This window comes from Pinus tabuliformis, chromosome Q (genome assembly GCF_031772625.1).
Source record: "Pinus tabuliformis cultivar Carrire ecotype Pingquan chromosome Q, CPIR1, whole genome shotgun sequence".
In the NCBI taxonomy this organism is placed as follows: domain Eukaryota; kingdom Viridiplantae; phylum Streptophyta; class Pinopsida; order Pinales; family Pinaceae; genus Pinus; species Pinus tabuliformis.
The window spans coordinates 1,151,070,011-1,151,142,099 of record NC_142296.1 but is presented as its reverse complement, the minus strand read 5'-3'; the positions used below and the strand labels follow the sequence as shown (position 1 = coordinate 1,151,142,099).

General features: G+C 37.3%; 2 pseudogenes; one reads left to right on the top strand and one right to left on the bottom strand.

Annotated features, from left to right (window-relative positions):
- LOC149223701 (21 kDa protein pseudogene) overlaps positions 1-994 on the bottom strand; it is a 1,038-nt pseudogene extending 44 nt beyond the window's left edge.
- A 17,489-nt stretch (positions 995-18,483) lies between these two features.
- LOC149223700 (protein-tyrosine-phosphatase MKP1-like) lies at positions 18,484-59,752 on the top strand (annotated as a pseudogene).
- Positions 59,753-72,089: the final 12,337 nt, after the last annotated feature.

Below are 72,089 nucleotides of genomic sequence, written 5' to 3'. Positions count from 1 at the left end.
GCGTCCTATGGACAGGTAGACAAGGCCCTATTCATTCATGCCTAAATCGCTCTATCCCACCATTAAAATTCATTCAAGCAACTTAAAAATATCTTATACATTACCGGACAAAATATGCATTCGTTCACAAATTATCCCACTTCATTTATCTAAACTAATATTAATTATATCACCATATTATACAGGTTACAATAAAAGCCCAAAGTTTGGCTTAATGCTATGGTTCCAAACTAAGATTTTATTTAAATTATTATTTTAAGACGGCCTTGAAGGCTTCAAAGCTGGAGCAGTTCCTTATAACTTCCGGTGGCAGCGAATCTGTTGACTAGAGCGAGGGCATTACTGATCAATTCGCACACATACTGCACGCGGCCGGTGACCATGGTCGTAACTTTCCCGGTCGCGTTGAGATCCCGAAAGCCGTCGAGGCAAGTGTCCTCGTTGGTGAGGGCAGCGCTCATCCACGTCTCTACGTTGCTCATCTGAATTTTGAAGGTGTTCCGCCTCAGATGCTTCAGCTCCGCCAGAGATTCGCTAATCTGGTCCCCGGCGTCGCCAAAATTCTCCAGACAATCGTCCAGCGCCTCCTTTTCTCTTTCACTCATTCCGGCGCCTCTGGCTCCGAGGCCGGCGGCCCAGACGGAAACGTTGCGAGCATTAATGAGGCTGACAATGACGGCCGCATTCACGAGATCGCTTTGCTTCGGCCTCAGATGTCCCGCGTAAGAAGAAAGCGACGTAACACAGAGCTTCGGATAGAGAGTCACTTTGCACGAAGTCTTGATGAATTCCGCCATGTCCGCGGAATAGTACACGGAATATTTCACGTCCTCCGTTGCCGCTCCTGCTGTGGTTGAAGCGAATGTCACAGCAAATATGATAACAGAAAACATAGCGAATGATAGATCCATGGCAATTCGAACCCTAGTTGATGGCCAATCAGATGTAAGACAAAGCAATTGCAAATGATACAAGAGAATGGTAGTTCTACTGCTTTTCTTTGTTATAAGTAGGGAGCTATCCACCTTATTGTGGCTTCTGTGTATCCTGTTGTTTTGTCATTGGGCAGCATCCACATGTGGATGCTTAAAGTACACTGTACTGGATTTTAATAATACCTGCTAGAATCCCCCGGTTTTTAGATTCTTTACTGTGTCAGCTACCTTCTAGAAGGATAAACCCGCTACTATTACCGAAGTTAATTAGGACAGTGGATGACTAAAAACCTGCATGATCTAGAGCTTGTTGCAGTCATTTGAGAGGGAATTATCAAAAGCTTATCCAGTAATTTCCATATTGAATATATCGCTGCAAATAAATTTCCTTTTCTGCTGGATGGCATCAACGAGCTTTAAGGACGACCTGATTGTTAAACAACATTACTATATTCAACCAAAACCACTTTGAAAAACTAAATCGTTCATTATACATATCATGTACGTAAATGTTTGAATAATAATAATAATAAAGTGGTTGGAATCTTGTATTCGTAGGAATAAAGAAAAGTGGTATTACCTAAATTATTATTTGATTTTATAGATAAACAGTTTGAAAATAAAACTAAATTAATATATAAAGATAATCATCTTTATAATAATAATAATAAAGTTGTTGGAATCTTGTATTCGTAGGAATAAAGAAAAGTGGTATTACTTAAATTATTATTTGACTCTATAGATAAAGGGTTTGATTGTATAGATAAAGGGTTTGAAAATAAAACTAAATTAATATATAAAAATAATGATCTTTTTAGAATGTGTTAATGGAATTTGTGATTACTTTTGCTACACAATTCAACTCATTATAAAAATTGAACATGAAATTCGTTAGTGCATAATTTTACACTGATTTTCCAAGTGAACAATCTCACCATTTAAATTAATTATATATAAAATATCCAATTATATATATATATATATATAAAATTTTAAAATATTTGAATTATTATGAATTATGAGAAATTCATTAGGGCATAATTTTCCATTGATTTTCCGAGTGAACAATCCCACTATTAAAATTAATTATATATAAAATATCTAATTTCAAATTTTTAAAATTATTTTAAAATATTTAAATTATTATGAATTATGAAAAATTAATCATAATTCAATTAATTTGAGTTTGAAAGGGAATTATGGGTCTGAGCGGATCGCTGCGCCAATGAACACCTGTGTGTCAGTCGGACCGCACTTAGGTCACAAGGGATGGGAGCCACCGAGCAAAAGCAGATCCAATGGCCACATGGTGCCCACGCCTTTAGCAGGTAGGCCCCTAGCCTGAATCCTTCAGCGATCTACGGGCCCGTCCATATTCCTGAGCACAAAGAACCCCATGGGGCAGGAAGATTGTGGAACAACGTATCGAGGGGCAGCGATGGGCTGCAGAGACGGCCACCTGAGCGGATTGACAAGCAAAGGGCGTGTGGAAAACAGAGATGGAGCGCACACGAAAGAGACAGAGAGGGTTTTTGCAGCTATCTATTATGGGTTGTTTTAGCCCCAAGGTCAAGGGTTTTTCGGCACTCATAGTGTTAGATCTGGCAGACTATACGCGATAGACTCTAAGGTAAGGAACAATTTTCCCTTCTTTGATTTTATTCGTAACCCCGAATCTGGCTACGCTGTATTTGTATGGCCATTAAACGAATCTAGGCTGATCTATCCCGCCATGGAAGGCAGTAATATTCTTAGATCCGTTAATGACCTAATAGATCATGCACTCATAGCACTGAGCAGCCCACACAAAGTCTAGATTTGTGGGCATACAATCGCCAAGGCGCCTCTCTGTTCTGAATCACATGCCTAAATTGCAAAAGAAGGCCTAAAAGGCAAGTTGAACAGTGGTGATCTAGTGGTTTGGAATAGGACGACCAGGGAAACAGATCGAAGTCATTCTTAGATGGATCAATACCCTACAGTGACAGATTTCACACAGTTCTTCATCAAAACACCGGAAGGCAGTCATTATTGCTTGAGGCTTTGGAAGGGCTGCAGGATCTAGGATCTAAGGCATAAAATATAGAGCCTCTTTGGTATACCAGTACATGGGAAAAATCTGATCTACATGGGACATAGCTTATAGGACAACTACACCCTTCAGGATTACAACATAACTATAGACTCGACCATCATCATCAATCTCCATCTGCAGGGTGGATTTTCAGGAACCATCTCAAAGAACACAGGCTCCTTCAAAGATGCAGTCAAGGGTAAAGGGAAATCACAGACCAATCCTGCAATAGCCCCTAAACTTCCTCGACCCTACATTGTAAAATAAAAACCTGAGAATCCTGCTCTCACCATGCAATGCCCGAGGTAAATGCTTTGTTCTCAGATCTATATTCCCACTTAGTTATCAGTAGATTTAATGGTTTCTGGCCTAGATCTAACATTTTTCACCATTGGATTCACACTACATGGACACCAAACTGCAGCGTAGGTCTCTTCATGACCCATTAGTTTCTAGATTTTGATGCCAACACAATGGTGGTATCAAAGATGGCAGTCTGGGTTAGGTTGCACAACCTTCCATTACACTTCTGGCACCACAAGGTTTTAATTGCTATAGGGAACACTTTGGCAAAATTCTAAAGACTAATGGAGACAGACTCACAAAGGGTATATTTACCTTTGCTAGAATTTGTATTGAAGTAGATCTCAGTAAGAAACTACCACAAAGTATAACACTAAATTTCAATAATACACAGTGGATACAACATTTGGACTATGAAAATACAGTGTTTCGATGCCATGGATGTCTACAAACAGACCACCTCCTCAGTGCTTGTCTACAGGCAAGAAACATCCCCTAATGGAACAAATAGCAACAGAGGAAGCCTAAAGAATGGCAACACACAGAGCCACTGGATGAAGAAGAAGACACAATAGAGACTACAGAACATAAAGCAGAAATGGATGAACAAAAAGTCCAGAACAACACACTAAAGGAAGAGGAAGCCCACAGTAAGAATAGATCATCTTCATATGCTCTTTAGCATCTACAAAATGTAATTTTGTCTTATGAATAAAATTACTACTTTTTTCACAGGAAAAAAGATAATATTAATCATAATTTTTTAGTTCCATATTTTTAGAGCTATTAATATTTTATTAAATTATTAAGATAATAATTTAAAACTAAAATATAAATGTAAAGAAAGATGTTTTGTAAGTTATGAATATAAAAAGTATGATAAGATATTTTGATATTAAAAATATTAATGATAAAAAATAATAAATATATTTATAATATTTAAAATTAATGTATATAATAATATAAAATTGAATTTATTAATAATAAATTAAAAAATCAAAATCATTATTATTGAAAATGTTAAATATTAAGTATCATATAATAAATTAGTCATTACTTTACTATTATTTTTATCTATCTTGTGGATGGGATGAAAATAAAATAATATCCAAATGACCGAGAGGACCAACTTCAATTAACTAGTCTAAGAGGCTGATAATTTTGATCCACCAATTTTATATTAATGTAATGGTTGAGAAAATTAATGAATGTTTATCATGTTACTTCATATTTTCTATAACTAAGTTTGTTCAAAAGTAGCTAGAGGAGCCCTCTAACTGTTTCATATCTTACAACAATGGAGCCACATACCATGCTAGACAAAATGGTATAGGTTATTGTTTCGCATTCTAGCAGCATAGGTAGAAGTGGTCATTCTAAAATTTTGAAAAGTTTGGAAAATTTTGAAAATTTAATTAAAATGCATTGGATTTTCTTTATCCCTTAGATGTCCAGAATCTGTAATCCATACAGACACTTAGGCAATAGAGACCCTAGCAAATACATCTTTCCTTTCTCAAGTATACTATGCTTTATGTTTAGCGTCTTGGTCTGTGGAGGGTTTTTTTACACCCTGGGCATAGTTTTGTGGCCAGACCCAGACCTAGTAGCATTGGCAAAATCATAAGCATATAGAGCGCATTGATTTCTAAAACCATGTAGAGCGAATGTACAATACGATTCCAGTGCAATTTATTTATCTTTTTAATATGCGAGGTAAGCGGCCCAGCTGAGGATCCATCTTAGCCTCATTCTCAGGAAGCCTCTGAATTCGACCTTGAGACGTAATGGAGTGAAACGCCAACTAACGCATCTATGATATACAAAAAGCTTTCTTTAGAGAACCAGACCCAGACTGTCACGCCCCCAAGCCTACGATGGTCTTTCAACCGTGTCGGCGAGGTGCGGCACCACCATGCACTTTCTTTTCACCAATACTTATGCACATGGACTACGCCTAATTCACTTGTCCTTACTTAGTTTGTGTTTCGCAACCAAGTAAAATGCATTTATTCTTTATACTTAATGAAGCCCATACTCATTCATTATCCAAATGCAATTAAACTGAGAACAATAACAATTGCACACAAGTATAAAGGGAGGGGCAACTCCCGAACAAGTCTGCCCAACAATAATATATTATAACAGTTTGTCAATAATACATCATACAAGTGTGCTTGACAGACTTCAAGCCAACACTTAGAAATATTTACAATCAAGGCAAAGACAGCCTTTTACAACTATGTGCCAACCTCTTACGGTAGGAGGGTGCTCACCCGAGACACCAAGAACTCCTCCTTTTGATTCTGCACAAAACTGCCTTACAACCGTACTTTATCAACCTACAATCAGCTCCCGGTAAAACTGCGCACTCCTTCTCTTAAGCGCATGAGATATGCGCACTTGTTGCGCCCCTTTTACCCCTTGCTCGATGTAGAAGAGATAGCGAAGTTCGTTGATGAACCGTTGTGCAAATGAGCTCAAGCCTCATCGTATATATACACAATCTGCGTGTAGTTTGGAAGGGGTGTCCAGCCTTAAGGCCGACCCCATAACCAACACTTCAACGCCCCAAACGTGCCCTCATACAAGTCGGCTCAACTCCATTCGGCAACGCATATAAATAAAGCCTCAACACTTAGTTTATTTTCAAGTGTTGCTCGCTTATGTCGCATTGTGTCACATTCTTTCGTCGCAAGTGGCTCGGATGTTCATTGCATAACCGCGCCCGCCCTTCGCACCGTCCGCCCACTCGTTGTGCACGGAGCGCCCGCTCGTCGTGCAAGGGGCGCCCGCCCGTCGCGTGCCTGCCCGAGTCGCGAAGGCCTTACATCCTCCTCCACCTGAAATCGTTGTCGTCCTCGACAACATACCATCCCGGTAGCTCTCCACCAAGATCATCATCAACCATGATGTAGACTCCTTCATATAAGGCAAACATCCCTGCAACATATATAAAGCTCCATCTCCATCATGTCACACCTTAGCAACCAATTGTCACCAAGATACTCCATACTAATGTATGTCATAGATGTCCATGATCATCAACCACCCTGTCACAATTTCCCCATGCTGCTCTCCACCATGGAAGGTTACTCCCTCCAACTCAAGCTACATGTCTACCGCAACAATGTGTCAACTCCACCATGTCATCATCTCCATGTGCAAAGCTGCCCATGATACACCAACAAGAAGTCATCTCAATCCATGATGATCAATCATCATGTGTCGCTCCCATGTGAACTACTGTCACGATACTCCAACATAATGCCAACATATCTCTGTACACTACTAGTCCCCACGTTTGAACTAGTCGGGTGATCAGTCCAACTGTCACGCTCAAACTATGAGAATGCACATCCTCATGTCACCACCAGTCAGTTCTCGAAACATACTGCCACATCCTGAACTCGATCAAGAATCCATTCAAGTAAGTAAACCCATGCTCAGGTCCATGAAGTAATCCTCATCCCAACTGCAACATGTCATCCATGATGTTTGGTGTTAATGTGCTATACAAGGTCAGCCACATCTACTCCAACATCATCCATATGTGTGTCTCTTTCATGTGAAGAGACCATCTTATCAAATTCTAACTTCCCATGTCACATCAGCAACTCCGTCTGCACAACACCTTTGCCTTGACACTCCTCATTGGATGCCCATAAGTGACATCTCTATAAGTGCTCCACATAATGTCCCTGCATAAGACTGCCATGCTCCATGTATCCAACCTAATGTCCATGACTATGTTGTCCATGTAGTCCAACCAAGTAGACACATCACAACATCTGGTCATCTCACCCAAGTCTCCAACTTCCGGTTTAGTGAACTCGGTCACCCAACCATCTCATTTGTCATAAAGAAGCCTCCTCTAAGGCCCCTTGTAAAGTTGATGTGGTTCCTCCCTACCAAGGCCTCCACACCAACCTTCCTCCAAGGTTATCTATAGAGAAAGGAGGGCCAGGAAGTTTCCTCCCTGACTCTCATCCACCCATGTGTCGGATTGATGTTGTGTCCTCAAGTATCTATGCACAGCTCCAATCTCTTCACATGTACACCCAAGCTCACCTAGCTTGTTCCTTGTCAATTGAAAGTCATATATGCCCATAGCATACCTGCAAAAGTCCACTATCCCAGCAGGATCTCTACCCTCATAACCTTCATCAACCACTGCCTCTGAAGTAGCACTCGGGCTCCCTTCATTTGTAGCTCCATTGTGAAGATCATTAGTAGAAGATGCTCCCACTAAGTGTCTCCATGTTCGTGAGGTTTCCTTCTCACTTCCTTCATTCTTTTTCCCAGCTCTTGCAACGAAGTCAACAAGCTTCCTTTCCTTCGTTGTTTGAACCACACTCCCAAGTCCTCTTTGCTCCACATCTTCATGTCTCACATTCAGATCTTTGGGATACAAAGTCATAGAAGCCATCCTTGGTCTATACCCCAAGCAACTTCTTCTATTCATCGGTACCATCATGTTCTTCCCACCAGCTGTGATCAAGAGAATGTCCCGGGTCACCATTGGTATGGCTTGTGCAAGCTCCATAAAGTCCAGCCCCAACACCATAGAATGATCATCCATGTCCACAACTCTCAAGTCCAACTTCCCGAACCATGATCCTAGTTTCACCTGAGTGTCTTTCAACACACTATCAACAGCTCTAATGGAAGAGTTAACTGCTTTGAAAGCACTACATTCCCTCTCCATCTTTGCTTTCTTCCCAAAATACTTTGTTGCCTTCCTACTCACGAAGCTATGAGTAGCCCCCGTATCAACCAAAGCTGCAAATCTCTTGCCCTTCACGGTCACCTGCACAAAACTTAACTTCAAGGAACCATCTTCCTCTATCGGTTTTGTCTTGCGCCTTATCTCAGCAACCTTCTTCAAGAATTCGGCCTCAGAAGTGTCAATAGGCTTATGTTCCTTCTTGACATTCCTCTTAAGATACCTTACTTCCTTGCTTGGCTCTTCTAGGGAACTCGGCCCTGGTCTAGCTTGACTTGCTTCAAGCTTTCCTTCCACCGTGTTCTGCTCAAGTGCACCAACCAAGTGTCCATCGACCAAGTTCATGGAACTAAACTTCCGAATGTCCTCTGGATGCTCTCGGTAGTGAGTTCCCAACTTGTCAATGTAGTCGAGCTCTTCCTGCTCAATCACAACAACCTTCTTACCAAGAAGCTTCTTCTTTATTTCTTCCTCAATTTGCTTGATTTCGGCTTCCACTTTGGCACTTTCCTTCCTCAACCGGGCTCTTTCATCAAAGAGCTCTTGAAGACCAAGTCCACTTTGTTGGATCTCCTCATCAATTTCATTGAGTTCAACATCTGTCGTACTTCCGCATTGGCTCCTAAGTTCTTCAAGTTCTCTCCTTAGTTCCGAACAGCTTTCTCGAATCTTCATGTTCTCAGCTTGCATCGCAACCCAGTTAGAACTCCATCGACTCATGTGTTCCAATACTTCGTACCGGAGAGCCTTAACCGCATTATGGCTGGATTCACCATCATCCACCATCACTGCCTTTTCAGCCTTCTCCATATTCACCAAGTCACCTGCAATTAGAACCAATCCTTGTTCCACTTCGTGTGAAACGATTTCCTTCACCTGCAAGAACTTGTCAAGAGCAACCCTGCTCAACAGCTCTTAGACCACTTGTCAAATGCTTCAACACCTGAACCTGTTCACGAGCTCTGATACCAACTGTCACTTCAGTGAAGTTGTGTAGCAGCTTCAATACCGGATCAGCTGCTCTGATACCACCTGTCACGCCCCCAAGCCTACGGTGGTCTTTCAACCGTGCCGGCGAGGTGCGGCACCACCGTGCACTTTCTTTTCACCAATACTTATGCACATGGACTACGCTTAATTCACTTGTCCTTACTTAGTTTGTGTTTCGCAACCAAGTAAAATGCATTTATCCTTTATACTTAATGAAGCCGATACTCATTCATTATCCAAATGCAATTAAACCGAGAACAATAACAATTGCACACAAGTATAAAGGGAGGGGCAATTCCCGAACAAGTCTGCCCAACAATAATATATTATAACCGTTTGTCAATAATACATCATACAAGTGTGCTTGACAGACTTCAAGCCAACACTTAGAAATATTTACAATCAAGGCAAAGACAACCTTTTACAACTATGTGCCAACCTCTTACGGTAGGAGGGTGCTCACCCGAGACACCAAGAACTCCTCCTTTCGATTCTTCACAAAACTGCCTTACAACCGTACTCTGTCAACCTACAATCAGCTCCCGGTAAAACTGCGCACTTCTTGTCTTAAGCACACGAGATATGCGCACTTGCTGCGCCCCTTTTACCCCTTGCTCGATGTAGAAGAGATAGCGAAGTTCGTTGATGAACTGTCGTGCAAATGAGCTCAAGCCTCATCGTATATATACACAATCTCCGTGTAGTTTGGAAGGGGTGTCCAGCCTTAAGGCCGACCCCATAACCAACACTTCAATGCCCCAAACGTGCCCTCATACAAGTCGGCTCAACTCCATTCGGCAACGCATATAGATAGAACCTCAACACTTAGTTTATTTTCAAGTGTTGCTCGCTTATGTCGCATTGTGTCACATTCTTTCGTCGCAAGTGGCTCGGATGTTCGTCGCATAACCGCGCCCGCCCTTCGCACCGTCTGCTCGCTCGTCGTGCACGGAGCGCCCGCTCGTTGTACAAGGGACGCCCACCCGTCGTGTGCCTGCCCGAGTTGCGAAGGCCTTACACAGACCCTCTTTAAGGCACATTAAAATATTCTTTAAATCATATTCTGGTCTTCGTTACACTTTACATATTAACATCTCCCCATTACATTTTTGTTTTATAGCGGCTAAATAAGACAATTATTCAAATCAAAAGTAAAAACGTTGAGGACAATTTTTATACTAGGGTTATGATTATATTTATTTTATAGCAGGTAAATAAAACAATTATTCAAATGAGAGGTAGCAACGTTGAGGACAGTTTTGATACTGCCGTAAAGAAAATCATATGCATTAGAGAAAGGTCCATTGAAACAAAGAAGTGTGAAGCGTAAAGAAAATCATATGCACGAGAGAAAGGTCCATTGGAACAAACGTGTGTGAAGCCCAAACTACTTTATTGGCAGGTGCCTAGGATTTGGCTAATTGACAGAGGCCAATTTCGAATTTCATGATTATGTTTATTTTAACATTAGTTTCTAAAAATAAAATATAATCAAAATTTTAAAGAGGAAATGGGTCTGCGTTATTTCCTTGTCAAGCATCAAATTGCCATAGACATGCACGTGTGTTCTCAAGTGAGCTAAATAGGTCCATTTTATGTACAGAAACCATGACCTTGATCTAATTTTTTTCTTGTCTATGAATAGATAATTCAGTTTAGTGCTTGTGATAACGGATATTATTTTTTGGTTGGTATAATAAGATGTTATTTTTTTATCTAGTTTCAAATTTTATTGGGGTATTTTTGACCTACTACGGTAATGAATATAGGTTTTATAGGCATTGGGATATTATCTCCTCCACCTTGTTTCAAATCTCATGGGGGGAATCTTTGACCTCTTGTGATAAGGTGTAGGCATGTTATCCCCTCCATCCACTTTCAACTCCCACATGGGGACATATTTGGTCCCTTGTGATAAGGTTCAAGGAGTAGGCTCCCTCACCCTCTTAATTCTTGATATGTGTGGTTTATTCCTGTTGTTGCTATTGGATATACTCTTAGTATTATAAGGGTAAAGACAAAGTTTAATCTTGGAGCTACCTCAAATTACTCCAACCAGAATTGTTAGACTAAAAACCTATATGATCTTAAGGTTATTGCAATCATTTGAGAATAGATAGACACTGATTATTAAACAACATTATAATAAACAACCCACTATTAGCAGAGTTTATTAAATTCACTTATCAAAAAACATATTGAAAAAATGAATCATTCATTATACGTATCATTGAGCTGAGATGTTCATTCTAGAGTTCAATATGAGGGGATGTGTAAGTTTGTATGTCGTTCCCCTTTAAAATAAAAATAAAAAATAAAAATTATGTTCTAAATAGAAAAATAATGTCTGTTATAATTAAAAAAAATGAATATTAGAAGTAAAAAATGTGTGAATCATGTTTAAATCTTATACTTTTCAAAAATATTTCAACAAGAAACTTAAATAAGCTATTTAAAATCTATGTTAACTAATTTATGTTGATATCAACTTCAGATATATCTATATATAGAAAAAAATTTAAGTTTTTATGGTTAAAATTTTTGTTTGGTCCTATATATAGTCTATGTAGCATTCAAAAAATCAATTTAAACAATGAAAAATAACATATTATATTTTGCATTCTAAAAAAATTTGCACTTAAAGAAATTTGATCTCTCAACTCAGGTTAGATCTGTAATTAAAATAAATCTATACTCATATATTAAATTATATAAAAAAAATAATAATAAAGTTATTGAATCTTGTATAAATAACTTAAAAAAAATAAATGAATAAAAAATGCCATTTAATATATTATAAATATTTATAATATTTTTTTTTTTTATATTTATAATATTTTAATTTTTGTTTTCAAATATGTTACGGGAATATGTAATTAGCTTAGTCATGAGTTTGAACTTGAATGCTACACAATTCAACCCATCATAACAATTGAACAAAAAAATATTAGTACATAATTTTATATTAATTTTGTACAATTCTAAATTATATAAATATCAATATAAATTTATAATAATAATAATTTTAAATTTAAATATTTACCAATATTAATAATAATTTTAAATTTAAATATAAATATATTGAAAAAAAGATTTTTGTAAATTATGAATATCAAAAATATTATAAAAATATTTTGATATTGGAAATATTAATAATAATGAAAAAATATTAAATATATTTATAATTTTAAATATGAAGATTGTGAATTTTTTTTGGTTATTATAAAAAATTAATTTTAAGTTCTAAAAATAAAATAAAATAAAATTTACTACTAATAAATTAAAAAATTTAAATCATTATTATTGAAAATGATCAATATTAAATATTATAGAGTAAATTAATCATTATTTCTTTTTTCTTTTTATCATATTTATTAGATGAAAATAAAATAATATTCAAATTACATAGAGGACCAACTTCAATTAGCTCATGTAGGATTTAGAGATTAAGACATTTTAGAGGCTGATTTTTTTTATCCATCAATTTTATATAAATGTAATTGCTATAGAAATTAATGAAAGTTTATTATGTTAATTCATGTTTTCCACAGCTAAGCTTATTACAACAAACCAGAAAATATACAGGCAAAGCCTCTTATGCAAGAATGAATATATTCACATGCAATACCAGCGAATGTATATTGAAAATGTGTGGCCTTTCCTTTCATCAAGAAGTAGAAATTCTCCAATTGGACTTATTCCTTCAATGTTTGACCATGTTGTATTTGCATAAGCCCCTAATTATTTCCACTCATTACATTAATTTAATTGAAGCCAACTGCAACATAGAATACTTGTTTCATATCCAAAAGTAGGGCTACCTAGCTTTCACTAATTTTCCACAAGAGAGAGGTAGTCATTTAGCACCACAAGTTAGACCAATGATACCAACAATTACAATGGCCATGTAACTAATTGTACTTACAAAATTATTTTAGAGCTTCACACTTTAATGTGGATCTTTGTGTCTAACTCCGATAAACTTATTCACAAATTTAATTTCATTCAAAAATATCATGTAACACCTTTCTCCCACATCTACCCCAACAACCCTCCTCCCACATTTTATTATATCTATTAAAATATGATAATTTTAATAATAATGAATGAAATAAAATTGTATCTTTTATTTTTTTTAATATTAAATAAAATTTAATTGATGATTGCATTTTATATTTCTTAAATATACCATATATAATGATGGTTTGCCTCAATCATTAATTTAGTCATGCATATTATATCACATGTAGTAAATCAGTTTTCCTTAAATCAGTTTTCGCTATGGTGTCGATTAATGCTGACGATATGAAATATATTAGTTTAACGCATATGGCATCATTGGCCCAAAAGTGTGTAATAAAATCAAGCTGAAACGTGAGAATCATGTATCCCTATCTTTGAAAATACTTACATCTTATGTTCAAACAACCAATAACTTCAAACGTGAGAATCACGTGCTATCCTTATGTGACTTACCCATTCCGAATTTCTGAAAATTGACACTTCAGCAAATATGATTTACAATCTCACTGATTCTTGTTTTATCTTTCTTTTCCACATCTTTTAAAAACCATTTGGGATATGTTCGAATTTTTTGAGAAATTCTGAACATTTCTTTTCGAACGAAACTGATATGATTATGTGGGGTCGAACGAAACTGATAAAGTGTCCAGCAGTCAATAAAAGAAACAAGGGAGGCTGCATCGCAGCTAGTCCCTGCACATAGTTCGCATAGTTTTTTATCTAGCCCATTTAGCTTCCGAGAATTGCTGTTTTTCTGTGTATCCTAAGATCGTTCAATTATATGTGTGCCGGACTGGCTTTGAACTTGAGGCATACGGTTTCTTCTGTTTTTCTGTGTATCCTAAGATCGTTCAATTATATGTGTGCCGGACTGGCTTTGAACTTGAGGCATACGGTTTCTTCTAGTTGAATCATATTGTAAAGATCTGGGAGCAACTCCTTCAGTAGTATTGGGCTTCCTGAATTGCAACTATTTTGTTGTCAACTGTCTAGTGAAATGGGTTCCAGTTGCATGGTTTTAACATTTTGATTGTTTTGAATTTATGTGCACGGAAAGGCATTTCCATTTTTAAACGTCAACTGTCTAGTGAAATGGGTTCCAGTTGCATGGTTTTAACATTTTGATTGTTTTGAATTTATGTGCACGGGAAGGCATTTCCATTTTTAATTTCCTCAGTTTAGAGTAATATTGCACGAAGGAATTGACTCAGTTCAGAGGATTATTACAGACTTAAAGATTAACTTTAATATATTATAATAGACATAAAAGATTTATTGAAAAGTGACTTACCATGTATCGTAACAACTCCTTCAGTAGTATTGGGCTTCTTGAGTTTCTGATAAATATTGCAACTATTTTGCTGTCAATTGTGTAGATCAATGGCGTCCAATTGCATTGTTTTAACATTTTGTTTTTTGTTTGAAGTTATGTGCACTGGATGGCCTTTCCATTTTAGTTTCCTTGCTATTGTTATTGCACGAATGAATGCACCCAGTTTAGAGTAATATTGCAAGACGGAATGGCCTCAGTTTAGAGAATTACTGCACGAAAGAATGGCCTCTGTTGAATGGCCTAAGTTTAGAGTATTATCGCACGAAGGAATGGCACCAGTTTAGACGATTATTGTGCAGACTTAAAGATTAACTTTCCCATATTATAATAGACTTAAAGATTTATTGAAAAGTGACTTACCATCTATTGTAATAGACTTAAATATTTATTGAAAAGTGACTTACCATGTATTGTAACAGACTTAAAGATTAATTAAAAGTCACTAGACATGCACGGTAAGAGATATAATTCTAGTGATTTGAGGATTAAAAGAAATGTATAAGAAATGTAGCTGCCGGACAACCAACCCTAATTTATTTCACCGTGCTATAAAAGAGATAGCACATTTCATCCTCTTGGGTGATGAATCGTCGAAATCTGATGGACAACAACCCTTTACAATAGACAGAATTTGAAAAGAAAAAATTCAAGCGGTCGTGTAGAACCCGTTCTGGAGATAATCTACGGACCCAAACAATTAGACGAGTTCGTAAAATACGAAGTGTAAAACAAGTGTAGTCACAAGGCATAACTATCCACAAAGAAAAAGCCGAATACGGAGATGGTCATACTTCGACCTTCATATGACTCGTTCGAAATGTCCTAATGGAACAAAAGGACCGTGGCCATCATTCCGAAGACCCTCCCTGCATGTGTTACACCTGTTTTGCATAATCTTGGATACCCATATTATAATAGACTTAAAGATTTATTGAAAAGTGACTTACCATCTATTGTAATAGACTTAAATATTTATTGAAAGGTGACTTACCATGTATTGCAACAGACTTCAAGATTAATTAAAAGTCACTAGACATGCAAGGTAAGAGATATAATTCTAAAGATTTGAGGATTAAAAGAAATGCTTTCAAATATGTTTAAGAAATGTAGCTGGCCGACAACCAACCCTAATTTATTTCACCGTGCGATAAAATAGATAACACATTTCATCCCCCTGGGTGATGAATCGAAATCTGATGGACAACAACCCTTTACAATAGACAGAATTCGAAAAGAAAAAATTCAAACCGTCGTGTAGAACCTGTTCTGGAGATAATCCACGGACCCAAACAATTAGACGAGTTCATAAAATACGAAGTGTAAAACAAGTGTAGTCACAAGGCATAACTATCCACAAAGAAAAACCCGAATACGGAGATGGTCATACTTCGACCTTCATATGACTCGTTCGAAATGTCCTAATGGAACAAAAGGACCGTGGCCATCATTCTGAAGACCCTCCCTGCATGTGTTACACCTGTTTTGCATAATCTTGGATAGTTCGACTAATGGAACAAAAAGACCGTGGCCACCATTCTGAAGACCCGCCAGCGTGCATGCATAGATCTCTTCGGGCCTTTCTGAATTCTTTTGTCGGACCTTTCATCTTTGAAGTTGGACCTTGAAAGTCGATGCATCAAATCAGCGAAACCTTCGTGATTTCTTCAACCTTAAGAGCGAGATAGCTAAGTGACAGAGAAGCGAACAGCAGCATAGATGGGGCCAGGAGAGAAACAGACGAAGGTAGATCTGGCAGGCATTCCGGATTGAGACCGCAAGGTCCGTCGTTACCATTTCTATTGAGATATATTTGGTAAAGACCTTCGACTCATGGGGAAATCGAAGCAAGGCGTATTTATTGAAATGGGAGCTCTTTCTGAACCGTGAACATAAGTTTTTTTCCATTACTAATGTTTTCTTTTAAATGCATATTAATTAACTATTAACTTTGGATTTCTTGCGGCCTTTTTTATTATTTAAAATATGCACTTGTAACTTTAGTTGATACTTACGATAAAAGGCCTGCTTATGAATTATTGGTCTTGCATAGTTATTGTAGCGCATACACAATGTATATAAATTGCATTTCATAGGTTCCTAATTGTTATACTTTGATATAAATACTGATGCCAAAATATTGAGAACATCAACGACGAGAATGAAATAGAATTTATTGCAATAAAGAAAACACATGATTAGAGAACGGCAAAACATATACATAAACACTAAAAACATACCTTTATAAGAGTATATAAAAGACATAATATACATAATGATAAGAATAAAAATAAACAGTAAAGGAATTAGCTCATAAATGTCGCCCCATTTTGAATAGGTTCGAAAATAAAGAAGACAACAAATAACGTGTGCAGGCATGATGTGCTTTACACATGGATGGAAAACAAGCACACAGACACGTAAAGAAGAGGAGCGGCGACAAAATGACACATATCCCCTCGCTCCTCCACACGTTCAATTGCTCTGCGATAATGGATGGAGCGAGACACAGAAAACTGCTCAACCTGAGGTGATTTACTCTGACCGCCTTTGTATTATTTAAATACAAGAGAGAATCACGTTTGAACTCTGCCTTTTTCTACATTGGCTAAAGTTTCAATTGACAGAGACGTTTCTGAGATAACCAGAGAAACAGGTTTCAACTCTAACACGTTCAATTGCTCTGCAATAATGGATGGAGCGCGACACAAAAAACTGTTGCTCTGCGAAAACAGGTTTGAACTCTGCCTTTTTCTACATTGCCTAAAGTTTCAGTTGACAAATTGTAACATAATGCTAATATGAGAGATGTTTCTGAGATAACCAGAGAAATCCACAATCCAGATTTCATGAAATTGCAATAACCAGGTTGCACTGATTCTTTTCATGACAGTTAGAGACTCAAGAGAAGCTCAATCAAAGATTGAGTGTTGATATAATGCGAGTATTTGGCAATAATGGATTTGGCAATAATGGATAATAAATCAGCAGCAACAACAGATGTGAAACTCGAATGAAATCCATATTGTAAACTTGTGGAGGAACTACGAACATCAATTTCAAAACTTCAATCTCTATAGGTATTGAAAATGCATCGTTCTTTAAATTGCAAGCAATTTCTAAAAGGATTTTCAAAGATTCAATATTCAAGAGTATTGAGGATCGATTAGCCCTCAAATCTCAGAGTACAGAGTATCATGAAGAATTGCATTATGATGTTTTAGAAAAAATTTCATGTGGTTTTGGACAGCTTTATAATTTGTGAACACGGATGAGATTAAACATGCAAACAGATTCACCTTCAAGCCCAGTTTTCCCATACATTTTCTATTGCAACGGTTCCTGTTTGTTTGTTTTTTTTTGTTGAATTGACAGCTGCACATGATATTAATGAATGGTGATTTGTGCAGAGGCCATTCTTGCCAAATTGAATAAGGAGAAGAACAATACAGAGATCAATGCATGCCAAGGAAACAAAAAAGCCAACTCAATGAACAAGTAAAACCTGAGCTCTGTCTTTCATGTGATTTTTTAAATGCGTTGGATTTCATAAATCAAATAAACTTGAAATCTCCTGTAATTCAGAGCTTATGGAAACTTGAAATCTCCTGTAATTCAGAGCTTAAATTGCAAGCAGTTTCTAAAAGGATTTTCAAAAATTCAATATTCAAAAGTATTGAGGATGGATTAGGCCTCAAATCTCAGAGTACAGAGTATCATGAAGAATTGCATTATGACGTTTTAGAAATTTTTTCATGTGGTTTTCGACAGCTTTATATTAATGAATGGTGATTTGTGCAGAGGCCATTCTTGCCAAATTGAATAAGGAGAAGAACAATACAGAAATCAATGCATGCGAAGGAAACAAAAAAGCCAACTGAATGAACAAGTAAAACCTGAGCTCTGTCTTTCATGTGATTTTTTAAATGCGATGGATTTCATAAATCAAATGAACTTGAAATCTCCTGTAATTCAGAGCTTATGGAGGGAATGCTAAAAATACATGGGAAGTTGCTAACCTTGATTAACGAAATTGAAAACAGCAGACAACAGATAGCGGAAGTCGAAAACAGTAGACAACAGATAGCGGAAACTCAGCACGATGGGCTCCCAAGCTCCCAAACTCCCCTGCCAGCCCAAAACCAGCCAGCAATCAGCAATAAACAATAATGGGGAACATATCGCTTCACCGCTAGACATAGCCGGAGAGACGAAGGCATCCCCCAGTGGACCGCTGGATCATGCCTCTCAGATGAAGCTGATATATAACGAGTCGGTGCAGAGCGTAACGAGCCGGTACAGAGGCAGAGCAGGTTCATGACACCTGCCGGCATCCACGGACACCTGCAGCTTAACACCAAAGCTTAGGAAACCTTAGCATACCCCTGCAGATAATACGAATTAATGGAATTAATGTTAACATTAAAACCAGACCGTTGACGGTTAGGGAGAATGCACTGGGCATAAAGGTAATTTAAGCTATGATCGGGCCTCTTCCGCCTCGGGAAGAGGCCAAATAAGATGGCGAAGCGTGAGGTGCAAATGGAACTTAGGTTATCTAGGCACATCGGCGCAAAGGGGATTTGCAAACCTTATGTTAAACAGCTAATAACACCGCAGAACTAATGCTAACTCCACCCTGATCGATTACTATAGTCCCTGCCGAATGCCAGATGGCAGGGACTAATAAGGAATAAGATTCGGAGGAAGCTAAGCAGCAGTAACAAATTTTATATGTCAAACCTTCATCACATGGCAGGGACTAATAAGGAATAAGATTCAGAGGAAGCTAAGCAGCAGTAACAAATTTTATATGTCAAACCTTCATCACAGATAGATATAAACAAGTCGTAACAAGTTATAAATGGAAAACAGTAAGTCCCATGGAGATACGCAATGTGAATGTCTAAAAGGTGAATTGTCTAATAACTATTTTTGAATTTTTCCTATCACTTAGAAAAAATGAATTTTTTTTAATTTTCCTTTATAAGCAAACTTGTTCAAAAGCAAACTTGCTTCAAAATCTAGCTTCATCTATTTTATTTAAAAAAAAAATGATTAATATTTAAATTTCATTGAAAGTTATGAACACTCTTTTCTTATATTTAAGATTAGCGAAATGCAGCAGAATCCTCTCATATATACAAAAGAAGAATGAAGCGTAGCAGTTTTCTTCACTGGAATAGATTTTGATTCTCAAATAAAGTTTGTATACATTTGATCATTCTACCAACGTTTCCATGGCCAAGCAACTTAATGGAAGTGCTTTATTAAATATTTCAATGCTTTTTTGACCATTAAAAGTATTGCATGCACAACATTTTTAAATTTGATTCATATGCTATATAGTTTAAACTTTTCCTAATAAATATGAAATACTTTTTATTGTGATATGATTATGTCATTCAAACATTTCCTATCATGTTATTAAGTATTTTGTTAATAATAAAATGTAACATGTATTTTGATCTTAATAAAATATACTCATATTTTAATTTCGAAAATAGATTTTATATCAAAATTTTATTTTAAAAATTATATTAAAAATATTATTTAAATATTTTAATTATAATAAAGTATATTGGCACTTTAATTTTTAAACTAATTGTAATCATAACAAAGTAAATTGGCATCTTAATTTCTAAACTTAAATTTTTGAGTTAAAATTTTACTTTAAAAGAATATATTAGAAAATAAATGAGAAAATTTATGCCTAAATTAATTTAAATATTATTAGTATAAATTCTGATAATAATAATTATTATTTAATAAATTTTATTTTATTTTTTTAATATTTAATCTCTATAAATAATGTTGAAATCTAATTTCAACACAGACCACCAAAAACCGTGAACCAAGCCAGAAACCGTTCACCGGATTTTCTCGGAGCGATTTGCCGACGAAGGAATAATCTGGCAAGGAGCTCCGATATAATTTGGAGCCGACACGTGGTTCAGCCCTGACGTATCCCAACATCATTTTCTCGGGCGTTAAAGTTGGGCAGCAAACTGGGTTCCGATATTTTTGTGAGCCGTCCGATTGCCCTCATCTTTCTCCACCATCGATCTCTGAAGCTACATACGGGCCTGCAGCGAATTAATTTTGCGTGGAGTGGAAGACTATTGGTTGACCGCCGAGAATGGAAGAGTTAATGTTGTTAATGGTTGGTCGTAGTTTTTTGGTGGCCTTTAATATGGTGATGGGCATACGTCCCATACGTTTTCTTTTTATATATATTTGTTTACATATGGCATGTGAGGTTTTTATATATGTGTTAGTTGTAGGATTTAATATGTTTGTTTTTCGTATTAAGTTTTTGATATGTGTATGAGTCACGTGAAATGTGCTCATTTTTTTATTATCGTGTTGACCATTGTTTTTGTATGGCACATGGAAGGTAAATGTAAGGTGTTTGCAGCAGCGAAAAGAAGAACCAGAGGATGTATGAACAACAGTGCACAAATGTCTTTTGTAATGTTTTTGTGAGGCATAGTAAAACAGAGGTGTAAGAAAAACCATGTGTGGTTTTGCACAGCAGTGCATAAATAAAATGGTGGAGCGAGTTTTTGTAAGTCTGTGTAAGTTTTGTTTTTACAGCAGTATGTAAAATTGTTTTACACCAGTAAATGTGAATGGAGGTTTTACAGCAGTAAATGTTAATGGGAATTTTTCCAGCAGTGTAAATTCTCATATGAAGACAGAGTGAATGTTTTTTTGTTTTAATGAATAGAAATATTTTATGGTGAAATACTCTGTTCCTCAGTGAAATTTTTTTTTGTCTTCCTCTGCACAAAAAGATCCTGGAGTAAAGTGAAACAGAGCATTGCCTCTGTGTTTTATTTTCTTGGTTTTTGGTATTTTCCCCATTGAAAAATACCCAACAGTGGTATCAGAGCAGGCTTAGGCTCTTTAAAGAAGTTAGAGAAGCTGAAGGGAGAAGGTTGTTGCTGCAGCAAAACTTCTCAGGCAGACAGAAGACTCAGACATCAAAGGATTCAGGTACTCTTCATAGCTATCTTGTTTGTTACTGAAGAGACAGTCAGTTTTTAAAATACACAGTCAAGGAATGGCTAGCACAAGCACTGGTATGGGTATGTTTAATACCCAGCTCCCACAATTTAATGGGAAGAACTATGACTACTGGTCAATAACTATGAAAGCCTTGCTTGCTTCCCAAGACTTATGGGAAATAGTTGAAGATGGTTTTGAAGAACCAGCAGATGAAACTGAGTTCAATGCATTAACTCAGGGAGAGAAGGATCTGCTGAAGAGCAATAGGAAGAAGGATTCAAAAGCCCGTGTGTTGTTGTATCTAGCAGTAGACCAGAGTATATTTCCAAGGTTAGCAGCAGCTAAGACAGCAAATGAATCATGGGAAACCCTTAAGACAGCCTATCAAGGCATGGAGAGAGTGAAGACATCAAAACTACAATTGCTGAGAAAGGATTTTGAAAACTTGAACATGAAGGAGTCAGACAACATTGAATCATTCTTCACTCATGTGATTGGTGTAATCACACAAATGAGAACTCATGGAGAAACAATTGAAGATAGAAGAATAGTGGAGAAAATATTGAGGGTCTTACCCTCAAGGTTTGATGCCATAGTCACCACCATTGAAGAGACAAAGGATCTCTCAAACTATTCAGTTGATGAGCTACATGCATCACTGATAATACATGAGCAGAGGTTGAGTAGAAATGAAAACTCATCTCTAGAGCAAGCCTTCAAGACCCAGATGTCCTTTGGAAGAGGAAGAGGTCAAGGCAGAGGAAACCGAAGAGGAAGAGGCAGAAGCCAGAACAGAGGTGGAAGGAACAACCCATCAAATGCACAAGGAAGAGGCAGCAATACAAATCAGAACCAAGGCCAAGGCAGCAGCCAACAAGGAGGACAACATCATGCTCAAGGACAAAGGTATGATAAATCTAATGTTCAATGCTATTATTGCAAAAAGTATGGACATTATGCTAGTGATTGTAGAAAGAAGCAACATGATAAGAACAGCAGACAAAATGCAAATGTTACAAGAGAAAACAGCAGTCAAGACAATGTTCTGTTAGCTTGTAACATGGCTGAAACACATAGTGAGGACATATGGTTTTTAGACTCAGGTTGCAGCAACCATATGACCGGAAACATAGCCTTCTTTTCTGCCCTAGATAAAAATGTGAAATCAGAAGTCACACTAGGAACTGATAGTAAAGTGTCTGTTATGGGAAAATGAGAAGTAAAAATATTTTCAAAGCAAGGAGAAAGGAAAACCATAGCAGATGTATACTATGTCCCCGGAATGAGATGTAACCTATTGAGTGTTGGACAGCTTATCCAAAAGGGCTACAATGTTTACTTTGTAAATGATGTGTGCACCATCATGGATATACCACCCAGCAAAAGATGCATTGCTGAAGTGAAGATGACAAGGAACAGGATGTTCCCTCTCCGGATCAGGGCAGACACGAAGAACAAAAGGGAAATGGCAGCAGTCACCCAAGAGGCCTTCCAAAGCGTGCCAAAGGATGAGAACTGGTTATGGCACTTGAGATTCGGGCATCTAAATTTTGGAGGTCTAAACTTATTGAGCAGAAAAGGAATGGTAAGAGGATTACCATTGATAGAGAAGCCGGACAGCCTTTGTGAAGGTTGTATATTGGGCAAACAACATAGAGAAAGTTTTCCATCAGGGAAAAGCATAAGGGCAAAGACACCCTTAGAGATTATCCACTCAGATTTGTGTGGACCAATGCAAGCTCCATCGTTAGCTGGCAGCCTATATTTCTTGACATTCATTGATGATTTTACAAGAAAGACTTGGATATATTTCCTCAAGAACAAAAGTGAAGTCTTTGAGAAATTCCAAAATTTCAAAGCACTTGTGGAGAACCAAAGCGGGCTGCACATAAAAGTATTGAGAACTGATAGAGGAGGTGAGTATATCTCAAATGAATTCCTAAAGTTTTGTAGAGAAAATGGAATACATAAATAGTTCACAACTCGGTACACTCCGCAGCAAAATGGAGTTGCTGAAAGGAAAAACAGAACCATCATGGAGATGGCAAGGAGCATGTTGAAGGCAAAGCATTTGCCAAACGACTATTGGGCTGAAGCTGTACATTGTGCAGTGTACATTTTGAACAGGTGTCCTACAAAAGCAGTGATGAACAAAGTGCCAGAAGAGGCATGGAGTGGGAGAAAGCAAGGAGTCACCCACATGAGAGTTTTTGGGTGTGTGGCCTATGCACACATACCAGATCAGCTAAGGAGGAAGTTGGACAGCAAAGGGGAGAAATGCATCTTCATTGGATACAGTGATGAATCCAAAGCCTACAGGCTGTACATCCCATCTACCAAGAAGTTCTTTGTAAGCAGGGATGTTCAATTCATTGAGGAAGAAGCTTGGGATGGAAGCATAGAGAAAACAGTGAATGTCAAAAACTGTTTGTCTCATGATGAAGATGAAGAGGAGGTGGCTGAAATGCATCCCCAAACAACAGCGCCAACACAAGGACAGCAAGGGACACCATTGAGGATAAATGAGAGTGCTTCTCCAAGCACACCACAAGGAGGAAATTCAAGTGCATCTTCAAGCACTTGCACACCAAATGAAAGAGGTAAGAAATTTAGAAATCTAAGTGACATTTATGATGAAGGAATGAATTCCTTATTTGTCTTGTATTGTCATGTTGATGATCCTATTCATTTCGAAGAAGCAATTAAAGATAGGAAATGGATAGAAGCTATGGACGAGGAGATGAATGCCATAGAGAGAAACAAAACATGGGATTTGGTTGAGTTACCAAAAGGCAAAGAAGTCATTGGTGTGAAATGGGTCTACAAGACCAAGAGCAATGCTGAAGGCAAGATAGAAAGGCACAAGGCAAGGCTGGTTGTCAAAGGCTACAAGCAGCAGTACGGGAGAGATTATGAGGAGACTTTCGCCCCGGTTGCAAGAATGGAAACAGTGAGGGCAGTGCTGTCCATAGCAGCACAAAACAAATGGAAAGTCTACCAAATGGATGTGAAATCAGCATTCCTAAATGGAGTGTTAATGGAAGAGGTCTATGTGGAACAGCCTCTCGGATATGAGAAGAAAGGTGAAGAGCACAAAGTGTGCAAGTTGAAGAAAGCTCTTTATGGGCTGAAGCAAGCGCCAAGAGCATGGTACAGCAGGATAGATTCTTATCTATTGGATAATGAATTCGACAAATGTGAAGGAGAACCCACAGTCTACATCAAGGAAAATGATGGTAAAATTTTAATTGTTGTCTTGTATGTAGATGATGTTATTTTCACTGGAAATGATATTTATCTTATTGAGAATTTTAAATCAGTCATGAAGGATGAATTTGAAATGACTGATATGGGTTTGTTGAGATACTTCTTAGGCATAGAAGTAGATCAAAATGAAAAAGGAATTTTTATATCTCAAGCAAGATATGTAAATCAAGTTTTGGGCAGATTTAAGATGGAAGAATGCAAGGCAGCAATCACTCCCACAGTGATGGGATTAAAACTCAGCAGAGAGGACAGCAGCAAGGATTTTGATCCTAGCCGGTACAAAAGCATTGTGGGCAGCCTTATGTATTTAACAGCTACTAGGCCTGACATTATGTATGCTGTTAGTTTAATTTCCAGGTTCATGGAGAGGCCGAAGGAGGCACATTGGCAGGCAGCAAAGAGAATTTTGAGGTATGTCAAAGGTACCAAAATGTTTGGAATTTTATATCATGCCTCAGAACATTCAGATTTGATTGGATACACTGACAGTGATTGGGCTGGAAGTGTAGATGATCGGAAGAGCACTTCCGGTTATGTTTTTAATATGGGTTCAGGAGCCATTTCATGGGCTTCTAAGAAGCAGTCCATTGTAGCATTGTCTACAGCAGAGGCTGAATATGTGGCAGCTACAGCAGCAGCATGTCAAGCAGTGTGGATGAGAAGAATGTTGAGAAGCTTAGGCCAAGAGCAGGCAAAAGCGACAGTGATCTTTTGTGACAATAGCTCAGCTATTGCATTGTCAAAGAATTCAGTGTTTCATAAGAGAACGAAACACATTGATACCAGGTTTCACTACATCAGAGAATTGATCAACAATGGAGAAATTGTCCTCGAACATTGCAGGACTCAAGAACAGGTAGCAGACATCCTGACAAAGCCACTTGATCAGAAGAGCTTTGAATTTTTGAGAAAGTGTCTGGGTATGACCGAATGCCCAGCTGTTGAAATTAAAGGGGAGTGTTGAAATCTAATTTCAACGCAGACCACCAGAAACCGTGAACCAAGCCAGAAACCGTTCACCGGATTTTCTCGGAGCGATTTGCCGACGAAGGAATAATCCGGCAAGGAGCTCCGATATAATTTGGAGCCGACACGTGGTTCAGCCCTGACGTATCCCAACGTCATTTTCTCGGGCGTTAAAGTTGGGCAGCAAACTGGGTTCCGATATTTTTGTGAGCCGTCCGATTGCCCTCATCTTTCTCCACCGTCGATCTCTGAAGCTGCATACGGGCCTGCAGCGAATTAATTTTGCGTGGAGTGGAAGACTATTGGTTGACCGCCGAGAATGGAAGAGTTAATGTTTTTAATGGTTGGTCGTAGTTTTTTGGTGGCCTTTAATATGGTGATGGGCATACGTCCCATACGTTTTCTTTTTATATATATTTGTTTACATACGGCATGTGAGGTTTTTATATATGTGTTAGTTGTAGGATTTAATATGTTTGTTTTTCGTATTAAGTTTTTGATATGTGTATGAGTCACGTGAAATGTGCTCATTTTTTTATTACCGTGTTGACCATTGTTTTTGTATGGCACACGGGAGGTAAATGTAAGGTGTTCGCAGCAGCGAAAAGAAGAACCAGAGGATGTATGCACAGCAGTGCACAAATGTCTTTTGTAATGTTTTTGTGAGGCATAGTAAAACAGAGGTGTAAGAAAAACCATGTGTGGTTTTGCACAGCAGTGCATAAAGAAAATGGTGGAGCGAGTTTTTGTAAGTCTGTGTAAGTTTTGTTTTTACAGCAGTATGTAAAATTGTTTTACACCAGTAAATGTGAATGGAGGTTTTACAGCAGTAAATGTTAATGGGAATTTTTCCAGCAGTGTAAATTCTCATATGAAGACAGAGTGAATGTTTTTTTTGTTTTAATGAATAGAAATATTTTATGGTGAAATACTCTGTTCCTCAGTGAAATTTTTTTTTGTCTTCCTCTGCACAAAAAGATCCTGGAGTAAAGTGAAACAGAGCATTGCCTCTGTGTTTTATTTTCTTGGTTTTTGGTATTTTCCCCATTCAAAAATACCCAACAAATAAAATATAAATATTATTATATTTTAAATATACAAAATTCATATAGTTTAAGTACGAAAAGAATAACATTTTTATTAATTTAATTTTTTGCCTATAGAAAAACATATATTTTTAAAAAACTATATGAAATGATCTATATTTTGAAGAGCAATATCGTTACCGAGTCACTTACCTTCCAAGAGGATAAATCCGCTAATATTGCGGAAGTTAATTAAGACAGTGGATGACCAAAAACTTGTATGACCTTAAGATTGTTGCAGAAATTTGATAAGAAATTATCAAAAGCTTATCCAGTCATTTCCACATCGAGTAGGCAAACAAATCCTGTTCTGCTGGATGGCATCGACAAGGTTTAAAGACGGCATTGATTATTAAACAACATCATTATAATCAACCCACTATTAGCAGAGTTTATTATAATGACTTATCAAAAAGTTAAAACACTTCGAAAAAATAAATCATTCATTTATGCGTATCATGTACTTAATCTATTTGAAAAATAATAATAATAAAGTCGTTGTAATCTTGTATCTGAGTTTCAAAAGAAATAGGTGAATAAAGAAAAGAGGCCTTGGGTGTATTTCAAATATTTGAATTTCTTAATTAAAAAACATATTCTGAAAATAAAACTAAATTGATATATAAAAATAATAATTTTTTTTCGAAGGTCTGGAAGGAATTTGTAATTAGCTTTGGACTTGTGTTTGAATCCCATTTCTATACAATTCCACCAATCATAAAAATTGAACATAAAATTTATTAGTGTATAATTTTACACTAATTTTCCAAGTTAACAAACTCACAATTCAAATTAATTATATATAAAATATAAATTTTCAATTTTTAAAACAATTTTAATATTAATTTTTTTTGATCAAGTGAGAGTAGGTCCTTCTATTAATCTGTAAAAAGTACATAATATACATAAGGCAGCACTAGCTACAAAGGAGTTGTGGCCCACACAACCGCTTATCCAAGCGTGTGGAGAAACTAAGGGACAACCCACTCTTGAGGCATCAATCGGGACAACTAGTGAAATAGAAACCTTCTATCCTCACTGTCGAGCCACAAAAAAACCTTTGTAACCGTGCCGAAGGCCCACGAACCGTGCCGAGGCCCACAAAACAATGCCAAGTAACCACTCATAACCTCCGTAGAACATGAAATCCTGAAGACCGTGCGATCAACCTTTAAAGATCCAACGATCAAGAGGCGATATCAGGTTGTCACCATGCTTACCCTTTATCCATTCAAACAGACCCAAAAATAAAATGTGCCATCTCTCTAATCTATTTCGGGTTTGAATGAAGAGATAACCCATGAGCAGTTTAACTGCCCGAAATCTACCGAATGCAAGAGACCGCAAAAGATCTATGCAACTAGCTCGTAACATAATTGCTCTTACGGACCCAAAGCATAAATAAGTCACCGCTTAAATGAATTTTGGGTCCGTTTTGAAAATTAATGGTCTTGCAAATTACTGCCCAAAATCCATAGGATGACTGCGATCTCATCAACATGCCCACACATTAACTACGCAAACAACCCAAAGAATTAATAGGCCATATTCAATGCATTTCGGGTCCATACAAAGACTTAACATGTATGTAGTTTCCCACCCAAAAACCATAGGAATATAGAGTTCAGGGTGCAGTTTCCCACCCGAAAACCAAAGGAAAACTTTAGTCGGGTGCCTGTCATCTTGCTCACACTTTACCAGATGCTACTTCCCCGTGTTGACCAAAACTCCTCTGTTTCCATCAGTCTTCACTCTACTTATTTCTAATGCTGTAAAAGTACTCCCTGTCTAAGGTCATCTGTCTATGACAATATTCCCGCAATCATCCTTGGGGAGTCCCCATCCAGTCATATTTTTTATTGCTTTTGGAATAGAGTACTCCTTTGTTTGCCAAAATATCCGCTAACAAGTTGGTTGTTTGGCACACATGAACAAAACTAAGGGTTCTCATGGTTCGCAGGTGGAATTGAATACGTTGATAGACCTGCAGTAACCGCCAGTGTTTTGACACTTTTTCTGGTGTTGAGCCATTGCATATTTTCTTGACTGAATTAATTATCAATTCAGAATCAACTTCAATGATGGTATTATGTAAATTTGAGTCCATCAAGATTTCTAGGCATTGGTCAAGGGCCATGAGCTCTGCCATATTATTAGTGGCCTTCCCCAAATGACTATGAAAAATGGCTTTTATGAAACCCTTTTCATATCCTATTACTCTGCCATAACGAGCCATACCAAGGTTTCCTTTAGAGGCCCCATCTATATTGCATTTCATAAAACCATGAGAGGGAGGTTACTAGAAGTCCTTATCAGCTGTTATACGACTTACAATCTTGTTTATGCCTTGGGGGAAAGGCCATGTAGGCCCAAATGAAGAAGTATCTGTGCATCCTTGTCTTGAGGTTGGTTCTCAGGGGGTTTCTTTAGAAGGGTTCCTACAGTCTCTTTGAGTTGTCTTATGATCTGAGCCATGATGCTCTGGGATGAACCAATTCTGTTCTTGAAGATCCTATTGTTGCATTCTTTCTAGACATCCCAGATTAGAAAGCCTGGAACCATAGCCCAAGCTTTGTTGATTATTTCATTTTCAGAGAAGTTTCTCCTCCAATTCCTCAAAGTGTTGGTGATGCTGCAAATGTCCCTATCCGTTTGTCTAAAGATTGAAGCCACCCAATTCCAAAAGGTGGAGGTGAATGGGTAGAGGTTGAGTAGGCATTCCATTGTTCCTTCTTGTAATTCACATAGTTGGCATTTAGATGGACTAGTTACACCTCTTTTCCGAAGGTTTTCCCAAGTCAGAATTTTTTTATGTTGCACCAACCACATGAACAGTTTGATTTTCATCCAGTTTTAGTTCTGCCATAGTTTCTTCCATACCTGGAAAGTCAAGCCCTCGGGATATTCCTTGGCTTCTTTGAGGTTAAAGTTGCCTTCATTTTTTTTCCCCATCTCATTTGGTCTGAAGATGTTGATGTCAGAATCTGTCTCTCTTCCAAGATAACTGCAAGAGCTTCTCCCTGGGCCTTTAAAGGGGAGTCATCACTGTATACCAGGTTCTTCCTTATTCCCCATTTTCCATCGCTTCTATCCTGATCCTAGAAGTCATTTACCCTGAGTAAACCTTCTTCGTTAGTATCATTCTTGAGATTGACAAATTCATTTCTTAACAGGTTAGGTTCCTGTTGCCAATTGTCCTCCCAAAACCAAGCTAGGTTTCCATCTCTGATTTCCCAGAAATTGTGTTTCTAAACAATGGCTTTATTCTCCCAAGCTTGTTCCAAATGTGGGAGCCTTTGATGAGCCCAGAAATTCGAATGTGCTCCCTTTCTTGCCAATTATTTGAATATTTTTGTTTCCATACCTTGGCCCAAGGGGCAACTGATTCCTTTAGCCATCTCCACCATAATTTTGCCTCCAAAACTTTTCCTATGGTTTTAGGGTCATAAAGTCCCAAACCTCTATGTGTGTTAGGTTTATAGATATTTTCCCAAGCTACCAAAGCCCATTTTCTTTTCTCTTCCCCTTTGCCGCAAAGGAAATCTCTTTGGATATTTCTGATGTGTTGCACAACTCCTTTAGGAGTTGGAAAGGTTGAAAACATGAAGATGGGCATAATTTGTAGGACAAATTTTGTACGCACTAGCCTTCCTGCTAAATTCGAAGACTTGTTTGTCCATTTTCGGATTTTGTCCTGGAGTTTATTAGTAACTGGCTCCCAAACTGCCTTGCTTAGAGGTTTTTCTATTAGAGGTATTCCCAAATATTTGGAGGGTAGTTGATCTCTTTGAATACCTAGAATTCTGGTGAGGTTTCTCTAAATAGAAATGTCAGTATTAAAAAATAAAATCTTACATTTGGTAAGGCTTACCTCCGTACCCGCAGCCATAGCAAAGTTGTTCAGGATTTGCTTGAAGGCTTGAGATTCCTTGACCATGGGTGTACCTTGAAGCATGGTGTCATCCACAAATTGTTGATGAGTCAAGGCATCCCCATTCAGGGTGAGTTTAGGGCCCTAGATTTTTCCTTTTGCTTTGGAAGATTTGATCACATTACCTAAACATTCCATCATGAGAATAAAGAGGAAGGATGAGAGTGGATCTCCTTGTTTGAGTCCTCTCGAAGGCTTAAAGGTTTTGGATGGTGAGCCATTTAGCAAGATTGAGAAACTTGAGGTGGCAACAAGGACCATTACCCATCTTATCCAGTTATGGTCAAAGTTGTATGCTATTAGTACTTCCCTGATGTATGCCTAGCTTAGCTTATCATAAGCCCTCTCTAGGTCAAGTTGTATGATCATAAATTCCTACTTATTGCTCTTGAGTGAGTGAACCACCTCGTGAGCTTGAATGATGTTATTTAGAATTTACCTTCGTTCCACATATGTAGTTTTCTCCTCAGACACAAGAGTTGGAAGAGGGGGCTTAAGCCCATTTGTAATTATTTTGGAAATAATTTTGTACACCACATTGCATAATGCTATGGATCTAAATCTATCTGGTGTCATAGCATTTTCTTGCTTTGGAATCAAAGATCTGAAAGAGGTATTGAGCGCCTTCAAAATAGTTTTGTTTTTCCTCGAGTTCTCCACCACATCGAGGATATCTTGGTTGACTATTTCCCAACATACTTTGAAGAAGTAGATACTGAAACCATCCAGACCTGGAGCTTTCCCATCTTGCATCTCTTTGATGACTTCGCTGACCTCCTCTTCAGTCACTGGCATGTTAAGATTATAATTGTCTTCTCTTGTCACAAGCTTAGGAATGTGCTTTGTGAAGTCATTGATGAATTGTGATCTGTCTATGAGAGGCTCCTCTTCTATGCTTTGGAAATGTTGAACCAAAGCAAATTCTATTTATTTGTGGGTGTTGAGTTGTTTTGCTTGAGTATCTTTGAGTTTTCAAATCCTATTATGAGACATATGATCCATGGTAGACTTGTGAAAAAACCTTGTATTTCTTTCTCCTTCTTTTATCCATTGTACCCTCGATTTCTATTTCCAGAAGATATCGTCTTGCTTGCATAAGCCTTCCCATTCCTGTTGAAGAGAGTCATCTTGTATTTTACTTTCCTCGGTGAAGCCATCTGTGATGGGGACCTGGTTAATTCCTTGTAGTTTTTGTTCAACCACTCTTTTGGCTTTGAAGATATTTCCAAACTCATTCTTATTCCAATCTTTAAGCCTGAGTTTGATGTGTTTCAATCTCTGATGCATAAGGAACATTTTAGTTCCCTGAACGTGCATATCTTCTATCCACCATTTTTCAATATTGTTGATGAAGTCAGGATGGGTAAGAAAAATGTTTTCAAACCTGCAAGGTTTGTTTCTCGAAGTGCCTATAAAGGAAGCTTCAAGTTGAATAGCCCAGTGGGTCGAGCCTCCAAAAGGGAGGATTATAGTCGACAAGTCAAGGCCTGTGAGGATGAGGTCCTCAGAGCTAATTAATCTATCTAGTTTAGAGGAAACTTGAGAAGCCCCTCCCCTCTTATTATTCCAGGTGAAGGTACCATTTCTTGTCTCTATATCCACTAGCCTCATGTTGTTTATGAAGTTTTGAAATGCTATGGAATCTCTGCCTAGTGATCTGGTCCCACCTTTTTTTCTGAGAGAGATCTGATCATATTAAAGTCCCCTCCCAGAATCCAGGGATAACCGGATATCTTTTTCTTAGCTCCTCCACTGAGGTCAAAAGCCTGAGTTTGTCTTCAAGTTTTTGTGGACCATAGACATTTATGATCAAATAAACTTCCTTATCACCCAAAGGTTGGATAACCACTGATAGGTAGTTCTTGAATGCTTTAGCATCTAGGATTCCAAGTTTCTAGGGGTTCCAAAGCGTGAGAATTCCTCCTGCTATGTTGTCTGCTTTAACTTCCAGATATTCATACTTAAGAAGCCATTTTCTATGTATATGTCTTATTTTATCTATTGAACATTTTGCTTCCGAGATAAACACTATATTTGGTTCTTCTTCTTTCATTCTACTGCTGAGATTTCTTTGTTTCCTTTTACTTCCTAGACCCTTAATATTCCATGTTGTAAGCTTCATTAAGAAAGATTTGTAAATGAGTAACTAGTAAGGTCTTTCATCTTACCTAAGTTGATCATGAGTTTTCCACACTCTATCAGCAGCTCATTCTTTCCTTTTCTTCCTCTTTTCTACTTGGGTTCTTAGGAGCTTGTCCCAAAGTTACCTCCATCGTTTTTACCCCTTCGTTGTCCTGACTATCATGGTTTCTTTTGACCCCAGAACCCTTTGCCTGAGATCTCCAGAGGAAGAGCTATTGTACTCTGTTAAACTCCTCTTGAGGTAGCGAATCCACCCCTTTGGCAGTTCCTTGCTCCAGGAACTTTTCTAGATCGAGATGCTCCCTTTCAAGAATTTCTTGCAGCTCATGATCCTCCATTCCCACTTTGCTTGGGGTCATCTCATGGTCCCTATCAAGTTCCATAGTGCTTGGCAGATCCTCCTTTTGTTGGTTATTTTCAGGTCTATCCTCCATGTTGTCATCCTTTTCCTTCTTTGCAGGACTGTCCTCCAGTACCTGGTTCACTCCATTGTTCCCATCTTCTTCTTCTAATATCTTGAATCTATTATGACTAGGCTGCTTTTCCTCATTGATTTTCTTTTGGTTCTTTCTCCCTCCTTTCCCTCTGCCTTCCACTTTGGTAAATCCTTCAGTATCTTTCCCTGAAGTGGCTTTAATACTGATCTCCATTTTTTTTAAAGGGCAGTCTCTGAAGAGGTGCCCATGTTAATGGAATTTGAGACATCTGAAAGGGACATGCTTGTAATCCACTGCCCGCACCCATTCTTCATCATATACTTCTAGAATGATTTCATCCGACAGAGCTCCAGAAAGGTCCATTTCTATGCATATTCGGGCAAAGGAGGTATATTTTTTGCGTAGTGTGGCATCTGATATTTTTAAAAAACACCCGAGTTTATTGCCTATGGATTTTAAGGATTCTGGTAACCAATAATATAAAGGTAGGGAGTACAGTCTTATCCATACTGGCACTGATGCGAATGTCTCTTGTTCCAGGACAAAATTCCTCACCCATGGCCGCATATAGAGGCTGTTGGCATTTTGGCTCAGGTATGGCGCTATGATACAGGTGTTGTCCTTGATGGCAACTCTCTTTGATGACAGATCTCCGTTCAGTCTACAGAATGAAGAGAAATCTCATATACGCAGGTTAATTAAGTCCAAGTTGCGTATACACGCTGGTGATATGCATACTAAGTCGCGTATACGCAGGAGAGCTATATAATAAGGCGCGTATACACGCAGATGCATGAACAGAAAAGTGCGTATATGTCGGGAAGTTTCCTTTTGGTCCATGGTAGTTAGTCCTCGGTACTTGTGCCCATGTCTTTGGACCAAAGTACCTCGACAATCGTGTAGATCTCTAGTTTCGCAGTTGATGGTTTTGGATTTCTATGGTTTTGGCTCTTGGTATTGAGCAAGGCCTAAGGCTATATAAGGAGAAGAAGATCATTAGGCAAAATCATCTTTTCGAAAAGGCTTGAATATCTGAAAAAGAAAGAGATCTGATATGCAGGTTCTGGGTTGCTTGATCTAAGCCAAGGAGAGATCACATCGGTTGATGGAAGACTAGATCTAAGGATAGATCGGGATCTAATGGTTTGAAATGCACTATCATGATATGGTTGATTATGCGTATTTCTAGATCTGCATACTGTCGCAATGTTATGTTCTGGGTCTAACTGATGTCTGGTACAGCTGCAAATTGAGAAAGTTTATTTTTAGATCTGTACGCAGGTTGGCTTCGGTAAAAGCGCGTGTATACGCGGGTTTTTCTCATTGAAGTAGCGTATATCTTTTGAAGCTTGATTTTGGGTTTACAGTTGGGTCTGACTGTTATTGCAGAGTTCTGTAGTCTGCTCTGTGTTCTGGTAACTGGTGATTGACAGGGTTCAGTGGTTTAGTGATTCAAAGTTTGGTTGTTTTATGCTTCAATGATCTGTTGTGAAAGGTGAATGAATTGTGGCCTTCAGATTGTAATGTTGTGCTTCAGGAATATCCAGTCTGAAAATGTATGAAAGGTGGTACCTGAAGGAAAGAAGATTGTAGGTCAGCACCTACGTACTAGTATCTTGGCTAGTACAAGAGCAAAGGGGGTTGGAGCTCCCTTCCAAGGAAGTTTGGAGAACGAGAGAAGGTTGTAGCCTTCTGCAGGTTGTAGCCTGCGTACTGGTATAAGGCTGCACCAGTACAAAAGATTGTAAACTGAAGTTTCATATTAAAGAAAGATAGAGACAACTTGCAGCAGGTGGTTTTCACCCACATTGGGTTTCCACCTTATATCTTGGTGTTCATGTGTGTGGCTTTTGATCTGTTCTGTTATACTGCACCTGTTTACTGTTAATGTGGTGAATAATGTCCTGATGAACTTAACTGAAGAATAAGCTAACTAAATTATGAGTTTTCTTCTTATACGCTGTTTTATTTAGTCACAGTAGCGTGTACACGCTGGTTCACTTAACTGAAGTAGCGTATATGTTTCTGAGCATTGAAAAAGTTTGATTGATCTGATAATACTGATTCACCCCCCCTCTCAGTATTATTTCCAACAATTGGTATCAGAGCAGGTCCTTCAGAGAAGCTTGATCGCTTGAAGGTAGATCATTCATCATGAGCAACTACGAGAAAGAAGCATCAATCAGGCCACCGATTTTTGATGGGACAAATTTCAATTATTGGAAGGTAAGAGTTACTGCATATCTTCAATCTCTTGGTACAGAAGTTTGGAACATTGTAGAAACAGGCTATGCTTTTCCTTCAGCTACTCCTACAGATCCAGCTGAGAAAAAGCAGTATGAAACAAATGCAAAAGCAGTCAGTACTCTATTAGGAAGTATATCCCAAACAGAATTCATGAAGGTCATGCACTTCAAATCAGCAAAAGAGATATGGGACAAAATGATCATTAGCTATGAAGGAGATGAACAGGTAAAGCAAGCTAAACTTCAAACTCTCAGGATTCAATATGAGACTCTCAAGATGTATAATGATGAAAGTGTGGCTAATTATTTTCTTCGGGTAGATGAGATTGTTAATTGTATGAAAAATTTGGGTGAAGAAATAAAAGAGACTATAGTAGTTCAAAAGATTCTAAGATCATTATCCCCCAAGTTTGAATCTAAAGTATCTGCAATAGAAGAAAAAGAAAATCTTCGTGTTCTCACTATGTCTCAGCTACATGGAATTCTAACTGCTTATGAAATGAGAAAGGGAGGTCCATCAGACAGAAGGGAAGCTGCTTTTAAGGCATCAGGAAAAGAAGATTACTATGAAGCAAGCCATGTTCCAGAAGAAGAGGAAGAAGAATCAAATTTTGTCAGAAATCTTCAAAGGGGTTCTGGAAGGTTCAGAGGTAAGCTACCTTTCAAATGCTTTGCTTGTGGAAGAGTAGGTCATTATGCTGCAAAATGTCCTTATAAGGATAAAGGAAAAGAACCTGCTAGATGGAACAAGAAACAAAGTGCAAATAAGAAAAGCTACTACACCCATGAAGATAGTGATGGCTTATCAAACAGTGATGAAGATGAACAAGGTAATAAATATAAGCTGTTAATGGCATTTGAAGATGATGATTATGAGGATGCTGTAGATGTGGATAATCTCTATAATGAAATTACTAGACTCAAGAGATGCATAGAAGAAAAGAATGTGATCATTGATACTTTGCAATTTCAAATTGATGAAAAGGAAAAACATCTTGAAAAACTAGAAGGTGAAATTGTTGGTCTTAGAAAAGAAATTGAGAAAACAAAAGCTATTAATCTTAAGTTTGTCAAAGGATCTGAAACTTTGGATGAGATTATCAATGTGCAGCGGTCTCCTCTAAACAAGACAGGTTTGGGCTATAATGGAGAAACCTCTCAAGCATCCACCTCAAAAAGTTATCTTGATGCAGCAAGAAGAAATGAGCAGAAGAACAATGAAGATAATCAGGTAAAGCAGGGACGAATTACAAACAGAAACTATCAGGGACAATCCTTCTTAAGGGTGAACAAAAGCTACAACCAACCACAGGTAAAATCTTCTCAGTTTGGCTCAAGAATAGATGAAAATAGAAATTACAATCAGTTGGCTGGTAGATTCAATAACCGCAGAAGCTTCTTCAATGGACAATGCTTTTCTTGCCATAACTTTGGTCACAAAGCAGCTCAATGTGTTGCATATAAAACAATCATGACTAGGGAAGCTCAAAAACAAAGAAGTATGACAGGGATTACAAAAAGGACCTATAACAACTTTTCGGTTCTTGAAAATGAAGTTGAATGTTCTATTTGCAATAATTTTGGTCATAAAGACTCTGAATGCAGGAGCAGGTTTCAGGAGAAAAAGGAACAAGCCACGAGCACCAAAACATGGAGAATAAAGGAACCTCAAACAGAAAGATGTGGGATAGCATTTTATGCAGAAGGACAGGAAAATCTATGGTACATTGACAGTGGATGTTCGAAACATATGACAGGTGATAAAGAAAAACTTGAATCTTATTCTACTTTAGAAAAGGGAAAGAAAGTTTCTTTTGGAAATGATACTCCTGCAACTATAAAAGGAAAAGGTATTGCTCCTTTGAAAGAAAAGGTCAAGGCTGGAAATGTTTTATATGTTGATGGATTGAAGCATAATCTACTAAGTGTCAGCCAGATGTGTGATCAAAAAACCGAGGTTATTTTTAGATCGAATGGATGTCTTGTTCGTGATCTTGATACAGGTAAAACAGTTCTCAAAGGCAAAAGAACTCCAAATAATCTGTACATATTTGAAGAAGGACAACAACAATGCTATCTTAGCAAGGATGAAGAGCACTGGTTATGGCATCGAAGGTTGGGACATCTAAGCTTCTCACAAATAAGGAAAGCATGCAAATATCAGGCAGTTCGCGATCTTCCAGATATCAAAATTCCAGACAACACCATATGCAAATCTTGTCAGTTTGGAAAGCAAACCAGAACTAACTTTCCAGAGAAGGAAGGATCAGCTAGCTTGCCTCTTGAGCTAGTCCATACAGATGTATGTGGTCCATTTAGGAAAAGGACACCTCGAGGAGAAGAATATCTGATATTATTCATTGATGATTTCTCAAGGTTTGTTTGGTTAGGGCTTATGAAGCACAAAGATGAAGCATTCGAAAAATTCAAATCCTTCAAAGCATTGGTTGAAAATGAATCAGGACACAAAATTAAGTGCCTCAGATCTGACAGAGGTGGGGAGTTCACCTCAAATGAATTTTTCGATTTCTGTGACGAACATGGGATAAGAAGAGAATTCTCTACAGCTAGAACTCCTCAGCAAAATGGGGTTGTGGAAAGAATGAACAGAACTATCCAACAAATGGCTCGTGCTATGCTCAATGAATCAGGTACTCCTGCAACCTTCTGGGGTGAAGCTGCACATGCTGCTGTTATTATTCTTAACAAAACAAATGTCCGAGTAAACAGCACTCAAACACCTCATGAGCTTTGGAGTGGTAAAACTCCTTCCGTGAAGCACTTCAAAATCTTTGGGAGCAAATGTTATATTAAGAATACTGATGAGCAACTTGGAAAACTTGAACCAAGAGCAGATGAGGGCATTCTTCTTGGTTATTCTCCACATAGCAAAGCATACAAGTGCTACAATAAAAGACTTGGCAGAATTGTTGACAGTATTGATATAGTGGTTGATGAGAAGGGATATATTCCTAGGCAAGTTCATCATGAAGACATTGAAGAAGATGAAGGTTACTCTCAAAGGCGAAATGATGAAGAAGAAGAACCTCAAGAAGAAGAAGAATCTCAAGAAGAACCAGAGGAGCAGACAAGAATAGAAGAGAAGAATCCATCCAGATATGTTCAAAAGAATCATCCAGAAACTCAGATTGTGGGGCAGAAAGAAGCAGGAGTACAAACAAGAAGGACACTTGCAGAAGCTTCAAGCTACTTGGCATTACTCTCCTCCACTGAACCACAAAATGTGAAAGAGGCATGCAAAGATGAATGTTGGGTCAAAGCAATGGATGAAGAACTTGAGCAAATCGAAAAGAACAACACTTGGGAATTAGTTCCTAGACCAAAAGATAAGAATGTAATAGGAACAAAATGGGTCTTCAAGAATAAATTAAATGAAAATGGAGAAGTAATTAGAAACAAGGCCAGACTTGTTTGTAAAGGGTATGCACAGCAAGAAGGAATAGATTTTGAAGAGACCTTTGCTCCTGTGGCAAGACTTGAGGCCATCCGAATGTTCCTTGCTCTCTCAAGCTTTCAAAACTTCAAGGTATTTCAAATGGACGTGAAATCAGCCTTCCTGAATGGAGACTTAGAAGAAGAAGTATATATTGAGCAGCCAGATGGCTTCATTCTTGGGAATGATCCAAACCTTGTATGCAGATTGAAAAAGGCACTCTATGGACTCAAACAAGCTCCAAGGGCTTGGTACTATCGGTTGGACAAATATCTTCACCAACAAGGCTTTTCAAAAGGATCAGCAGATAGCAATCTCTATATAAAAGTTGAAAATAACAAATTGCTAATTCTTGTTGTTTATGTAGATGATATTATTTTTGGCAGCAATGAAGAGACTATGAGTCAAAACTTTGCCTTGGTTATGCAGAAAGAATTCGAAATGTCACTTCTTGGAGAATTGACATATTTTCTTGGATTGCAAATCCAACAAAATGAAGGAGGTATCTTCTTGTCTCAAACCAAATACCTCAAGCAGATCTTGAAGAAGTATGGCATGGAAGAGTCAAAGCCAGTATGTACACCCATGGTTACAGGATGCAGCCTCAGTGCAAATGATGAATCAGCAGCAGTTCACCAACCCACTTATAGATCCATGATTGGGAGTTTGCTTTATTTGACAGGTACTCGACCAGATATTACACATGCAGTAGGAATGGTTGGAAGATTTCAAGCCAACCCAAAGGAAACTCATCTTCAGGCAGTCAAAAGAATCTTCAAATATCTTCAAGGGACCCAAAACTATGGCTTATGGTATCCTAGAAATACAGATCTCACTCTTCATGCTTACACAGATGCAGATTGGGCTGGAAGTGTGGATGATAGGAAAAGCACAAGTGGTGGTGCTTTCTTCATGGGTTCCAGATTAGTATCTTGGTTCAGCAAGAAACAGAGTTCGATTGCCTTATCTACAGCTGAAGCAGAATATGTGGCTGCAGCATCTTGTTGCACACAACTTCTTTGGATGATGCAGACCTTGCAGGACTTTCAAATCACTTGCACTCCACCCGTCTCTATCTTATGTGATAATACAAGTGCAATCAGCATTTCAAAGAATCCAGTCATGCACTCAAAGACCAAGCACATACCAATCAAGTACCATTTTCTTCGGGAACAAGTGCTTGAGCAGAAGGTCAAGTTGGAGTATGTTCCTTCTAAGGAACAAGTTGCTGATATTCTCACAAAACCACTGCCCAGGGAAACTTTTGAATATCTCAGACAAAAGCTGGGAGTAGTTGATGCTTCATCCTGCTGTTGAAGTTTGTTTATTCTACAGAAAAGTTGGTATACGCAGGTTACGGAAGGGATATCCGCGTATATACGCAGGTTACGGAAAAGGAAGTCGCGTGTATGTCGGACGCTTGTTGCAGAAAGTATATCCGCGTACATACGCAGCTTCATGCAGGAGAAAACGCGTATATGAAGTTCTGAACAGCAAGGGAAATCTCTGGAGTTCTGAACAGCAATGGGTATGTCAGAATTCTTCAGGCACAGTTTCAGGGGGTGCAGCAGGCACAGGTTCAGGGGGAGCAGCTTAAAAGTCTCATAAAGCATTGTTGGCATTCAGATGTTTTGGTTGTTGGGTTCAGGAGAAGGAGCTCAGAAAGAAATCCTGGTTGCTGATCTAAAAAGATGTTTCTCAGATGCTGCTGGTGACTTTCATAAGTCTTGGTCTAGATCTGTTGTCTCTATGTCATATCTCTTTTATGATGTCAAGGTCATGTAACGGCCTATGTTGGTTTCCCCACTATGCCTGGGATGAATGATGTAATATAATTGATTGTCTTTGATGTGTCCCCTCTTGGTAGGGAGTATGGATGTATGTATTGAGTCTTTTGGTGATAGGAAGGTCCCTTATGGTGTATAAGTCTTGGTTCTTGTTGAAGAACATCTTTTGCAGATCTTGCCTACAGTCAGGGGGAGCATGTTTCAACATAGCCAAGCAGAGGTATCAGCATGTTCTCAGGGGGAGCACAGCCCTTTGCCCTTGATGACAAAGGGGGAGAATGATTCTAAGGATCTGAAGGTTGCCATCAAGTCCAAAGGGGGAGATTGTTGGCATTTTGGCTCAGGTATGGCGCTATGATACAGGTGTTGTCCTTGATGGCAACTCTCTTTGATGACTGATCTCCGTTCAGTCTACAGAATGAAGAGAAATCTCATATACGCAGGTTAATTAAGTCCAAGTTGCGTATACACGCTGGTGATATGCATACTAAGTCGCGTATACGCAGGAGAGCTATATAATAAGGCGCATATACACGCAGATGCATGAACAGAAAAGTGCGTATATGTCGGGAAGTTTCCTTTTGGTCCATGGTAGTTAGTCCTCGGTACTTGTGCCCATGTCTTTGGACCAAAGTACCTCGACAGTCATGTAGATCTCTAGTTTCGCAGTTGATGGTTTTGGATTTCTATGGTTTTGGCTCTTGGTATTGAGCAAGGCCTAAGGCTATATAAGGAGAAGAAGATCATTAGGCAAAATCATCTTTTCGAAAAGGCTTGAATATCTGAAAAAGAAAGAGATCTGATATGCAGGTTCTGGGTTGCTTGATCTAAGCCAAGGAGAGATCACATCGGTTGATGGAAGACTAGATCTAAGGATAGATCGGGATCTAATGGTTTGAAATGCACTATCATGATATGGTTGATTATGCGTATTTCTAGATCTGCATACTGTCGCAATGTTATGTTCTGGGTCTAACTGATGTCTGGTACAGCTGCAAATTGAGAAAGTTTATTTTTAGATCTGTACGCAGGTTGGCTTCGGTAAAAGCGCGTGTATACGCGGGTTTTTCTCATTGAAGTAGCGTATATCTTTTGAAGCTTGATTTTGGGTTTACAGTTGGGTCTGACTGTTATTGCAGAGTTCTGTAGTCTGCTCTGTGTTCTGGTAACTGGTGATTGACAGGGTTCAGTGGTTTAGTGATTCAAAGTTTGGTTGTTTTATGCTTCAATGATCTGTTGTGAAAGGTGAATGAATTGTGGCCTTCAGATTGTAATGTTGTGCTTCAGGAATATCCAGTCTGAAAATGTATGAAAGGTGGTACCTGAAGGAAAGAAGATTGTAGGTCAGCACCTACGTACTAGTATCTTGGCTAGTACAAGAGCAAAGGGGGTTGGAGCTCCCTTCCAAGGAAGTTTGGAGAACGAGAGAAGGTTGTAGCCTTCTGCAGGTTGTAGCCTGCGTACTGGTATAAGGCTGCACCAGTACAAAAGATTGTAAACTGAAGTTTCATATTAAAGAAAGATAGAGACAACTTGCAGCAGGTGGTTTTCACCCACATTGGGTTTCCACCTTATATCTTGGTGTTCATGTGTGTGGCTTTTGATCTGTTCTGTTATACTGCACCTGTTTACTGTTAATGTGGTGAATAATGTCCTGATGAACTTAACTGAAGAATAAGCTAACTAAATTATGAGTTTTCTTCTTATACGCTGTTTTATTTAGTCACAGTAGCGTGTACACGCTGGTTCACTTAACTGAAGTAGCGTATATGCTTCTGAGCATTGAAAAAGTTTGATTGATCTGATAATACTGATTCACCCCCCCTCTCAGTATTATTTCCAACAGAGGCCTACAACAGCATAGAAGTATGGTCCTCCTTTGAACACTCTGTCTTTATCCTCTAAGTCTGTGAACATTACTGTGAAGAAACCCTTGGATCCAAGGTGTAGATTTATTTCTCCCTTAGGTTTCCAATTGTTCTTTATCCATGCATGCAAAGTGTTCTCCGTTGGCCATATCCCCATAAATTTGCATATTACTGCATAAGTCGCCATGTGATCCCTATGCACCTGTAGTGCTGGATCACTTAACACCACTCAGGGTGTGATGGTTGACCTAGGTTTACATAGTCCTATTAGATTCTTGTGGTTAGCTTTCTGACTGCCTCCTCTTTTTCACTTCTCTCTTCTGACTTCCTCCTTATTTTCTGCCTGTCCTTGTGATATACTGTTTTCTTGTTTTTCTCTATCTATACTCCCGGTTTCAGCTTCCATTGGCTTCTTGAAGCAGTTTGAGACTGCATGACTTTAGGAGGGAGTGGAACTCACCCCCTCCTACCACTCCATGGTGCCCAACACTGATACCCTGCTACAAACCCTACTTTTTCACGTTTCCCTCGCAATCCGCCTTCCGTCAATCAATTTTAATATTTAAATTACTATGAATTATCAAAAACATTATAAATTACATACTTAATAAAAATTAAATAATAATAATAATAATATATTCTTTTAATTTTTTTTTTTTTAATTATTAATACTCATTAGCATTTCATTAAAATATTAAAACAATAATTCAAAAATAAAGCATAAATGTATGGGAAAAATATTTTGTAAAATAAGAATATCAAATGTATGATATCATATTTTGATATTGGAAATATTAATAGATCACATAAAATATATCTATAATTTATGGAAGTTTTGAAAACATTATTTTTGTTCTTAAAAGAGATTATTATTCAATTTTATTTAAGAATAATATATAAAAACAAAATAAAAAATTGAATTTGTTAATTATAAGTGGAACTTATATCTCATAATGTATTATAGTTACAAGTGGAATTTGACATACATAATTTATATGTAGAAGTTTCGTGCATTCGCCATTGAATCTCACTATGATCTAACACAAATATAGATATACATATTTTTGAAATAGTCTATGTTACATTTGTTTACCATAACATGGAAAATAATAGCAAGTGTTACTATATTCACATATACAAAGAACACATATGGTTATTGCATGTTATACGTATAAAATTGCTATGTTAGTACCTAATGTACTCAAGAAAAATAATATTGAGTACTTAGGGAGGTACCCAATGGAATAATAAATGTAAAGTTGCCATAATAATCGAATTGACCCTATATGTAATGAAAAAGAAGTAATATAATAATAAGGTAGATTTGCCATATACCAGAAGAATTTGCATAAGAATTTCTTTAAACTCATTGTATTGGAGGTGTTTCATATTGTCTTGCTTTGTACCAAGCATGCATTGTAAATCGATACCTTTCCTAACGAGTGCTTATTGGTTTTATCCCATATTAGGTTTCTTCTCTTTATATTCTTATGTTGGTTATGGTGAATCACTTGGATATATTTTGTGTTTAAGAGTTTATATTGAAATTTTTTATGGTGGATCCTCTCTTACATCTTTCAAGTTTTACTACAAATGGTATATCATCTCTTCCTTAGGTATGAAATCGATGAGTTTTTCCTTTTCTTGTGATCATTTTTAGACAAAAAATAGATGACAACATTGAAGTCAGCTTTTGAAATTTTCCATGTAGAATTAAGATAATCTAATCCAAGGACTTATTTTATCTTAAAAAAATAACCAATTTTAAAAAAAATAAAAAATCAAAATGATGTTTAGGAAACAAAATTATCGAAAATTTAACATACACAATTTTTTATGGTTTTTTCTAGTGACAACCATGAATTTCATAAAATGGATATCTCTTTATAGAGAGCATACCTCTCATCCAAACCAATGACATGATATCCAAAGGAAGAAAAAAAATGGCATTTCATACTTTGGGTCATAATAGCAAATACGAGAATTGAAATACAATTTTTAATCATTTTACGTTTTTTAGCTCAAACTCTAACTATGTAAAGGAGATCCATTCTAAAGAAGTGTTTCTTTTAAACCCTAGTTATATTTATTAGTTTTTCAAGCATTAGATATTTTACAAGAAAAGATGATAGTCCTAGTATTGAATAATACATAAACAAATTAAATTCCAAATGGAGAAATAACTAAAAAGTGTGGGTATGTATGAATTTAAAAGAAAATAAGGCTGTATAATGGAAGTTGCTTGAGCATAAAAGTTTATGTACAATTCCAAATGAAGAAAATGAAAAAAGTTTTTTTAGATAGATGGTCCCATTTTACAAACAAGGATAAGAAAAATACCAAGGATTTATCTTCACATGACAACTTCATATTGAAAAACATCGACATATTCAAAAAGGGAATTTCATTATTTCTATTAACCCTAGAAGTAAACATTATTTCATCGGTATTAAATTGATTAAAAGATTACAAGCGCAGTCAAACAGTATTCAAAGCACATAAATTAATGTGACGCTCCATCCTAGGGTCCTCTAACAGAACTAAATTCTCTAATTTCATATACAATAAATTGGGAAATAATTTAATTAAAACTAAACATCTATTCGATGATAATTTACCATTTAAAATTTAATTCCTACAATTAAATAGTGAGAATTTCATTTCAATCACTTACATGAGTAATATATGAATAAAGGAATACTTTTTGTGATAGCCTGGTTGAGATGGCATTGAACTACTGATCCTGCTGGGACGCTCCTCTTGAATATAGATTGGATTTACCTCCTAGCCAACTAGGAAGTATTTCCTATCACAGGAGACCTCCACAGATTCCCTAGCCCTCCGAGCCTAAGTCCAACCAGATGCAGTGTGTCCAAGATAAACAATACTCTCCTTCTCTACCTTCTCCCTTCTCCACGTTACTCTAAAAAAAATCCTCCAAAACCACAACCAACCCAAAACCAAAAGCAAGACCAATGATCCCCCCTCCTCCCCTCATCCTTCCCCTTTTATGCCCCCCTCTCTTCTCCACCTCAACCACCTCTCATTAATGTCATAATCACCCCCTCATCCTTACATTTGACTTATATTCTCCCAAGTAAATCTGAGAGGACATTTTGGGGATGGGATATGAATATATAATTTGGTAATTAATTGGAGAGGACCATGTCTTCTCCCAAGTAAATATGAGACGAAATTTTGGGGATATGGATATTTAAATTGGAATAAATGGAAGGAGACCATATCCTATCAAATTTAAATTTGAGGAGGTAAGTTGGAAATTGAAAAATAACAAAATGCATATAAATAATAAATTTACAGTTTCACTAATGTTGGTATTTACCAATATTTCTTGATAATTATAAGTCAATATTTCCAGGTAATTTAAACACTAATGAAATTTGCATGATAAGATTAAGTGGGCCATTACATACACCACTACTTCAAAAAACTTCATCCCGAAGTTAGAGTGAAAAGATACAAGGAGTTCGACGCAGTTTGGAAATAAGGCATAACAAAATAGAGAGAGAGAGTTATAGTAGTAAAATTGTATAAGTCAGACAATGGCACTGCGTTCCATCAAGAGTCTCCAACTAATCTATATCCTCCTATCCTTCCTGACCTACTTCCAATCCCACCCTATCCATCCTCTGGTGTTATATACTGTGGCATTTGCTATACCAGTCTAACCATTGATAAAACTAATATGGCGGAAGTGTCGACTATATCGACCTAACTTCCCCAACAAGCAATTGGAAATTGTCATCACACATCTAGGGGAGCATCTCCACCACTGCCCTCCCATGATTCCAGGTTTGGAGGTTACTCAGTGGGAAATACCTCCACCCCTCCTCATAGTGATAGTCAACACCCTAATATGGACCACACTACAGTGCTGGTTGGATACTTCTCATTGAATAATCCAGTCGGGTAGCCTTGCCACATGTCATTCACATTTTACCCATGTCATAAGAGTGCATATCTAGTAGATGCAAAATGTAATAGAACAATGTGCAGTATACCTTCCCCCCTGAGATATCTCGACCTTCCCCAATGGAAGACTAGATCTTAGCTATCATATAGTTCTTTCCAATCTGCGGGTTAGCTCTCATCCATGCATTTATATCACAACAAGATATATAGATAAGTGAGCTTAAACACCATGTTATTAAGTCTAGTATCCACGTGTCCATCTTGCAATTCATACTGGAAATAAATCATAATTTCACTAAGTCATGCATTAAATAAATCATATCCATTTGAGCCATACATGAAACAACCATAATTCTGATAAGTCATGCACTAAATAATTCATCACCAAGTAAGTCATACATTAGGCCATACATCAAACATTTCCATCATCAATAACAAATCCATCTAATGATTCATATAAGTAGTTTCACATGTCCAACTAAATAAATCAATATTACATAGCGTTCATAAATAAATAACATGGAAACGTAAAATAGAGCCTCATCATAGGTAGCTATCTAAGTCAAAATGGGCATCACAAATGCTCAAAAAGTGAGGGGTAGTCACAACGTATAGTCTCTGCATCCTCCCAGGTAGTAGATCCTGAGCTATACTTGTCCCAATGGACCTTAACCTAGTCCACCATGCAACGTCTGAGCTACCGAGCTCTACGGTCCAATATGCATAATGGTTCAACCACTATGGTTCCCATGTCCGAGGCCTACATTTCCCTCTAATCCAGTTTGTGAGATTCATCAGAAACATAATGTCGTAAAAAAGATACATGAAAAACATCATTAGTTTTATGCAAATGGGGTGGAAGTACAAGATGATAGGAAACTGATCCAATATTCTCCTTGATCCTAAAAGGTCCTATGAACTGAGGTGACAACTTTGTCCCCTTCCCAAACAGAATGGTGCTTTTGTTGGGTCAGATACAAATAAAAACTTCATCCCCTACTTCATAACTACGATCAATCTTATGTGAATCAGCATAACTCTTCTATCTATCTTGCGCTTCCTTTCACCTTTATTGAATCTACTTTACCTGTTCCTCCATTTCTTGAACTAATTCTGGCCCAACTATTACTTGGTCCTCCAAATTTTTCCAACTCAATGACGTCCTACAATCCCTTCCATAGAGATCTTGATAAGGAGGCATCCCGATTGAACTACAGTAACTATTATTATAGCCAAACTCTACCAATGGTAAGTACCTTTCCCACTGACTCTGATTATCCATGAGGTACATCCTAAGAATTTCTTCCATAACCTGATTTACTCTTTCAGTCTACCCATCTGTTTCTAGATGATATGCAGCGCTTAGGTTCAACTGAGTCCCCAGTGCTGACTGCAAACTTGTCCAAAACCTAGATGTAAATCGAGAGTCTCTATCAGAAATGATCTTTGTGGGTAACCCGTGTAGTCGAATAACTTCACTTATAAACACTCGTGCCACATCAGTAACATCGTAAGTGTCTCTTACTGGAATGAAATGGGAAATTTTGGTCAATTTATCAACTATAACCAATATAGCATTGTGCCTCTTTGAGGTGAGTGGCAAACCCACAACAAAATCCATGGAAATTATCTCCCATTTAGACATAGGGATGTCATGTGGTTTTAGGAGTCCTGCTGGATGGTGATGATCAGCCTTAATGCGTTGACATTTAAGACATTTGGTGACCAATTGTACTATGTCGTGCTTCATGCCTACCCAAAGGAAGAGTTTCTTCGTGTCTACATACATCTTCTTCACTCCACGATGTGCACAATAGAGTGCTCTATGTGACTCTTCTAGGATGGTCCTTCTTATACCCCCTTCTTTAGGTATGTACATTCTCCCTTGAAATCTCAATAGTCCATCTCGTTCAAGGACATATCCCTCAAACTTTGGTTCTATTTGCTTCCAACTCTGGAGTGCTAAGATAACCTTTAGATACCAACCATCTTCAAAAAATTTCTCCAACACACATTCCCTCAAATTTACCTTTAAGGCTACTAGGGAGAAAGTTTGTGGTCTCCTATTTAGTGCATCAGCCACCAGATTCTCCTTTCCCTTGATGTATGAGATCTCAAAATCATACGCACTCATGAATTCGCTCCACTGCCTTTGTCTATCATTTGTAGGTTTTAACCCCGTACAGAAATTACCTGCATATGAATTCTAAAACACAGAAAATAAATAATGCGAGAGCCTAACACATAAAACACATATACATAGAGATTTTCCTCTGGATCCCAAAACCGGGACTACCAGCTTGATTTTTCATTATGTTCCTTTCAATGTAATAATACATATTTATACATGCCGAAGCATCCAATACCATGGACCAAAAACCATCGCATCCAATACCATGGACTGAAAACCATTGCGTCCAAAAAACATGTGCAAAAATCATGCACAAAACCATAGGTGGGTCCACCCAACCTAACACTGGGTCAAAAACCAAAATTTTCCAGGGTGCTGCCACGGACCCCATAAAGTGGAGTTATGAGTACACCTCAAACGCCCTGTGAACCCCCCCCCCCGGACTACACAATTAGCACAGCAAAGGGGGTGCTCCACCCCCCCTGCTGAACTACATGGGCTTGTTGTGGAAAGAATATAACACAACCCAACATTCTCCGACTTGTTGTTTTCTTTCCACAGGGGGCCAAAAGAGAGATTACTCATTTTTCCAGCCTTGAAATGCCCATTGTTTCTCTACACCAAGAGAACTTCTCAGAGCTCATAGATTTTATCAATGCATCTGCAACATTCTTCAAAGTGTCCACCTTTACCAGCAACATCTTTTTGTCTTCTATCATATCCCTCACAAAGTGATACTGAACATCAATGTGCTTTGTATTTGAATGATATGCAGGGTTCTTTTCCAAGAAAATTGTACTTTGGCTATCACAATCTATCTTTATAGCTTCCTGTACTAACCCCATACTTGAACACAATCTCTGCAACCAAACTGCTTCCTTGCTTGCTTGAGTGGCTGCCATGTAGTCTGCCTCTGTAGTTAATAGTGCCACTACAGATTTTTTCTTACTCATCCAACTGACTGCATCTCCAAATAGGTTAAACACATACCCACTTGCAGATCTTCTCTGATCCAGATCTCCAGCCCAGTCTGCATCAACAAAGCCATGAATATCCAACACTCTATCCAATCCTGGTCTTCCTTGGTAGCACAAACCATAATCACTAGTGCCACGCAAATACTTGAAAACCCACTTCACTATTGTCCAGTGCTCCCTGCTTGGTTTTGACATAAACCTGCTCAATAATCCCACTACATGTGCAATGTCTAGTCTAGTACAGACCATTGCATACATCAGGCTATCGACTACACTTGCATATGGAACACAGAACATGTCCTCTTCCTCTTCTTGTGTCTTGGGACACTGTTCAGCAGATAACCTCACACCTACAGGAATAGTAACCTTCACGGGTTTACTATCCTGCATATTAAACCTTTGTAGTATTGTCTCGACATACTTCCTCTGGTTCAACTAGAGCTTCCTCTTTGCCCGATCTCTTTTAATTTCCATGCCCAAAATATAGTTTGCAGCACCAAGATATTTCATGTCAAATTTGGAGGAAAATTAGGTATTCAAATCTTGGATAACTTCTTTGTCATTCCAACCAACAACATATCATCCACATACAAGACCAGATAAATAACACTGTCACCAATTAATGTAAAATACACACAGTGATCTGCTTTGCTTCTGGTGAATCCAAGTCCCCGTATAAATGTATCAAATTTCTGATACCACATCCTTGGTGATTGTTTTAACCCATACAGAGACTTCTTTAACTTGCATACCAATTCTTTCTTACCCTTCACCACAAAGCCTTCAGCTTGCTTCATGTAGATCTCCTCTTCCAGATCCCTGTGAAGAAATCCTATCTTGACATCCATCTGTTCTACCTCAAAATCAAAAGCAGCGGCAACAGATAAAAGTAATCTAATAGAAGTTACCTTGGCAATAGGAGAAAAAATATCACCAAAATCAATTCCTGGCACCTGAGAATAACCTTTTGCTACCGACCGAGCTTTATATTTCTCCACTTTTCCTTCTGCATTTGTCTTCTTTTTGAACGCCCATTTGCTGCGTATGGATTTCCTTCCAGCCGACAACTCCACCATATCCTAAGCCTCATTTTTGTGCAAAGATGCCATTTCATCAACCATGGCCTCTTTCCAGAGTTTTCCATCCTCTGAATCCACTGCTTCCTTCACAATTCTGGGATCATCATCAGTAATAGACAAAGAAAAATTTGAAAAGAAAGCAGATGGACTATACCTTTCTGCCTACCTTCTTTCTCAAACTGATCTTCTCACAACCGGAGTTTGTGGCTCTTCATCTTCTGATTCCTCCTCTACTGTAGAGTTTGATTCTTCCTCCTTTAGCTCAAACTCTATCTTCTCAGGGTCCTTTGGTTGGAATTCATGTTTAATAACATCTTTCACCTCTCTGAAAACCACATCTCGACTGTACATAACCTTCCTTGTTACTGGGTTCCAAAGCTTATAACCATTTAAACCATCCTTATACCCAATAAAGATGCACTTTTCAGATTTATTATCCAACTTGGTTCTTTTCTCCTTCGGAACATGTACATATGCATCACATCCAAATACCCTCAGATGTGAAAGAGAGGGTATCTTGCTAGTCTATACCTCTTGTGGAATCTTATCCTCCAATGCTGATGAAGGTGACCTATTGAACAGGTAACATGCAGTATCCACCGCCTCTGCCCAAAATTCTTGTCCTAACCCGACACCACTCAGTATACTTCTTGCCCTTTCCATCAACATCTTATTCATTCTTTATGCAGCTCCATTTTGCTAAGGTGTATATGGAGTAGTCTTCTATCGTACTATACCACACTTCTGACAGAATTCTTCAAATTCCTTGGTGCAAAACTCCCCACCATTATCTATCCTCAGTACCTTTATCTTCTTCTCTATCTGGTTTTCCACCAGATCCTTAAATTCTTTTAACCTGTCAAACACTTCAAATTTCTTCTTAAGGAAATATATCCATGTATTCCTTGAGAAGTCATCTATAAATGATACATAGTACACAAACTTACCCAGTGATGGAACCTTCATAGGTCCAAACACATCACTATGCACAAGCTCTAATATTTGTTTCACCCTCTTACTACCAGAGGGGAAAGTCACCCGATTTTGCTTCCCATATACACAATTTTCAGAAAAATAAAAATCCAGAGAGCTATTACTCATACCTTCTACCATACCTTTACCATGAAGTATTCGAAGGTCCTTCTCTCTAGTATGTCAAAACCATTGATGCTACAGCATGGTCTTCTCTCCAGAGACCACTAGATTTTCTGCTCCACTTTCAGGAACCATAGAACTATTGCACCCATCAATAACAATGCTACCTTGCAGCTTGTATAGAGTTCCAATCTAAACTCCCTGCATCAATACCAGTGCTCCCGAACCATCTTGTAGGTATCCTTCTCGAACACTATTTTTACACCTGCATCATCCAGCTTACTTACAAAAATAGAATTTCTTGTCAATGCAGGAATATGCAGAACACCTGGAAGTGTTCTAACTCTTCCACCTTGCAATTTCAACTTTACTTTTCTGCAAACAAAAATTCTAACCTTCCTATCATCCCCTAAGAATACATCACCACCATCGTATTTCTCATACTTTTAGAACCACTCTCTGTGAGGAGTGAAGTGAAAGGATGCACTTGAGTCAATCAACCATGTCTCATGATCTAGATGTGTACTTGAAGAAGCCAAGTACACATCCCCACCTTCATCCGAGGTGGTTTTTGCCTCTACAGAAGGAGCATCATCAGATCCCTTTCCTTTGTCAGGAGCTTTAGATTTAAAGTCCCTTTTGAAGTGCCCTTCCTTTCTGCATTTACAGCACACCACCTTTATAGGTTTTCCTGGAGATTTAGATCTCCCTCTAGATTTAGATCTCCCACTTGATGACTTATTTTTATTTTTGTTCTGGGACCGTCCTTGTACAGACAAGGCATCACCATTTCGGCTCTCCATATTTTTCCGTCTCATTTCCTCTGCCAATAAGGATGAGACTATTTCATCAAACTGCAAGGCAATTGCATTGCTACCTATTGCAATAACCATACTATCCCACGAATCTGGTAGAGAACACAACAAACTAATGCACTTATCTTCATCTAAAATTTTAATATCGATAGATGCTAACTGACTTACCACAGTATTAAATGCATTCAGATGCTCTGTCACCGAGTCTGCATATTTCATCCTCAGGTTATACAACTTTTTTCGCAGGAAAAATTTATTCACCAGAGACTTAGAATGGTACAAAGTCCCTAACTTGTCCCACAAAGCCTTCGTCGTAGCTTCCCCTAATACATTCAGCAATACTGAATCTGAGACACACAATCGTATTGTGCTCTTTGCCTTCCGATCCAAATTCTTCCATTCTTCATCAGACACTCCTATTGGTTTAGTACTTGGATCTACCGTGATCCACTGATCTTTATCCACCAACAGATCCTTCATCTTGAGTTTCCACAACTCAAAAATTCGACCATTAAATTTCTCGATCTCTATATTTCCACTGCTCACCATCTTCTTTCACCACCAGAATCAATCTCGCAGATCTCCCACTAAACACGGTCTACCATAGGCCCGAGCGAAACCCCTTAGCAACAAAGGCGACCCCTTGAAGCCAAATCTGCTCTGATACCAAATGTAGGTTTTAATCTTGTACAGAAATTAGATGCATATGAATTCTAAAACACAGAAAATAAATAATACGAGAGCAGAACACATAAAACCCATATACACAGATATTTTCCCCTGGATCCCAAAACTGAGACTACTAGCTTGATTTTTCATTATGTTCCTTTCAATGTAATAATACATATTTATACATGTCGAAGCATCCAATACCATGGACCGAAAACCATCGCGTCCAATACCAAGGACTGAAAACCATCACGTCCAAAAAACATGTGCGAAAATCATGCACAAAACCATAGGTGGGTCTGCCCAACCTAACATAGGGTCCAAAACCAAATTTTTCTGGGGCACTACCCCATACCCCATAAAGTGGGGTTATGGGTACACCTCAAACCCCCTATGACGCCTCCCCCTGCTACAAAATCAGCGCAATGAAGGGGGTGCTCCACCACCCCTCTAACCCCTCTGGCTAACTATGTGGGCTAGTCATGGAAAGGATATAACACAACCCAACAACATTCAAATCCCTTTGAGTGAAGATATGCTTCAGGATTTGATGATCTGTTCTTAACTCAAATCTTCTCCCAATGAGGTAGTGTCTCCGCAGTTTCAAAGCTAACATCATTGCTGCTAATTCTAAGCCATGGTTAGCATACAAATCTTCGTGTTTGTTCAATTTTCTAGATGCATAAGCTATTACTTCACCTTCTTGCATCAATATTGCACCCAATTCTTTCTTCGAAGAATTAGTGCAGATGGTGAAGTCTTTTTCCATGTCCGGTACTCGAAGGATCGATGCACTAGTTAGTAAATTCTTTAGTTCTATGAATACAGTGTCACATTCATATGCCCATTGATACCTGACCCCTTTTAGCTGTAATGTGGTGATGGGTTTTGCAATCCTCGAAAAACCTTCCATAAACCTGTGATAATACCCTGCTAGCCCCATGAAACTACGTATCTCATGAGCATTTTTTACTACTAGCCAATCCATTATTGCCTTTACCTTTTCTGGGTCAACTGAAATCCCTTCTCCTGAAATGATGTGCCCAAGGTAATGAACCTTCATCTAAAAGAAGGAACATTTTGAAAATTTTCCATATAATTGACTTTCCCTTAAGCCAATTAATACAACCCTTAGGTGCTTCTCATGCTCCTTTTCATTCTTGGAATACACAAGAATGTCATCTAGAAAGACTTGGAACAATTGGTCAAAATACTTCCTAAACACACCATTCATGAGACTCATGAATACCTCTGGTGCATTGCTCAAACCAAATGGAACAACAACGAACTCCTAGTGCCCAAACCAAGTTCGAAATTTAGTTTTTGAGATGTATTATTCCTTAATCCTGAGTTGGTGGTATCCAGATCATAGATCGATCTTTGAGAAAACTGTTGCTCCCTTCATTTGATCAAATAGGTCATTTATTCAAGGTATTGGGTACGTATTATTTATTGTGGCTTTATTCAGGTCGCTATAATCTATGCATAGCTGTATGGAACCATCCTTATTCTTGACAAAAATCATTGGTGCACCCCAAGGTGAAATACTAGGTCTGATAAATCCCAAGTCTAAGAGCTCTTTTAACTACATCTGCAACTCACAAGTTTTTGGAGTTGTCATCCTATAGGGTGTCTTAGATATTGGTTCTGCACCAGGTTTTAGGTCGATTGTGAAATCAATCTCCCTTACAGGAGGTAATCCAGGCAATTCCTTAGAAAAAACATCCTTGAATTCTAACAAAATTTGGTGTTGATCTAGGGAGGGTCCTTTTTGGTCACTCACAACCTCAACCAAAAATAGCTTACAACCTTGTCGACGACAATGTTTTACCTTCATTATGGATATGAATCATAGTGACACTCCTCTCTTAATTCCAAAAATCTCAATTGGCCTACCTTCATCATCTAAACAAGTCACCTTCTTCTTGAAACAGTCCACCAAAGCTCGTTGAGCTTCTAGCCAGTCCATTCCAATAATTACATCATACGTCCCAAATGTTGTGATGTATGCCTTCAACTTGGTCATACACACCTCAAGGTTTACCTTGCATTGGTCAACACTAGGTCCTACTGCTTACTTTATCCCCGAAGCTATCCCAACTTTCTTAAAGTCATCATGATCATAGGCTGCCAAACCCACATTTTTCTAATGAAACTGGTGAAATGAAACTATCTGTAACACCAAAATCAAACAAAATTTTAACTTTTACTTTGTTTATCATACCTGAGGTTTCTACCATGGCAGAGTGGTGTTCAACTTGCTGGTTATCAACTACTGCATATATTTGATGGTGGCTACTTGCCGCCCCCCATTGGTGTTTTTCCTTTTGTACGGTTGTTACCATGTTGTAACTTAGGGCAGTCATGCTAGTAATGAGGTCCCCCACATTCCCAAAAAGTGATGCATGATAGAGCTTGAACTGAATGTTGTGGAGTTCTTTGGAAAGGGTTCCTTCCATTGGGACCCCTGCCCCTACTTGTTTCTCCTCGCGTATGACCTTGATTTGCATGCGCCCTTGAAGCTGCAGGTGAAGCTGCACTAGCAACCATTGAAATCCCCACTGTTGATGCTCTGGGTACAACCCTATTTCCATATGGTGGTGGCCTCAATCCTCCTCCCCTGGGGAAGGTGTGAGGGGTCTTGCCCATAAACCTTGGCTGGCGTGGAAAAATGGTTTTCTTTCAACCCTTGAAGTATAAGTGTTCTTCGACATAACGAGCTTGTTCCACAACTTCTGCAACCGAGGATGGTTTCCACATCCACACCATTTCCCTAATCTTAGGGTTCAATCCATAAATAAAATGATCTGCTTGGCGTTGGTCATTATCCATGTAGGAGACATACTTGACCAATTCCATGAATCTAATTTCATATTCTTCTACCGTACGATTTCCTTGTACCAAGGCATGGAAGGCTCCTACCTATTATTCTTCATAATAAGCTGGTAGGTACTTTTTCCTGAATCTCTCCTCAAATAACTCCCAAGTAACTGTGGCTGAAGTGAGGTTTAGTTGACGCTCTAAGTTACCCCACTGACTTAGAGCACTATCTCTGAGTTGGAATATCACTATTTTATCTTTTGAATTGGAATTATAATCCCTTAGTGCGAAGCACCTTCTCATTCATTCTAACTAGGCTTTTGCATGTTCGCTGGCATGACCTCTTGCAAAATCTAGGATATTAATCTTTTGGAGCTCCCTAGTAATGTCCTCGATTGGAGGTCCTCTATCAGAGCTTCTTGATCCCTTGAGATTCCCTAACCCTAATGGAGGATGCTCCACTTCCACTTCATTTTTTTTGCGCCCTTTTAAGGTCTCATTAATTGCTTCTAGGGAATGAAAGATGAGAGCCAACTCTAGTAAAGGTAATGGGTTATTTGTAGGAGGTCCTTATGATGACTCTCCTTGACCTTGATTTCTTCGTGTCCTCACCATTTTGAATTGTTCAAATATCAATATGATATGAAAGACTCAGTAATCCAACTTAGGACTTGTCAACTCTTAGCTAACTCACATACATTATTTATTTATTTATTTTCCTTTTCTTTTAATCCTTCTTATATCAACTGTCTACGATTATGTTTAATCCTGATAGTGTGCTACAATATACAAAGCTACTAATTCATTTGTGTTATAATTGTTGAGAGACCGTTCAATAAGAAATGAGGAGAACATGAATGATCGATAAAGAGAAATAGGAGGATATTTACTAATTATGTATTTCTAGAGTAAGAAGACATAAGTAATATGAAAGCAAGTCTTATTACCAATTCTTGTTTTTGGAATTTTGGTGTTTGGAATCAATTTACAATAGTTTAATGTTTGGAATAATCTCACCCATATTCTAGATAACCTTTTGTCCAAACATTACTTTGACAAGCTCCTATTTGATGAGGTAAACCTTCTTACCTTTGTAAAACAGATGAACCTAGTAGACATCAAATGCTCTCTTTAGTTGGCCTCAATGGTAAGTGACACAAGGTTCAGCGTGAAATATATATATATATATATATATATATATATATATATATATATATATATATATATATATATATATATATACAGATATTATAGTAGCTAAACTTCACTAGATCTTTGGTTTACAGTTAGAAATGTCTTTAAAAAATGAAATTGGATGATTGGATGGAGAGGCACAAAGAAAATGAATGTTACATCACTACAAAATTTTTCAAACCAATTTCAAATTGAGAAATAACTAGATACAAGTTCCGCCCTAAAGATTCAAAAGTAAGTTTTGCTACAATTCGGTAATCATAACCACTGTGATGCTATTTTATGCAGTCTTTTGTTATTGAAATATTAATGCAATATCCTCTGATGAGCTAAGCTATTTATCTGTATCAGTCTGCACTTTGCACAGTTATTTGTTTTAAAAATTTTAACTGACTTATAGATTCATGCATTTCTCTAGTGGTGCTAACAAACACGAATCCTATAAACACATGTTTGCCCATCCATATGAGGCACACATAACCATATTTCTCATGGCTGCAGTCTGTTTTGTTGGATGTCAAGAAAGGGACTGCGAAGTGATAATCGTATGGTTTCATAAGAATTGAATGTTCAGGGTTATAGAAGACAAACACGAATCCTATAAACACATGTTTTCCCATCCATATGAGGCACGCATAACCATATTTCTCATGGCTACGGTTTGTTTTGTTGGATGTCAAGAAAGGGACTGCGAAGTGATAATCATATGGTTTCATAAGAGTTGAATGTCTAGGGTTATATAAGACAAACACGAATCCAATAAACATATGTTTGCTCATGCAAAGTGTTCCTAGTTTGGTTAAGTCCATCGAGTATGGTTTTACTCGACTATTATATCGATCATTCTGCAAAATTTTCCTATGATGATTCCAATCCATCAGAGTCTGTGCAATTGATAAGCTGTGACAAGAAACAAAATTCAGGATCAAGAAGCATTGTCTATATGTTCTCCGGTAACCAAGATAAAAAAAAAAAAAAAATCATTGTGCTAGTTTCATAGAAGAATGTGCCATGTTTAGTGAAGGTGCATATGGGGATACTAAGGGAGGTTGCCAAATTCCTGGAGTCAGTAAAAAAATTTGCAGATCTTCCATGTAGTCCACTAAGATTGTTTTACCAAGAGAGGGTACCATTAATTTTGAGAGGTTAAAACCTCCTCCTCCGCATTCAACCAAGAGGAATGACAACATATTGCGAGAGACTCCACTAACACCTCGATCATAACAAAATTGTAAAGCCAGGTCATCCCTTCCACCATTGCAATCTCTATCAATCACGAGAAGGTGCTTGGAAGAATGGCCTAAAGCAAGATCCGATTACATTTGTAGAATGGCCAAATCCTACAACACCTGGGGGCCACGAGAAATGCAGGAAAATAAATAGCTCAAGCATTAAACTTGACTTAGGATCAGTTCAACGAAATAATCTACCAAAAAAGTCACAGTTGAAGAGGGACAAACATGCTTTCTTCAGTAAGGAATGTTCAAGGGTTGCAGAAAACATCTATCTGGGAAGTGAAGCTGTTGCCAGAAATAGAGAGGTTCTCTGTGGGAATGGCATAACTCACATATTGAATTGTGTTGGTTTTGTTTGTCTAGAATATTTTAAGTCAGATTTGGTGTACAAGACATTGTGGTTGCAAGATAGCCCTTATGAAGACATCACAATTATTATGTATGATGTGTTTGATTATTTTGAGGAGGTCAGAGAACTAAGTGGCAGAGTTCTTGTGCATTGCTGCCAAGGAGTGTCCTGTTCAACCTCCTTGGTAATTGCATATCTCATGTGGAGAAAATGTTAAAGTTTTGAAGTTGCATTTCAGTATGTTAAAATGGCCTGTGGTATCACAAATCCGAACATGGGTTTTGCTTGCCGAGTATTACAGTGCTAGAAAAGGGTACATGCAGCTCCGATGAGTCCTAGGTCTTTGCTAAGGATGTATATAATGGCCTCTCATTCTTCATATGATTCTTTACATTTAGTTCCAAATGCAGTCAGTAAACCTCGTGCAGATGCTTTGGATTCCAAAGGTGCTTTTATTGTACACATACCATCTGCAATTTATGTGTGGATTGGAAAAAATTGTGATTCTGTAATGGAATGGATGGGAAAGGCTGCTACTTTGCGGGTTGTAGGATATGAAAGAACTGAGGATCCAATTGTTATTATTGAGGAAGGGCATGAAACTGATAAATTCTGGGATGTTCTTTCCAAAGCCCCTCTCTTATTTGATGATTATGAGAAGACATGAAATAGTGTAGGTAAGGATGTCTTAGGAAGCTTCAACTCTGGCAAAGAGGAGGTTGATGCAACACGCAGGGTGGGTGTTGGAAACAAGAGAGTAGAACCGTATGATATAGATTTTGAGTTGTTCAGGAGAGTAGTTATAGGAGGGGTTCCATCACCATTTTCAATATCAGGTTCTGGAGCTGAAACACACCTTCTGGAAAGAGAAAGTGGCTAGGGTAAACTATGATGCAAATTTGTGAGTGGTAGTGTGAAAGATTTCATTAGTGCTTCGAAAGCAACTAGAAATAGAGCTATTTTGGCCTAGAAGAAAGTGTATTAAACTATCAAAGAAAAAGTGTTGGATGACCACATACAAAGAGAGATTGTTTGTGTCATTTCATTGTGAAACACTTATATTCTCAGCCATTTGTTGCCCTTATCATATACAACCAATGAAAGCATGTCGATAAGTTTGGTTCTCCTTGCCATAGACCGCTTGATGACAAGGCCATTGGAACATGGTTCATGTATGCTCCCTACATCTCAGAGGAGCTTTAGGATGACATCGATGCTATATGCAGGATTTTCTGTAGAGAGCATAATGCAAAAGCATATGAAAGCTATTTAGAGACATGGTGGTCCTAGTAATCGTGATGATCTCCTCTCTCACAATTATGTACGGAAATTAGAGAGGGATATTAGACGGTCGACATATGAACTGGACTCGGATGATGCAGTGAGTGTTAAAAATATGGGTTGAAAATCATCGAAACAAGGTATTCTATTACCAGGGTTCGTCTGATACTGATGCTTTCATTTTGGGAATTCAAACAGAGTGGCAACTACAACAAATGATTCGTTTTGGAAATAATAATCTATTAGCGGTGGATTCAAGTTTTGGGGTTAAAAAATTTAAGCATGGATCCTTTCTACAAGTTTTCAAGCCTTGATGTTCACAAGTGGATGAGAACACTTCATGATAGAGTTTGTGCGAAGGATTCCTCATGGAGGTTGAATGGCTTTATTGTTGATGACGCATTGACAGAAACTGCTAAAATTAGGGAATTTATAGAATGCATGAAGTTAGTGAACCCAGGAAGTGTGTATCTATTGTTTGAATTATCCAAAATGAAAAATAGCACTAAAAATTATATTGGATACATAGATACATTATACATGCATCTACCCATGAGTTGGTTGTTAAATTTCTACTAGCAAAGAATTTTAGTATGTTGAAGCAAGTGCATAGGGCCTATAAAGTCCCGAAGAGTTGAAACTTAGCTCTGATACCACGTGTGAGGCTCCATCCTAGGGTCCTCTAACAGAACTAAATTCTCTAATTTCAAATACTATAAATTGGGAAATAATTTAATTCTAACTAAACGTTTAATCGATGATAATTTACCATTTAAAATTTAATTCCTACAATTAAATAGTGAGATTTTCATTTCAATCACTTACATGAGTAATCTATGAATAGAGGAATACCTTTTCCGATAGCCTGGTGGAAATGCCCTTGAGCTCCTGATCCTACTGGGATGCTCCTCTCGACTACCGACTGGATTTACCTCCTATCCAACTAGGAACTATTTCCTAGCCCAGGAAACCTCCACAGGTTCCCTAGCCCTCTGAGCCCAAGTCCAACCAGATGCAATGTGTCTAAGATAAACAAAACTCTCCTTCTCTCCCTTCTCTCCCTTCTCTCTTCCCCACCTTACTCTCAAAACAAATCCTCCAAAACCACAACCAACCCAAAACCAAAAGCAAGACCAGGGATCCCCCCTCCTCCCCTCATCCTTCCCCTTTTATTCCCCTCTCTCTTCTCCACCTCAACCACCTCTCATTAGTGTCATAATTACCCCCTCATCCTTACATTTGACTTATCTTCTCCCAATTAAATCTGAGAGGAGATTTTGGGGATGAGATATGAATATATAATTTGGTAATTAATTGGAGAGGACCATGTCTTCTACTAAGTAAATATGAGAGGACATTTTGGGGATATGGATATTTATATTGGAATAAATGGAAGGAGACCATATCCTATCAAATTTAAATTTGAGGAGGTAAGTTGGGAATTGAATAATAAAAAATTGCATATCAGTAATAAATTTACATTTTCACCAATGTAGGTATTTACAAATATTTCTTGATAATTATAAGTCAATATTTCCAGGTAATTTAAACACTAATAAAATTTGCATGATAATATTAAGTGGGCCATTACAATTAAGGATGGAAATGTTCAAATTTTGAAAGAATTCAAGATTACCATCGACAAACATATTTTTCACTTAGATTTTTATGGTATAGATATTGGTGATGTGGATACTTTTTTAGGTTATCCTTAGATAAGTTCAAATAGTTCAACTATTATTAATGTGCAAAAGGAGTTTTTGAAGTGTTATTAGAAGAAAATGAAGATCGTATTGTACGATATGTCACTTAGTAATAAATAAAATCCCAAGTAGCCATATGAAGAAATCACTACATAGAAAATAATTGCAATACCTAATGACATGTGAGATGAAGAGACTGCATAAGGACTTGAAGAGAAGATAATGATAGAGCACAAAAAGGAATATGAAACTAAGGAAATACATGTTGAAGAGTTAAAGGAAAAAGAATCAATAACTAATATTGTTGTATATCACTATCTGCACCACTCAAAGAAACAACAATCATCAAGATAAGGGCATCAGTGTTAGCAAATGCATTGTATGTATGTATGTATGTACGAATTTAAAGTAATATTAGCAAAACCTTGAATGTATGTATTAGTTTCAATAAACATATTTGTACTTGCAATTTTGAATTTTAATTTGCGCAAGGGTTGTTTTTGGGATAAATGGGATTTTGAATAAAGGAGGACAAATAATTTTTGTATGAATGGTATGATTCGATTGGAAAAATAATTTACATGTGAATTGTACAATGCAAATAAATATAATTTTTGTTTAGACCATTGTGACTAATTTATATCCTACACACAATAGGAGACTCCCATGAGTGACACACTTAATCAACACACATAAGTGACATAATTAAGTGATTCCCCATAAGCAATGTATATAAATGATACACTTAAAAGTGATATAGATAGTCAACATGCCATATGATAATAACACACATGAAAATGGACATCATATGATAAGTGTCAATTTCCTATTATTAACCACATGTTCATATAAATATAATTTTATGTGACATTTGGATTATCCTTCCAAGATCTCATATACTCCCAATAATGGTTGATGTTCCTCCACTCTAACCCCAATGGATTAGTTTTCCAACATTCCTCCTCTTATTATCAAAAGGTGTACATGAGTCCATGAAGATATTTAAAGTATAAAAGTGAATAACATTGAATGGATAGATGTTCTCTTTGAATATGGTGGTTTAAGGATGACCACAAACCATAAGGGTAGTAGAAGCTGAAGAATTCTATTAGTGGTGATCTAAGAAAGACCATAAACCAAAAATGATAGTGGAAGCATCTTTATTCTGCTTGATGTGGTTTAAGGTTGATCACCAACTCTAGAAATTGGTTCAAAGAAGTTCTTGAAACAATTCTAAATCTATCTAGAAGATAATTTTTTCTACTAAATAGAAATACTCCTTGATGATGGTTTAGATATAACCACAAACTTTTTTCTATTAGAAGTAGTAAGTCTTCAACCAAGCGGTGGTTTAAGAAGGAGCACAAACCAAATCATGCTCATGCAACATGAGTCTCTCTTTGTCTATAAATCTGACTTGGATCTAGTTGTAGACTTTTGTTATGGCTATGAGTTAGGATCGCTTGATATGCCTTTGAAACTAGTAGTTGACTATTAACTCCCCCTTCTCAAATGTAATCTAAGAAGATGAAAATATCTCAACTACAAGATGTGTAAATAATTGAGAATGCAATATATGGTATGACTAATATATCTTTTTGGCTATTGAAGACCACTACCAAGAAAGGATCCATCGAAGGTCAATATTTGCTCTTTTTAGAGTCTTGTCCTTGAAACATTCATTTTAATGATGAGTTTGTTTTCCACAATGCCTACAACCATGAAAGTTGGAACATTGAGCTTTTAGGTAGCCAACCCAATAATAATTTTGGCATATTGAATTTGATATGAAAGTGGAGTAGATGAAGATGATATTTCCTAAATAAACCTTACACTATGAAACTAATTTGATTTGGATTAGTCTGGGATGTAAAAATCCGCATATTCTTAATACTTAAAGCCATCTTTGTTCTTGTTGTTGATGAATTCCTCCCAAGGCCTGATAATGAGCTTAGGAAGTGAAAGCTAAAATTATTTATGACAAACCCCATCTTCATTCGAATATGCTGCTAAACTAGCATTATTGATTTGATTATGTGTTGGTTGTTGATGGGAATCAATCTCAAATATAAAATTATTCTGAACAAGAACCATTCCAAAATATTGATTCCCTTGTTGTAGATCATCTCATTGAATTTGTGATTCAATATAAAGAAAATCAATACTGTCCTATGTATCTTGTAAACAAATTTGAACATCAATGAGAATGGATCTACCATTTTTTGCTATGGTTTCAACGATATACAATAGAGTGTTTAGAAATTGTAATGTATTATCATTTTGAACCATTTTAAGCAGTTCACGGAATAAACAAAATGTGTCTACTTCTGTCAAAGATGCACCCATTTACAATGCAATTTGAAAATGATTTTCACTCAAATCTCTCAATGCAATAAGATTGACCACAACCTTTTACCAGTTAATAACTACATCATTTGAATATAGTGGTAAAAATAATGCCTTAAGCATATAAAATAAAATTGTATAGGACCCTAATGGAAATGCTTGCTTGAGGAATCTACATATACTATAAATATTCTATCAAGTTTAACCTTAGGTATTATTTTTTTTAAGAAAACATGTAACAATAAAGATCACTTTTATTATTCCATAAAAATAACAAAGACGATTCTCATCTAGTATACTATAGGTATAAACACACAATATATAATGCTAAAGATATTTAGTAGCCCCATGGGGGACTTGATGATAGGAAAGTCATGAACTTCTTCACCATAATTTTGGAAGAGGAAAAAATATTATATTTAATTATTAGTACCTCAAAAGCTTAGTGAAAACTCTACATATTTTCATGATTACAATGAACTAGAAAATATACATGCAGAGCCTCTTATGCAAGAATGAATACATTCACATGCAACTCATGAAAATGTATATAATTCATATTCCACCTAAATTGAAAATGTGTGGCCTTTCCTTCCACCAAGGAGTACAAATTCTCCAATTGCAATTATACATTTCCTTCAATGTTTTATTTGCAAAAGCCCTTGATTATTTGCACCCATTTCACTAATTGAATTGAGGCCAGCTGCAACATAGAATACTTATTTCATATCCAAATGTAGGGATACCACTTGTAGTTTTCACTAATTTTCCACAAGAGAGAGGTAGACAATTAACACCATACATTAGACCAACAATACCAACAATTAGAGTGGCCATGCAACTATTTGTACTTGCAAAATTATTTTAGAGGTTCATGCTTTAATGTGGATCTTTGTGTGCAACTCCCAAAAACTTGTTCACAAATTTAATTTCATTCAAAGGTATCACAACTACATATGTTTCTTTCTCATTGTTGACATCACTGAAACAATAAAATGTTTACCCTCTATATCTTTGTTCTTGTTCATATTCAAGACTCAAACATCCTCTCTTCACCTTCACAATATTTCCTCATCAGCTCTCTAGCTCTCCTCGCCACTCAAAACACTTTTCCCAAAATCACTAACAACTAATTCTTTTTATTCCAATTAACTTCATGATAAGAGCTAGTTCTAGGTGGAAAAACATTGTAGGGTTCGAAAGGAGGATTTGTATAAATGGATCACGCCACTGATACCCCCATAAGGTTCGAGAAGGATATATAATGTGTGCATTTAATGGTATGTAAAAATACAAGTTGGTTTCTCAATTTTTAAAGTTCGAGTGAGAGATGGAGCTCGAGGTTAATTCAAAAGGAGCGGGAGGGGGTTCAATTCACATGTGAACACTAAGGATGGTTGCAGAGGAAATTATAGAAACAATTCTCATCTCCTATTTCATGCTCAATGCAAAGGATAATAAAGGATAAATGCTAGGTGATGCAAGCAGGGCCTGCAATACCCAGGATCTCCATGTATTTGTACATGACAAAATACATCTCAGTAAATTGCTAATCAAAATCTCCATTTTAAGACATTTCACCCACTGGCAATCTTCAGCTATCATGCAGAAGCTTATCTTTCAATTTCTCGCAATTTCACAAGTTATCATTTGAATGCGGAAACATTTCAATCATATGTTTCAAACCATAAACCCATTGACTCAAACATGAATGTTCATATATATCAACCCCATAAGCCTTTACATACAGATTCAAGTCCATCAACTTAAACCCAATTCCCCAAATTCTGAAACATTACACACCCAATTACCACAGCGTTCCATAAGTCAATGCCATCATCATAATGGAGTTCCATCTATACATGAATTCTTGAATTGAGGAATTAACTCAATGCACTACAATTTCTCATGTTTATAAAATTCATTGGCAATTCAATAAACTGTTCAAACTTAGAGTTGCAATCTATATGTGCGCTCTTTACAAAGCTCAAATCCAACAATTTGAATGCCAATTTCATACTTGTTTATCCACCAATAACACAAGTTCTCTGTACTACCAATTCACCCTCTGTAGTTGTTGTGGAACTATAATCTCAAATGTTAGCATTTGATCTTAAATCTTTGTAATATCCCTCCCCTTAATAATAAATAATAAATAATAAATAATAATTAATAAATAATAAATAATAAAAAATAATAATTAACAATAAAAATAATGAATAATAATAAATAAATCACTTTATAATAAATAATAAAAATAATAAATCATAAATGTTAAATAATAAATAATATATATTATATAAAAAGAAATAAATAGTAATAACCATATTAAAGCTCTAAATAAGAATAAATAAAAATAAAACAAGAAAACTATCAAAAAGAAGGAAATAAAACAAGAAAGCTAAAAATCAAAAGAAAAGTAAAGAAATAAAACAAGAAAAAAAAGTTGCATGCAGACACATGGAGTGTGTGCATGTGGTTCCCCTTCCAATGTTTTGTTCTATTTAATAGATGGTGAGGAAGATGAGAGGCATTCCGGCATTCCATCTTTCCGAGATTTTGTCTTTCATTCTCTTGGGAGAATGGTATACTAAGACCTAGGAGTCACTGGCAGTAGAACGTTGATTGAGGGCTCGGGGGTGGCCAGTTGTAGCAAGACGTTGCACAATTGAGCCTACGGTTGGGTGGAGAGTCGTCCCCAAAACCTTGTTGCAGATAGCAGACTTCAACCGAAATCACAGGTAAGTATTCTAATCATAGTTTTGAACTTGAAGTTAATCAGTTGAATTGCATGTTGAATATCAATTACTTGATTAATTACATGTTTACTTCGGTTGTTACATATGGTATTAGAGTGAGGTTCAACCCTTAGGGCCTATGGGCATCTTAGAGAAAAAAAAAAAAAATTATGTGTTGGAATTTTTAACTTGACTTATTTTAAAGTTACAGGTTGATTACTTCCAGGAAGCCGCATATTTTTCTAAAAACCCTCACTATGCCGTAAATTTTCTTATTTCAACTTTTTATTGGCTTGGTTATTATTTATAAGTGTTATGACTTAGAATACAAATGAAATACTATAACATGTTGATCGCACCTTTTAAAATATCGATGATAGATTTTGTTCTGTATCTTGTCTTTATTCAATATCATAAGGAAATTCCATAGTATTATCTAGAGGCAAGCTTTGGATTATGGTATGTACTTACCCTTGATTTTCCTCTGTTTCTTCCTTCTATTCGCATTTAAATTCAGCTTTTCCACTAATAGTGAGAAGAGATTCTTTTCATGAAATTGAATAAAGCGAACACTACTGTATATAGGTGAACACTGGTACATGTTTATGGCAAATAACTTCCATGATAACTATTTTTCGCTTTGAAAGACAATCAGAATTAAAAATAGTTTATACAGTGAGAAGGTTCACTAAAAGCCGATCATATGATATAGAAAGACAATCAAAATTAAAATTTGTATTGTACAGTGAAAAGTTTCATTAAAATATGACAGAGAGAAAATCACGCCAACTGCAGCTGATAAAATAAACCCACAAGATAATGGAGCTACTTGGAAAAACGACGACGTTATGACACATGATGAATGGAGCACAACTCCACCTGTTCGTGACCATCCTACAGTAACCTAACTTCTAGGCAGGTCGCAATAAGACGGCATCTGCATAGCGCTTATCTTCACTCTATCTATCTCAGTTTGTCTATGCTAATAATTCAATATGCATGAGATGCCTGAACCTCGATCTTCCTAAGATGTTCTTGATGCCCCTGGCTTATTTGCTTATTCGTCAAACATGTAAACCTGAGGTAATGTGCAAACGCATTCGACAAATGATATCTTTTCAGGGCAATAATAATGCGTTAATCCCTCGGACTTCCTTTATAGCGGTTGCTCTTAATGGAATTTCCACACAAGTAGGAAAGCCGAAACCAGAAAACCAGAACTCATTGGACTACAAAATATATTGCTTCTACTTTGCAGGCGTGTTTCAAGTTGAAAGAACTCATACAAATCCATACCGAACTTCTTAGAACTGGGATTGTGCAAAACATCTTTTTGAATACCCAACTCATTATCAAGTATGCTATGTTGGGTTCTTTGGAGCATGCACGTCAAGTGTTTAACCAATCTTGTGAACGAGATGTTGTGTTATGGAATACCATGATCAGAGGATATGTAAAGAATGGATTATGTGAGGAAGCACTTAAACTCTATTTCCAAATGCAATTAGAAGGCGTGCAGCCAAATAAGTTCACATTTCCCTGTGTACTCATGAGTTGTTTCTCAATGGTTGTATCATTGTTATTGCCACCATTGCTATTGCTCTGCTCTTGATCTGATTTCTGTAAGCGCTGTTGTAGTTCTTTCGCTGCAATTAGTTTAAACCTGATACTAGTATTTAACTAGTGACTTCAATGACTTGTGGCTAACATCAACCTGTTACTTATGCAATAACGTTAAGAGGAAGAACACAGGAAGAACTCTAGAAAAAATGACCGAGCTAGGTCTCACATCTGCCAGTTTTATTTGTTGAGATATCTTCAAAGTCTCATCATAGTACGCATTGCTTGAATACTCCGCGATAATAGAACTCGAAGACACTACACCCATTTTTGAGCTACCAAACGGGCACATGCCGGAAAAAACGTGGCAACAGAAGACCACAGGTATCAGGATCGGAATCACATCCAATTGCTCTATTCCAAACACTCCAAATGCTAGATGAATTGTTGTTTTCCTGTTGATTCTCTGCACGATTTCTATGTGTATCTATTGAGTGGCCTGTCGTGTCATAGTTACTTGAACAATGCAACGCTGTTGTTTGTAATCTGCCTATACCCTTGATATTGTGACCAATCTATTTGTTATATTCTTGCAGTGATATGAATAGTTCTTCCATCACAACGCTGATATGGTTTCATCATTACAATGTTTGATTTATTAGCAGCTTTGGATGCATTTAATACCCTTTGCATGCATTGATATACAATCCCATGGCATTGTTTATGATGATCTCTATGACTGTCCTCCTTTTGATATCATTTCCATACATTGTCTACTTTCGATATAATTTCCAATCACACAGTATTTTAATGCAATCCTTACTCGTTTTGATATAATATCAATCACAATATTGATACAATGTCATCACATGCAATCCTGAGCATGTGGTTAGTATACAACCTACACGACATTTAAAATATACGCCTTTTCAATGATTAATATACGACCTTTGCAGTGCTGATATATACACATATATAGCCTCCCATCACAACTTTGTTTTAATACGACTTTTAGCCACCGTCGCTTTGAATATGATATTCATTGCATAATTTTGCCCAACAAATTATGTTCCTTTGTCTCCTATAACTTCTGAAGCGAGCAGGCAGCATGTACACTGAACATCTATCTATCATACATGGTTCTGTGCAGTTTGCATGGGTAGAAACTGTTGACCATTGCCTCAGGCTTGCCTATGCTCTTTCTTCTGTTAACATTTCTGGAGATGTTATAAGTTTCTCTTCGTATCTAGAAATGTCTTTACATGCAGATATCCCAAAGTTAAAAATGTTAACACCATGTCTTTTCTAAATTCTAATAGTTAATGGGGTGGCATCTTGTGGATAATTTTGAGTTTGGCTGAACCTACCTGACTGTGATTACTTGGCTTTCTGAAAGTTTGTCTTCCTTGCATTGTAAAAGTTCAAATAAGTTTGTCAAAAGCACCATATATATCTAGCTTGATCAGTATGCCAGAGGAGTTACCTACCTTATAGTGTGGGTCACTTTCAAGGGCAATAACAATTCCATCTAATATTTGGTTGCTCCCCAACATAGCCACCTTGTCTTTTTTTCAATAGAATCTTATCAAGTAGTTGCTCAAGATGGTTTGCAACAACTCTGGAAATAATTTTAGGTTACATTGCATAGAGAGATGGACTTGCATTTGTTTTGGGTTTTGGTCCAATCTTCCCTAGGGAATGAGTGATAAAAGTTGTGTTGAGTGCTTGTAGAATTGTGGCAAAGGATTAGCCAGCCATTCCAGCGGCCTTCCTTGGAGACATTTCCTTTACCGTTTGTTCTACCTCCATCCTAGAAATTCATTGCATAATTGTGATGTGTTGGTCTTTTATGATGAACTTTGGGAGGTTCATTGTGATGTATAATGTGGCTGCTTGCGTAACAATGGTAGGCTCAGAAAGGTATTTGAAGAAAAGAGTTACGCTCATCCTTGAACTCCTTTTGATCATAGAGTTCTTCATCATTTGCTGCTATAAGGCTTATGATCTGTTTCCTAATTTGGCAGCCCATGGTTTGCTTGTGAAATAAAGTAGGCATTTTTGTTCCCCTCCAACTAGCATATGCATATCCTTTACTTCCACTGCATTTCCACCAAGTGGGTTTGCTGGTCTCACTAATCATTAACCCTTTCCTTCTTTTTGAGATGCTTTGGTATGCTCGAGGCCATGATCTCTTCCCAAGATTTGTCATAAGGTTTTTCAGCTTATTTGTTCTAGTGAAATGTTCTTGAAGCTATTGGTATTCTGGTGTTTCATTTTGAACTTCAAGACTATTAACTTTTCTTGGAAGACATACATACTTTTGCATTTTCTTAGATCAGCCTTGGTCCACCAATTTTTCACTAAACCTTTGAAGTCTAGGTCTATGGGCCACTGTTTTACAAATAATAGGGTGGTATTTCTTACCATAGACTGAGATTGCCAATGGAGTAGAATTGGCTAGTGATTCAAGCTCTCTCTTTGGAAGATGAGGGATGAGGGATTTCCTCTCAATCCTTTCTTTACAAAGGAATCTGAACGAAAACTTTTTTCCAGACTCCAGACTTTTAGCCACATGGTATGATCCTCTTCGATAATTTTTTCATTTATAGGTTCTGTTTTTTGGAAAGGCATATATTATAGCTAAAGTATTTTATGAATCTTGTACATACGTTATCTAGTCTTCTAATGCCTCTTTTCTTTTCCAAGAGGTTTTCTATCATATTAAAGTCTCGGAGTATTATTTGGAGACTGTTGATGACCTTGGGAGAACTTTAGCCCATGGGAAGCAACAAAAAAAAGTGCTTAATGCTGTCAGGTCCTCATACCATAACAGTTTGACCATTCAATTATATTTACTTTATATCGATCCACATTCAATTTAGTTTTAAGATCAATGATTATCACAGAAGCTCTTGGCCTCGTAATTGGTTTACTTTAAAGGTTGCAAGGGTTTTAATGAAATTCCAGGCTATTCACTTTTAGTAAAGTTTGTTGAGGACTCTTATAGCATTGTTCTCCCTTTGAATTTTTAATGATTTTTATTCGATAGTGATCGATACTTGGATCATCAGAGTTATAGTTGTTTTGAATGGTTGGAATTTGTCTTTTCCTAGATTTTTACCATTGTCATGCAGAAATTGGATTGATTTATGGACTCGATTTCTGCCATTGATATTTTTTTTTTTTGGTGATACTATCATACAAGTATTTGGAGGTTATGCTGGTCAATACTCATTTAAATTGCCTTCATCACCGTAGACATAACGCTGACTTCCTTGCCACTGGCATACTGGGGAATGTTTCTTGCAAGGAAGAATTGATGCCTTTCCTTTGTGTAATTATCTGTTGCGAGAAATTCATTATACAAATAACTTGAAAAGGTGGGTTCCAGTGCATTAGGAAATTTCAAGTGATAAGGATTAGATGAAAATTCAAACCTATAAATATTTTCACAATGCAGTAGCGTGGAAGCATTTGCATGGTATATTGAATCAATAAACCGTGAAGGCGATCTTGCTCTCTCATACAATTCTAACTGAAACAACTTGTTTGCCATATCGTCTGATGCAATTATTTGGAGCTGTTATTC